The sequence below is a fragment of the Choloepus didactylus genome, chromosome 2 (genome assembly GCF_015220235.1).
Source record: "Choloepus didactylus isolate mChoDid1 chromosome 2, mChoDid1.pri, whole genome shotgun sequence".
Taxonomy (NCBI): domain Eukaryota; kingdom Metazoa; phylum Chordata; class Mammalia; order Pilosa; family Megalonychidae; genus Choloepus; species Choloepus didactylus.
Window position 1 is genome coordinate 41,897,338 of NC_051308.1, and position 72,089 is coordinate 41,969,426.

Below are 72,089 nucleotides of genomic sequence, written 5' to 3' on the forward strand. Positions count from 1 at the left end.
GCTTTGATGTTTATGCACATTGCATTAAAAATTCAGGATAATCATTCTGGGGTTAGAAAAACTGTTATTTATACAAATGTGGTTAACACCTCATCATTTTAAACTGGCTGTGCTAATGCTCATCGTGCTCTTTATTTTCTGTTTTCTTTTTGCCCCTATCTGCATACTACATTTGTTCTGGCAAGATGTCGAGTGTGTGCCGGAACAGACTGGAGCTGTTGGAAACCCAGATCTGCAACTAACTAACTATCTCAGGAAACCTAAATAAATATGTTCCCAAATAGAAGCCCAAAGTTTGGGAATTCACTGGCTTAGATGTTATCTGGTATCTGCTGCACTGGATTTTCAATATGTCCTTTTCAGTGCATCATAAACCTATTCTAGTAGAGTACAGCAATGAAATTTAAAGTTTGGTGAAGTAATTCTGAAAGCTGCAGATGACAAATGCTAAACCATGTTATTTGTTATTAAAAATGGCCTAAAATTTAAGGACGATAGTTACCTCAATAAATAATTTAATTATATTTTAAAGAAATTTATTGTATCTTTTGTAAAACCTAAATAGTGAAAAAAGAAATCAACAATAATTCAATCAATTAAATTCTACCAGTATTTGTATGTCCTTAAATTGTATCCTTAAAGTTTATGGAAAAAGCTTAAGACAGACATAATTCCAAAATTCACTACTGTTTTATTAGACTATATGCTCTGCAACTTTATTCTCTCATACGATAAGACTATCACTAGCCACATGTAGCTTTTAAAATTTAAAGTAATTAATAAAATTAAACATTCATTTTCTCCATAGCATTAGCCACATTTTATATGCTCGAATGCCACTTGTGTTAGTGGCTACCAAATTGGACAGTGCAAATATAAAATATTTCCGTCATCAAAGAAAGTTCTAGTGGAAAGTGCTAGAACTCCTCTAATACATATCCTTGCTTACTTACTCTAACGAAATATAAAGAGCATTTAACAGAAAGCTAAATATGTATACCTGCCACTGAGGGGAAGAGTAAAAAGGAAGGAGTGAGGTGAGCAATATTAGACCAGATGTCTTTAACAAAGCAAAATAAAATAAAACATCTTTTACAAATCTGTTTGAGGACACCTCTTCTGAGCAAAAAGATGCATCACACATCTAGTCCTAAATCATAACTCATCATATTTAATAAATTAGATGATTTGGTATTGTATGATTGAATTCAAAATTAAGGATTGTTAGAAAATATCTTCAGTGTCTACAATTCCGTGACTAGATTCATTACAACTCTAAGTATTTCATTAAACATAAATCAGTATTCTAAATGTCTTATCACCTGCCTCACATATCATTCTACTTCTAAATGTTTCATAGGTCTCCTTGATTAATATATTTAATCAAGTTTCAGAAAAGCTCACCCAGAGAAAAAATTCACCAGGCCTCCCCCTGCTGCATAGTCAATAAGATTCATGCACCCAGCTGGCGAAAATTCAGACTCCTGTTTTCTTGGGGAAGGAATAAGAGAGCTTTTTGTAGGCATGGAGTAGTTCTCTCTCCCATTTACAAAATTTGCTCTTTCTGCCAATTCACCTCAAATAGTCTTCGTACTCATAATATCTGCAGGGCTTACCAGACTCTCTACCTATCACTGACATACAGAGCAGAGACAAATACCAGTCACACTGATCCTAACAGATGAATTCGAGAAAAAACACAGAATGAATTCTGCTTTCCTCAACTGAAAAATGTTCCCAAATAAAAATGAAGCTAATCCATCTACAGAGTACCAACAAATTATTCTAAACACAGTTCTAAACAAGCTTCATTCAAGGACTCCTGTTAATGTAGATCCTAGATTCCTTTACAATTGTTTTTAAAAGGTTGTGAACAAAGATTTTTCGAGTCCTGGTAGATGACTGATTTATTTCAAGTTATCACTGTTACATTAACTTGCCACATTACTTAAATCATACAGTGAGGATTAATGGCAGGAATTTAATTTTTAAAAGGACGAGATTTTAGTCTTTATATGAATAAAATGATCCCTTATTTTGCTATGAACAGTATTATCACTCAAATGATTCTAGCACAGATCCTGAAATACAATGGGTGCTTGATCAATGCAAGTTAAATATCAGTTATGTGATCTACTATTAAGTTTTCTATATAAATATGTATTCTCCTTGAAGTTTCCTTTACAGCCATTTTCTTGGGCCTTACAATTCCTTTAACTTCTTGACAACACAGTTGTTTTTCAGTCTGTCCATATTTCTGCTTACACTTCATACCTCAGGATTTCTCTGCTATTATGTGTTTAACTAGGACATCTTTAGGCATCCATAAACTGTAATCAAATAGTTTAACAATTAAATACTGTACTCATGGCATGTGGATGAGCACAGGTTGTGGGATTAGTCCAGTTGGTAGCCCCTGAATGTTCCATGTATTCATACATGCAAAACATGTTGATTAAAAAGTCTAAAGAGGTTTTACAGAATAAAAACATTCCTTTCTTCACCCATTTGTTTTTCGTTTGTTTACTACCATCTTGCTAGCTATTTTTTCATCTACTTATTTAAAGAACTCAAAATATTTTAAAGAAACTGGACATACCCTCAAATAAACCTTCCAGAACCTCCTAGTGAGTCATTTTAGACTCTATGTACTGAAAGTGAGTCTTTTGGTATATTTTGCAATCAACTGAATAAAATTTCAGAATTCTACGTAACTTGAAAATAAATTCAGTACTTCAACTCCATTCTAGAGTACTAAACTAGGATGATCGGAATCTAGTTTCAGTCTTAAAGAGGTATTATCTTTGGCTTTGAGATTTCAATGGTCAAAAACAATTAATAACCAATGCTAAACTATGCTAAATACCGAGGAGACAAGGGAATAAGATAATACCTTTAAATTGTGGGTTACTATTCTCTATTGTTCTTTCCAAAGAAAAATAATCTCTTTACTACTACTTTACTACTACTATATTACTCTAAATAGTGACCAAAAATCAAGTTGTAATATAGTTACATTTAAACAAAAGGGGGTGGGGTAGGTACAAGAATACAATTATTTTTCTTTCCTCTCCTTAAAGGATTCAAAGACAATGTAAGAAGATGGAGTAGATTCAGAATTACTAATCTGGTTCATGTCAGAAGAATTTAAAGGTTTTAAGTAAAATATTTAAGGTGCCAGAATAGATTTAGATTGAGTTAGAATAGACTATTCAAAACATTCATCTAAAAATACATATTTAGTTTCTAAAATACTATATCCATCCTTAGATTCATATTTGTACATGGTATTTTGCTTAAAAATCTTATAGCCCAAATGCAGAAATATTAATACATATAAAACATCCCATCTATTTGATAAAAATTAGTTCATGTTATTAACGTGTGCTTCATAGACTTCTAAACATAAAAGAGACTTTTTTTTCTTACAGTGGCAACTCAATTTTATTCTGGAATAAAATAATTTCTCAAAGAAGAATATCTGAGAATATTCTCTTACTTTCACTTTGAAAATCTTGATTCAGCTTTTCTAAATTAAACCAAGGACTAAAACAAGAGTATACATTTCCCAGACAGCTTTTTGGTAAATTAAAAGTTATTCATCCATTTCTATCATCTGATAGATGCAAAAGAATTTCTGCAAAGCTTTAGGATGATCCAGAAATAGATTAATAGCAAGAATTAAAAAACAATTTTTAAGTTTTGGGAAGAAAAAATTTTCTAGGTGCCACAATTTTATTTTTTCAAAATTATCTATGTGCTAGGTTATATTTTATGTTTAAAATGTTTATCTGTTAAGTTACATTGAGATATTTAGCCTTCTTGTATTACTATTAAGGAATATTTTTTCACCCTTATTTATATTACACTGACAAAATGGCAGTTCTACAATTAAATAAGACACTAAAAAGTTAAAAAGTTGGGATAAGCGCAAAAATGCACCTTGAACTTTGCTTGTTTAACCACTTAATATCATGGGTGCACACCTTCCTTTATGATAACAAATACCAGACCATAGACTAATTTAACTTGAGTTATAAAATATTTTTAACACTCAAATGGGTTTGAAAATATAAACATCTCTGCTCTAGCACATAGTTTTTGGGGGAGAATTATTCATCAGAATACAGCAGATCCAAGTACGCACAAATGGGTAGTAAGAGAAAACTATTTTTATAAAATATTATGGAAGGGTAGAGAAAGGAATGGATCTTTTTTTTTAAAAAAAAAGGAACAGATAACTTATTAAATAATTCCTTTATAAACTTTTTATCCTAGACCCAGTTTCACAGAAATCTTGAAATGATATTAAACATTTCTCTTCCCTTTTGTTTAACAGGTAGATACCAAAAGTCCTATCTTAATAAACTTTAAGGCAACAATATGGAATCAAGTCTCAAATTAGATGCAGTATTCTAATACAGACTACCTGCTGTGTAACTCCACCATGTCACTGGTCAGTCCATAAAAATAATTTAAGCCAACTCATATTCAGGAAAAAAAAAAAAGAGAGACTAAAATGTCAAATATACTTCCTACAAAATTGTGTCTTTGCATAACTCAAACACCAGAGTTTTATGTCATCAAATTGCTCATGCAAAAATAACCTAACATTTAAAATTAATCTAAGTTGTTATTTATAGTACACTTAATATATAAAAGGAAATATTATAAAAGTAGAAGTCTAAAGCATTTCTTAAATCAAAATACTTGCCAGATTATCAAAACCAAGAACACTGTAACTTTAAATTTTACTACAGAGGCTTTCTCAATAGCTCATCAAAACAAACACACACTAGCTCTCCTCCCAAAAAACTATAAATACACAGATCTATCAATTGGAAGGCAGAGAAGTAGTAACTTCAAATAGTTCATTTTAATTATGAACTGGTATTGCCATTTCTAGAAACATTAATGATACTGTATCAATTCACCAATATCCATGACTAATACGTAAACTTGTAAGGATCCTGGAAATTGCATATCTTGCTGGCCAAGCAGAAATATTTACTTTTATGAAACGTTTTGAGAAATAATGCTAAAAATTTACAAGGCTTGAAAACAGTTTAACAAAGTTTAATGTGAAAAAGAAAAACACCAAAATTTGTAAACTAAAAGTCTTTTGGCTTTCTTACAAATGGTATCCTTATCCCCCATCTTTCAGAGCATGAAGACTTTTCCAGGAAAAATAAAATGATTAAAAATTTTGCTTCCTATATAACTTCATGTGTCAGAGTCACTTCCAGATCCTGTTCTGCTGTCATCTGGCCCATCACTTTCTTTGTCCCAGTCTTTCATAGATGCTCCCATCATGAAATCATCACGTAGGATAGACCATCCTGGGCCCTCTTCTGATTTCATTTCAGCCTGAGGAAAATTACAGAATCAAAACATTCAAAAGGCAGCTTAATCGTGAGGGAAATGAAAAGTTCACACTATAAAACAAACTTATAAAAAAAACTATAGATTTACTTTATTTATAATCCAAGATCATATATGTGCAAATATGTAATAAAGAGCTATATGCTAATAAAATATTTTAAGAACCCCTTAAAAGATACAGGGAAGCAATATATATATTTTTACATAAAATACAGTTTTACATAAAATATATTTTTACATAAAATATATTTTTATATTTAATATATATTTTTATTTTATATATATTTTTTGTTGGGGGAAACACAGTAAAACCAAGATTTGGTATCATTTTTTTAACTCTTCTGACAACAACAGACTTCAAATATTATTTTAACCTTCAGTAATAATTTATTAGAAAACCTTTGGTAAATTATTTCAACACAAATAGAAATTTAACAAAGGCTTTTAACCCAAAGTAAATTAAAGGAGAGAAAAGGAAACTAACTTGGCACTGTACCAGATTTTTAAAGAATTATCTCATTTACAAAAGTTTGAACCAAATGTTATTTATTTAGGTTATGAACTCACTGTACTGCCTGACCTGATCATGTAATCAAAAGACTAAACACATGCTAAAATTACAAATAATTGAAGCAGGCAATAAACATACTAGATAGTCAATTCATTTCATTCATTCATAGGATTTGTACAATACTGTGTAAGAGCCTAAGAACTACACACTCTCATTTCATGGTACAACAGTACCACCTTGTGGCATTAAGTCATACAGTATATGTAGAATTGCTCTAAGCTACGAGATTTCTTCTATTCATTCTAGAAATTCATACTACTAACTGTAAGCATTTTTCTTAGTGCTGGAAACATAGTGAGGAACAAAACAATATCTCTGTCTTCGTGAAACTAACACTGTATGTATTTATTCCATTCACAAAATACACAACAGGGAAAATCTCTCTAGGCAAGAACCCATGATATTTGTTTAGAAAATAGTGTTATCTTTTTATATGGGCTATTAACCATATAAAAAGCAATTTTTAAAAGAAAAGATGTTGAAGATGTTTGCTAAGTTAAAAGAGATTACTTATCTAACTGATGAATCTTCCCATCACTTAAAAAAAATGGAGGGAGGGAGGGAGGGAGGGAGGAAGGTAGGAAGGAAGGAATTGCAAATAGGAAAAATGTCCTATTGACCCCTCCTGTTTTCCTGCCATCAAAGAATCGTTCAGGGCTTGTGTCTAAATACAACCTGAGGACTGGATAGCATATAAATGTGAGCAAAAATACCAGAATTGACTTAGTCAAATATCAAGACATTTTGCACTAAAATTTAACCAACATAAAGAAAAAATAAAAAGCATCTGTGCTATTTAAAAACCAACTGCAGGCAAGATGGAGGAATGGTGAGGTCTAGGTTGTAGTTACTCCTCTGGGGCAGTTGGTAGAAACCCAGGAACTGCGTGGACTGTACACCTCAAAGGAATTTGAGACTGGACAAACTTCATACAACACTCACAAACGTGTGGAACAGCTGAGATCAGTGAAATCTTGCTGACTGCGGTAATAAATGTACAACTGTGATGATGCCATGAACAACTGATTGTACACTGTGAATGGTTGTATGTTATATGAATATAGGATTGTAGGAAAAAATGTAAATAGAGGTAAAAGTGCTGGAGAAAACATGGAGAGAGGAATGTACCTATTTACTGTTGATGAGGAGGCAGAATGGTGTAGCCTTTCTGAAGGTCACTGTGGTGGCTCCACAAGAAGCTAAGTATGTGGGGCCATAAGGTCCTACCACCTCATTATGGGGTATGTATTTGGAAGATCCGAAAGCAAAGACATGAATGGACATTTGCACAGTGGTGTTTATGGAGGCAGTAGATTTGCAATGGGTGGAGGTGGCATAAGGGTACACTGACTGAGGAACAGAATGGTGAAATGTGGTGCATGCATACAATGGAATATTGAGAAACCGCGAGCAGTGAAGCTGTGAGACACGCAACGAGGTGAATGGATCCTATAGACAGCATGTTGAGTGAAATACGCCAGAAACCAAGGCAAACACTAAAATGCCTCACCAACATGGACTAACCACAATGTGTAAAACTCACAATTAAATCTTAAGAGGATAGCCTAACAGGGAAATGATTATTGTAATGGTGCCCAGATTGTACGCTCTTAGAGCAGTCAAATCTATTCCTGAATTGTAATGGCTATCTCTAAACTCTGAGATGTTGATCCTTTAATGTATAACCTGATTGGTCTCTGGAACATTGGGTATCTGTGTCACACGTGAAACTCAGAGCTAGAGCTCGGCAGATATGAATATCAGTATCTACGCATATAGTAACTTTAAAAAAAAAAAAAAAAACTGAAATAGAGCACAGACTTCAATTAGAGATATGAATAAAAGCAGATATGGTTAAGCCTAGAGCAAACCGGGCCAAACAGTAAAGGTTGAAACTGACTGTGTTCAAACTTCAACTTCCATATGAGACCAAGGGAAGAGACGTTTATTTGGTGTAGGATCTATATTTTCTAAACAATATAACTTCTACAGTCAGTTTGTTCAAACACTACAATTACATGGAACTTTGAATAGGAAGTGAGCTATGGTAGGTCTCTATAGATTAGAATGAAATAGCAACACATCCTACAGCAATTTGGTTGGAGAATAAAAATATATATTTTTTATATATATGAAGAGCTATATGAAGAGCTGCGGGAGAATGCAGAGGTGTTGGACTTCCTCACCTGGATTATTGCTGATGTTCTTACAAACACTGGGGACTGATGGCTTGATGTGCTGAGCCCTCTGTCTTGGGGCTGGCCCCTAGGAAGCTTGTCGCTGCAAGGAGAGGCTAAACCTGCCTATAATTGTGCCTAAGAGTCTCCCTCTGAGTGCCTCTTTGTTGCTCAGATGTGGCCCTCTCTCTAACTAGCCACCTTGGTGGGTGATCTCACTGCCCTATCCCCTATGTGGGACCTGACTCCCAGGGGTGTAAATCTCCCTGGCAATGCAGGATATGACTCCTGGGGATGAATCTGGACCTGGCATCATGGGATCAAGAACATCTTCTTGACCAAAAGGGGGATGTGAAATGAAAAGAAATAAAGCTTCAGTGGCTGAGAGATTTCAAATGGAGTCAAGAGGTCACTCTGGTGGACATTCTTACGCACTATATAGATAACAATTTTCAGGTTTTAATATATTGAAATAGCTAGAAGTAAATACATGAAACTACCAGACTCCAATCCAGTAGCCTTGACTTTTGAAGATGATTGTAAAACAATATAGCTTACAAGGGGTGACAGTGTGATTGTGAAAACCCTGTGGATCGCACTCTCTTTATCCAGTGTATGGATGAATGAGTAGAAAAATGGGGACAAAACCTAAAGAAAAATAGGGTGGGATGTGGGGGTGATCTGAGTGTTCTTTTTTTATTTTTATTTTTTATTCTTATTCTGATTCTTTCTGGTGTAAGGAAAATGTTCAAAAATAGATTGGGGTGATGAATGCACAACTATAAGATGGTACTGTAAACAGGTGATTGTACACCATTGATGACCGTATGGTATGTGAATATACCTCAATAAAACAGAATTAAAAAACCAAACCAAACCCCCCCCAAAAAAAACAACTGTAAAGCAGTTCCAATGCTTCTCAATGCCACAGTCATAGGGGAACAATAAAGTAGGAAGTAGGAGTATGTTGCCACCTCTCCATCTCTTATTTTTACCTACACTCCCAGAACTATTTCTGCTTTACTATTAGATTAAGTTAACAACTGGATAAGAGGCCATTTTCAGTGATTCATCCCCAGTTTTCTCTGTCACTCTACTTACCTTAAATAGGAGAAAGAGCTATTTCCAAGGAACAGAGGTCCACTTAGAACCAACAACTAAAACACCTCTAGTGTCAAATTAGCAATTCAAAGCTTTCAACTAAAATCTAAAAAGTGTAAGCTTCCTGGTATACTGATGTCCAAATCACTGACCAGCACAGACTCCTCCTGACTTTGATGTTTGTATTTACATATGAACATATGGAATCTCAATATTAATCCTCCATGTTTAGACAACTACACCCAATAAACTTTCAACATGTTATCAACTGACATTTCCTGGAGACTCTCTACGTGACAGCTCACACTGACAGCCAACCTCTGTCTGGTCCCGGCATTATTCCTCTATTAGGTAGCACCAGAAAAGGGGAGGGAGGGAAGAGAAAAGGAAGAAGGGAGAACAGGGACAAAACCTTAAACAGGTGGTTCAGAAAGAAAGGAACAATAGTGGACCAAAGGAGAGAATTCATTAATTAAAATACTAAGGCTGTGGGGACCCAGAGCCTGGGCCCCCTCCCCTCCACAGTGAAAGTGAGTTATTTCACATGGCTGCCTATATGACTGGGACTGACATTAAAGGTCATCAGACCTCCCCAGGGTGGGTAAAGAATGTACAAATGGTATTGTAAACAAAGCATTAAAACTCCCCTTCCCTGATCACTGTTGATAACAAATCTCCACACACCTGTGTCACAAGACCCTGCCAAAACTCTGTTCTCACACCCTATGGAATGTCTTTGTCCTAATCCTTAAAAACCACTCCCTGGAATCCCTACTCTTGGTGGAGCCCTAACTTCCATCTTCCGGCTGGCCACTGCCCTGGAACCATCTGTGCAGTCTGTAAGTCCCACTAACTCCATACCTAGCGTGTTCTTCGCTCTTGAGGCTGAGCTGGGTTGGAAAAGAGGCCAGATGTCTCACATGGTTGTCTTAAAAGGCAATTATTATACACTTTTTTTTTTTTTTTTTGGTCAATAAGAGCAATAACAGAGTAAGTCCAAAGTTTCTCTAAATGGTTGAATTTGAAGAACAAGTAGGCTTCACTGGTGGATTTTTTTTGTTGTTGTTTTTAAAGTCATCAATATAGTCTATGTCAGTGGTCCTCAAGGTGCAATGCCCATAACCAGTAGCATTAACATCAGTATCACTTAAAAAATTAACTTAAAAACTCAACGTTTCAGGCCCCATCCCAGACCTACTGAATCAGAGGGAGATGTGGGGTAAGAGGTCCAGCAATCTGATTTAATAAGCCTTGCAGCGATTCTGATGAACACTGAGGCCTAAGAATCACCAGTCTATAACAGGACAGATATTGTCTAGGGACATTTTCATTCACTGTTATAATTTTAGATTTGGAAAATCCATTAGATTCAACATTGTATCCCAAAAGCATGGCCATTATTCAAGCTAACAATCATAGTGACATATTTACATCATGAAGAAACAATCTGGAGCAAAAACAGTAGACAAAAAGTGTAGTACAAATAAGTATGGCTTAATATATTTTAAAAACAGATATTTATATTTTAAAAGATATTTAAGATCTGTCAAGATGGTGACTTAGAAAGAAGAAAACTGTTTTAAAGGCAACAAAATGGCCTTTTAATTTCTAATGCCTACACTCTCTAGAGGCAGACGTTCCAGGATAAGATGGCAATTTGAACATAAACAGTTAGTCTTACTTAATCACAAAATTTAATAAAACTACAGAAAAGTGGTTTGATGTTGTCTTAAAGATATAACCCACCAGGACAAGATCAGAAGAGACAATAACACTATTTTGGAAGCTGGAAGTAGATGGACTAGAGGAAATTGTCTTGGCAAACCCAAGTTGAGTCCCAAGACTGCAATTGTCAAGCTGAGAACCAACCCCATTTATACCAAAGAATCTTCCAAAGAAACAGGCAATACTTCCAGAAGTGTGGAAATGGAGAGACCAAAAGAAAGAGAACTGGACAAAAGTTATGTTGAAAAGCAATCAGAACTCTAGACACCCTCTTCCATTCTGCACTATCAAGTAATTCACTCCCCTCCCTGACTTTGGCAGAAGACTGAGGTTTAACCTCTGGGGAAGTAATGGGCTGGCAGACAAGGGTATAGGTACAGTACCAAAACAGGGAATTATGTGCGCATACATGAAGCTCAAACTAGATAACACCTACAAGCCCAAAGCTTCCAATCATCTTTTGAGGACTATTTGTTCTAATCATAAACAGACAACTAAGGATTATCTATCAGAAAGAAGATAAAGAACAATACAAATAAACAAAAACAAAAAAAACAAGTTACAGGAAAAAGAAACTATTCAAGGAAGAGAAAATTAAAGGGGAAAATATTAATATCCTTAAAGAATTGGGAGAATATATTGCATCCACAAAACAAAGTCCCCAAAAGTTTACTCTCAATGCAGCCTTTCTCAGGAAACCAAGGAGGATGTCCTCCACAAAAAGGTGGATGAAACCAAAAAGAGGCAGTCAATACAGAAATAGGAGATGCAATACAGTAGAAAGACAGTAATCTTCAGGATGACAGTGAATGGAGACTCCAGAGTGACAACTATGAACGAGGCCTAAGGGACAACCTGAGCAGTATGACTTCAAGAAGGCATGCTGAAAGCCATGCTGTCATTATACCATCATTTTAACTGGATAAAATCACAGGTTGATACTATTCACACAGTCATAGTACTAAATATTGAATACTGACAACAAAAAATTGTAAACCATTTTCAGAGGACAAGGGAGAGGAAACATACTGTACAACAGAACTTCATCTTTGCCTACCATAATAGGAAGCCAATATATAATATCACAAATCAATAAATCAAAAGATATGACTATTTACACATTACTTAGAAATACAGAAATGCATGAATGCCAATAGAACTAGCTAAAAGAGTAAAAGGAGGTTGCACCTCGGGTGGGAACTGTAGAACTGATGGAATGGAGCAGTAAACTGCTTTATTTTGAAATTAGCTTTCTGGAAAATTTTGGCTTTTAATACTATATGCATAAGTAAAAAACAATTTAAAGAAGAAAAAAAAGGGGTGGCAAAAAAAGGAAGGGGAAGGGGATGGGAAGGAAAGGAAGAAACCACTACTTTCTCAAACATTTCCACAAAGTCCTAAGTGTCCCAGGCTTTCTTCAGGATCTTCCCTAAAAATCTCACCCAAGACACTCTTCTGGTTTTATTAAGTATGATGATTCTGGTTCACTTTCTAACTTGTTCAATGAAAAAAAGGTTAAAAATATGAATTACACTATGAAGCTTTCACATGCCAGATACTTTACATAATATTGCCTTATTTCTAATTCTCTCAAGGATCCTGGCCAGATAGCAATTATCATTCTCATCTAAAAAAGAAACTAAGACTCATGTTCAAAGTTGATAAATCGCTAAATCAATACTCAAACCCCAAATCTATTTGATCCCAGAGCCCATGTTCTTTCCACAATACCATGTTGCTCTAAAATTTCCTCTATGTTAAGAAATTAAAATATGCAATATGCTACTATACCACCTGTTATAACCTAAGAACTATACAGTAGATTGGGTATTAAAATACACTATGTTCAAGAGAATTTCTATAAAAGTCAGAACTTGGGCCCATTACACTGCATGTCTGATTTACACAATTTCAACTTCCTCCATCTTTTCCATAAACATGATCTACCATTAAGTATTAAAATTTCCTAAACAGCTGGAACACCCAACAAAGGAATGAAAAAATGGATCAGACACTAATATGAGTGAAGGAGAAAGCCTGAGGCAAATTCTAAATGTGTGACTCACTGAAAAAGTCTGCCTGGAGTGATCTCTAAATAGATTTCATTAAATGTTAAGACATTGTGAGAATTAAGGGTTTTTTGTTTTGTTGGTAAAATAGAAGTAGTGGTATTCTGATGTATTGTTTTTACAACAGGAATGAAAACCGAGAAAGTTCTAGGTTGGAATGATAAGTCAAATTATTGACTCAAAACACTCTAAATCAGACAGTTGTAGAGGTCCAGGACTGAAAGAAATTAAAAGGTACTCCCCAATTTCTTAATCTTGGTGTAAATATAATATAATATTAAAAAAAAACAATTAATCACACTGTATGTTAGGTACAGATATTTACTACCATTAGATGGAATCTGTTGGAAAGTGTATTAACATCTAATTGTACACTGCAATGATCAAAATTTAGCAGCTTATGGAGTTTTTCAGTGCTGCTGCAAGGCAGTGCTGATTCAATGACAGAAAGCAACCTACAACATAACTTTCTGTGTCTACATTAACTGAAAACTAAAACTGGTTAAATGCAAGAACTTAATGAAAACCACATGATGCAAGGAAACAAAATAGTCCCCATCCTCACTGGCCTGGTTTTATACAAATATTTAATCAAGTCATAAAGAAGCAGTCTGTGAGGATTCTGATGATGAAGACAACCCTTAAAAATGTTAATCAACTTTCATTTCAAGGTTCAAAAATACACTGGCAGCTTTTGAAAAAGAAAACTGAAAACAGAGGTTTATTATAATTCATTAGTCTAACATCAAATAACTAAGAGCTTAACCTCATTTGAATTTTGAAGGGAGGAAATTAAAGTAAAATCCTAGAAAAATAAACAATAGTCTCATCTATATTCAGCAATCAATATTAGCAGATTTCACTGCTTTCCCTAAGAAGAATGTTTATAATTATTATTTTAATCTAGCTTCACTTCAATTTAAAAAAGGTTCTTATTAACACAGGCTAACTTAATACCTTTAGTGTTGCAAATTTTTTGCAAGCTATTACACAATTGTAGTTAGTAATCTACCTACAATTGATTAAAGTCAATCTAAGAATTCTACCTGTGAAATGAAGGATTTATGGGAAATCCCTTTAAATAAAAAATGCATTCTGGAAGAAATAACAAGTGAAATATAGCCCCAAATCTTTAGAATTTGAAAAAGAGTATCAATGGTTTTCTAAGCATGGAAAATATAACATCCCACTTATAAAGGACTGAAAACTTTCAATCTGAAAAGTGTGAAAGTTAAAGAACCTACAGATTCAGTAATATTAGATGGACAATCCCATGTCAATACAAACTCTTCTCTGAATCTCAAAGAATTCTTCATAAGGAATTCCTAACTGTCTTGATCAATTGTTGCCTTCTCCACCCCTCCATAAACTTGTTTTAGTATAATTTTCTGTTTTACTACTATACCACATAAAAAACCCACTTGGTCTCTGTTTTTGTTTACTATTTGTACAGTTTTCAGATTCTTGTATCCTTTCCAGATTCGGATGGGTAACTTATAAGATCCAAGCAAACCAGAAATGCATTTAGTGGGACATCCTAGGAAAAAAGATTGAGATGATGGAGTTGTCACCTTTAATTATAGCCCAAGCACAATATTAAAAGTATAGAGTTCCCTTAAAAAAAATCTAAACTCAGTCTAGCTTTCTCGGAAATCAAGACTAACACTACTGATAAACATAGTTCTCTGATGCATTTTTTTTTCATCCACTGTAATGTTTTTTTGTTTTAATTTTATTTGCTGCCCTTGGTTTTACTGTATACTCAACACTTAGGTCCTTATGCCTATGTTTTATTTGGTGGCTTCTTTTTCAACTTGCTATCTATAAACCTAGCTCCACAGAATTGAGTTTTAGCAAACAGTAATTCAACCTTGATTTTCCTCATTGCCTGTATTCTTAAGAATGGTGTAAATTGCCTAAAACGCCAAATGTAATATCACCAAGAGCCTTTTAACACAAGGGCTTGATATATTTTCATACTACATTAGGAATTTGAAATAATATTGACAACACACTTTGCCAGTTAATCCCTTAACTTTTATCTGCTATATTATATAGTATATAAATCAAAGTTCAGCTTTATAAACAAATAAATTAGAGCTGTTAACTCATCTGAAAAACAGATACAAGTATCTTTAATATCACAGATTTGTTAAAAAGCTTAAATGAGAAAACACATGTAAACTGTAAAACTGTGAAATGCTGTATAACAAAATTAAACTATATACACTAAAGAATATGTGTACTATCAATCTATCTACTGAAATCGACAAAGGATTCACAAATAAATGGATGGTCCTCACTTAAAGAAACCTAAGCTCCTTGCACAGTACCTGAAATAAAGCAAACACTAATATGACCCCTCGCAGCAGACCCTCCGCCACCATCCTGACTTCACATATCCATAGAATTCCCATGTTGGGACAGCTGTCACCTTCTAATGATATTCTGTACATTACTCACAAAGAAGAGACCATTCAAATAGTATGACAGCATTTTTAAGTAATAGTTTAATGTAATCACAGCTTGGACTGGGGAAAAAGAGAAAGTGGTCAGAGTTCTACTCAAATCCTAATATTATTTTCTAAAAATTATGCATTACTAGACCAGACACACCTAAAATGAGAATTTCCTAAATCTAAACATAATTTTTTAAATTAAATTTTTGGATAACTTTTGGATAATCCAATAATTGAGATAAGTAAGAGATGATAATTTCCTTTCAAATTGGTTTCCAACTTTACAATTCATCTTTGACTACTACTTAGATTTAGAAAAAAAGTAAGTACTAAATATAAAGAACTCAATCTAATAATGACATGCAATGCAAAATTTTAAAAATTGCAAACATTTGGCACTTACCATGTGCCAAATATTATTCTAAGCACTTCATATATATTAACACACTTGACTCCCACAATATCCCTAGAGGTGAGGGCTGTTATTACTACTAGAATGATTATTTTTTAAACAGACAAGAAACTTGAGGCATAGCAAACTTGCCCAAAGTCCCATATGCAGTAAATGGCAGACTTGGTATTCTGAATCCAAGGCAGTTTGACTCTACAAAATAGTCTGTGGCCTTAGCCACTATTCATCTCCATAAAGTCTCAACTGCCTATAACTCAAAAATGAGTTTTTAGCAAGAAATAATAACATTTGTTTGGGTTTTTTAAAAATGTGCCAGAGGTAAAAACATTTAGCTTATGACTCACTTGTATAGGACAATTCTATTTTTCAAAAGCCCCAACTCACCAATAGAAGTCCTATTGTGGGAGACTGAATGACATCTCCCACAAAGATGTATTCAGGTCCTAACCCATGATCCTTGGGTGTGGCACATTTGTAAATTGGCTCTTGGAAGAGTCTATTTAGATGAGGACAAACTGAACCAGGGTGGGCTTTAATCCATTTTGACTAAAGTTCCTTAAGGAGAGGAAATCCAGACAGGGACACAGATGACTGAGCAGGATTAGAAGCCACAGAAGACTGAAGGAGAAAATGGCCATGTGATGGAGGCAGAGATTGTCAGCAAGCCATCACCAGAACACTACAGACCTCTGTGGACACTTTGACTTTGAACTTCTGGCCTACAAACATGTGAGATAATAAATTCCTGTGGTTTAAGGCAACCAGGCTATGGTTCTTTCATAGCAGTGCTGGCAAACCGGGACACCTATACAGGCAGTCACTTCAGCACTTTTAAATAGTGAAAGCATTTCTTCAAATAGGGCCAGAAGATGGACAATACCATTGTTTTTATTTTAACAGTAACTAAGGATTTCTACATTTGCTCTGTAATAACTAAGTTCTAATTATTCACTTATATCCATATTTCCCCCATGTCATGCTGCATGTACCACATCACCAAACACAATTTCACTTTGATTCCAACTGCTGTTCAAATCAGAAACTACTCTACATTAAAACTAAACAGCATATTTTAAAAGTGAATACAATGAGAAACTGGCTTAAAACTGTTCCCATCAGCAGTCATGTGTGCAATCCTGCTCATTCTCATTTAGAACTTGGAGTCTCTCTTTTGTCTAAACTCTAATTTAGGCAATTTCAGTAAACAAAACATTAAGCTGAATTACTTACAAAGTTGGGATTCCAAACATTCCTGTCAGCAAAGCTTTTATGTGAACAGCATTTCACTGCTGGTGTGAAATGCAGGGGCAATTTAAGGACAGTCTCTTTCTCCACCCCCTTACCTGCCTTCACATACCACCACCACCCCACCAACCCCCATTTAAAAAAACTGAACATTACTGGCAGACCACTTAGGGACCTGAATGAGGAAGTCTCCATTCCTAGGCTTCTTCTTTTGGAGCCAAGAACTTAGTAGATCTATGAATCAGAAAGAATTCACAGTTTTAAAAGTACATAGCAATTCAGAGCCTGGATCTAAGTAATCATGATACTAAAGGCAGGTATTCCAAAGCATCCCCACCACTAACTACTTAGCTAGGGAGAATTTATGTGGTTGTCATCTATGAGAATCGTAAGAGAAACAAAGCACCTTGACTTATCTATAAGTTTGACATTGAGCATAAAGTATGCAGATCATAAAACCGAGAAAAAAAATAAATACCATACCTCTTACAGTTACTTTTCTCCTACAGATTTTTATTGAAATTTTGTTGTCCCACAATCACTAAGGAAATTATTTTCTAATAGAAACTAGCTAGGATTTTCCCCTGCTACAAAGTTATTGATATAGTTTCATTATAACAAAAGCTGAAATTGATATACTGGCAATTTCAAATAAATGAAAACCTTGCAAAAAGTCTGTAATTCGAGAGTGAAAGTAACATGCAGCTGATGCTTTCCTAACAGAAGCCAATGCCTTCTTCTTTGAGACTGACATTTAAAATGCATCACATTTCTTTCAGTCCTACCTTTACAGAAAGAGACTCCTAAATTTCAATAAATTTGACTGGAATTTAATCAGCTTTTCAAGAAGAGAGCAAACGAAAAAATTACAACTTTTAAAAAATCAATGGACTACACATTATTAAAATCTTGATTATTAAACATACTAGCAAAACAACTTACTCTAGATAAGTACATGTTCTGAACAGGAAAAAAGGAGGTAATATTCCTTTAAGGGTTAAAATTTACTTCTTTAATGAAAATCTTCCTTAGACAAAATAAAACTTTCTGCTGCTTCCTTAAACAGAGTGTCCTAAATCTTTTTTTCAAGTCACTCAGGGTCAATATCAAGACATCAGTCAACGTGCCTTGCCACAAATTGGTATGCAGTTGGTACTGTACTTCATTTATTTGATTCAAAGGAGGGATTACAGATTCTGGATTAGGGAATTCCCTTCAAATAACTAAAAACTAATCTTTTAAACTCATAAACTTTTAAATTTAATCATGTGAAACTTTGTCTCTCAAACGCATTATCTACCTTCTTTGACTCTGTAAACAGGTTGACTGTTCTGTAGAGGGTTGAATATCAGCGCTTCTACCCTCCAAAATCCATGTCCACTCAGAACCTCAGAATATGATGACCTTATTTGGGATAAGGGCCTTTGCAAATATAATTAAGCTAAGGACCTCAAGATGAGACCATCCAACGACTTTGTCTCCTTATGAAACAGAAAAGGAGAAGACACAGAGACCCAGAGGAGAAGGCATGCAAAGATGGAAGAAGAAGTTGCAATTCTAACAGTCCCAAGCCAAGGAATGCCGAGGGCTGTCAGGAGCCACCAGAAGCAAGGAGAGAGGCATGGGACAGGTTCTCCCTCAGAACCTCCAGAGGGAACCAAACCTGCCGACACCTTGATTTTGACCCTCTAGCCCCCAGAACTGTGAGAGAATAAGTTTCTGTTGTTTGAAGCGGTGAAGTTTGTGGTGATTTGTTATGGTAGCCCTAGGAAACTAATATAGTAGCCACCCACTAGTTAGTCTTCTGACACAATACTTCTAACCTCTAGCCCTCTTTTCCTTAAAGATAATCAAATCTGATCAGGTCACTTACCTGCTGAAACAGGGCAAATTGCCCCTAATGCCTAAGGAGTCAAGTCCAAATTTCTTAACAGAAGATACAATACTTATAAGCTGATCCCAATCTATGTCCTCAGAATGCCTTTTTCCAATTCCCCACCTGTCAACAAACACCCTTTATTCCAACCTCCATAAACGAAATAATACAAAACAAAGAGGAGACAAGTATAAAGAATGTGAAAACCAGAGAACTGGTAGTTTTCTCCCCATTAGGGTAGCACAGTGATTGACGGTTCTTTTTCTCCTTTTCAATTCCTCAAGTATATTCTCAGAAAACATGCATTGGGTCCTTTTCCTTACATAATTGTTATTGGTGAAAGTGTTTATTCACAACTCTTCTTTCTCTGATGCTCATTTCATTTTCTTTGAATGTCTTCAGAGACTTCATTTCAATATAGGCTGATTTCAACAGCATTGAACACTTGTTCTAATTTATGACTTTATGAAATTCTTTAGTTTGAAGAGAAACACTTCAGAAATACCATTCACTAGTACTTCCTCTCCTGTTATCTGCCTTCCCATTAAGCGATGTAAAATGCTTCGGATACCAGTGCCTTTACCATGCTTTTAAAAATCAAGGCTAAGTTCTTACATTCTTTTTCAACACATTCCTCTTGAGAGTCAAGTTTCCTCTGAATATCCTCACACCACAATTTTTCCAATTTTAAGACTTTATCATTACATAAGCAATATTTGTACTACCTGGAACATTTACTAAAACAATTTTGCAGTGTTTCTATTCTTGCTTTCATATAAAATATTTGGTAGACTGGTTCATTCCACAGAACAAAATCCCCACGGCATTTGACATGCAATACTTTACTTAAGTATTCTATTTTTGGTTAATTATCATTCTTTTCTTAGGTCTTGTTCCGGTTTGCTAATGCTGCCAGAATACAAAACACCAGAAATGGAGTGGCTTTTATAAAAGGGTTTTCTTTGGTTACACAGTTACAGTCTTAAGGCCATAAAGTGTCTAAGATAAGGCATCAACAATCAGGTACCTTCACTGGAGGATGGCCAATGGCATCTAGAAAACCTCTGTTAGCTGGGAAGGCACTTGACTGGTGTCTACTCCGGAGTTCTGGTTTCAAAATGGCTTTCTCCCAGGACTTTCCTCTCTAGGTTGCAGCTCTCTCCAAAATGTCACTCTTAATTGCTCTGAGGTCCCTCTGTTTGTGAGCTCTTTTTATAGGACTCCAGTGAACTAATCAAGGCCCACCCTGTGAATGTGCGGGGCCACATTTCCACGGAAACTTTCAATCAAGAGGTCACACCCTAATCAAAGGTGTCAGTCACAGTTGGGTGGGTCACATCTCTATGTAAATACTCAATCAGAAGGTTTCAACCTAATCAACACTAATATGACTGGCCACACAAGCTTTCATTAAAGAACATGGCTTTTTCTGGGGGACATAATATATACAAACCAGTTCAGGTGTTCTCACTTCCATTAACAGTCTCCCCTTCTCTGGCCCTAATATAAATAAAATTTTAAAACTGAAATAAACTAAGCCCCCAGTAATGATTTAACAAGATATACTGTGACATGATATGACAGTAAATAAAGAAAATAATGAGCGTTACTGAGAAGTGATTATTGGACAGTGTGAAGTCATCAACTAGGAACCTGCTTCTGCATATAAGTTTTGCAATATGAGGAATCAAAAAATGAAAAGAAAACACTGCTGAATCTGTGAATGCCAAAGGTATAATGTGTTTACATTCATTAAAGTGATATACATCCTCTGTACACATGACCTGGCCTAACACAATGAAAGTAACAGATATGTGGTATTCATTTTAAAGAAATTACACTTTAAATATATAACTGAAGAAACGACGCATTTTTAATAGATAAAAAATCACCTAGAAAAAGTGCACTAAGCTCTAGTTGAAAGTTTTTGACTTACAAATATTAGCTGTTATCTCTTCTGAAACGAAGCTGTCAAGTACCTTCTTGTTTTGCTTTGCAGGACCCAGGCTCAGCTCAAAGGAATAAAGTATAGTAATTAGCGAGTCAAATTCATTTATCAGTTTGACGTCTTTTGAAATACTTACAAGCCTTTTAAAAATTGGTCTCCCTAAAAATGATCTTTAAAAAGCCATTACATGCTTTTCTGCATCTAAGGAAGGTTTACTAAGGATACAAGCTCTCAAATATTTTATTCCAAAAATAACCACTGCATAAAATAAAATTAGGAAAGAAAAAGATACAAAATTCTAAGGGCAACAGTATTATTTCACTCTGGAACACTAGTTAAAGCACAGAGCTTTTACTGAGTCGAAGTTTAACATGCTGAATGCTGGAACTTAAACCCAGAGAAGCAGATTGTAGATTCTCCACTAAAAAAGACAGGTGCAGAAGATCTATGGAAACTAACATTTGGGCATTGCCCAATGAAAAGAGTCAACTCTATTTGATCATGCCATAGCTGAGCTCACCAGTCACCAACCTCTGGGCTCCCACTCCAACTTTCAATCAACCCTTTAGTACTTTACCCTCAAATATGAATGGACATTGAAGATTATCATTAATTCAAAGAAGATACCCAAATGGAAAGACTGAGACCAAAAGAAACAGCAACATGGAGCTCAGAAGAAACTAAGACAATGCAAAGAGCAGAAAAAATTGTAGAACTATAATTAATTTCTCAGAGAGAGAAAATACTGCATCCATAAAATGAAAATAGGATTCCAAAAAAGGAACAATTACAACACAAGAAAATATCTTCAAATTTAAAAATATAAAATCATATATTTTCCCCCAATTCAAGTTAAGAACTAGAAATGAAAGAACTCTCTGAGGAAGGAGTCAGACAGAAAATCAGAGGGAAAAAAGTTATGAAAATCAAAGGATCAATTTAGAAGCTCTGGCAACCAATTAACAGGAATTCTAGAAAGAAAAAGCAGAAAAGAGGGGCAACAGTAATCAAAGACATTAAAACAACCAAACACACCTGTCTAGAAATGAACATGAATGTATTGCTGGATTTGATAGATAGAGCCTACCAAGTGCCCAACACAAGGAATGAAAAACAGCTACTACAGGGAATTTCACTGCAAATTTTTAGAACAGCAGGGATAAAGAGAAAATCCTATAAACTTCCAAAGAGTAAAGAATCAGAAATTGGAATAGCACTGAACTTCTCAGTGGCAACAAAGAGAAGTTATATGAAAAATGGAGCAATACCTTTAAAATGAAAAATTCTAAGGGGAAAAGTACTTTCAACCTGGAAATCTATATATATCCAGCCTAACATATCAATAAAAAATGAGGATACCTATTCCCTTTCCCAGAAAGCTACTGATGAATGGGCCCTCACCAAATGAGAGAGAAAACAAAGATAAAAGACATATATATATATATGGCGTGCCAGTTTTTTATGTATTATGTCCCCCAAAATGCCATTATCTTTGATGCAATCTTATGGGAGCAGATGTATTGGTATTGATTAGATTGGAATTCTTTGAGTATTTTCATGGAGGTGTGACTCAATCAACTGTGGGTGAGAACTTTCATTAGATTATTTCTATGGAGGTGTTGCCCCACCCATTCAGGGTGGGTCTTAATTGGATCACTGGAGTACTTTAAAAAGAGCCACACAGACCCAGATGCTTGCTGCAGATGAGAGACAGTCTGAAGACAGCTGTTGAAAGGAGATTTTTGCTCCAGAGAAGCTAAGAAAGGACAAACGCCCCAAGGGCAAATGAGAGTGACATTTCAGAGGAGCTGCAGCTTACAAAGACATTTTGGAGAACGCAACCCAGGAGCCAGCAGATGCCTAGAGAGGAATGTCGTGGGAGAAAGCCATTTTGAAACCAGAACTCCAAAGCAGATGCCGACCATGTGCCTTCCCAGATAAGAGAGGTTTTCCAGATGCCATTGGTGATCCTCCAGTGAAGGTACCTGACTGATTACTGATGCCCTACCTTGGACACTTTTATGGCCATAAGACTGTAACTGTGTAACCAAATAAAACCCCTTTATAAAAACTAATCCATTTCTGGTATTTTGCAAAAAGGCAGCATTAACAAACCAGAACATACAGTCTTCAGAAAATACATATATATTATAAGACATACATATATAAGAAACAGAGGCTACTGTGCCAGTTTGGATATACTACGTCATTCCGAGAAAGCCATGTTCTTTAATGCAATCTTGTGGGGGCAGATGTATTTAGTCTTGATCAGTAACCTATGGATTAGGTTGTTTCCATGGAGATGTGACCCACCCAACTGCAGGTGGTAACTCTGAATGAATTATTTCCATGGAAGTGTGGCCCCACCCCTTCAATGTGGGTCTTAATTAAGTAATTGGAGCCCTATAAGAGCTCAGACAAGAGCTCATTGCTACAGTTGAGAGAGACATCTTGGAGACAGCCGTTGGAAGCAGACTTTTGCTGACGCTTTGGAGATACTAGCCCGGAGTTTGCTGGGAGAAGCTGATGCAGAGACATTCTGGAGAGCACCATTTTGAAACGCAACCTAGAAATGAGCAGACACCAGCCACATGCCTTCCAAGCTAAACAGAGGTTTTCCAGTTGCCAACAGCCCTTCTCCAGTGAAAGTGTACTCATGTTTATGCCTTCGTTTGGACACTTTTATGGCCGTAGAACTGTAAATTTGTAACCAAATAAACCCCCTTTATAAAAGCCAATCCATTTCTGGTATTTTAAATAATGGAAGCAATAGCAAACCAGAAGAGCTACCACACAGGGTTTTTAAAATACCCTGAAGAAGTATGAAATTTCTATGAAAATTCTTGAAAAAAGCTTCCTTAAAATAAGTTCCCAAGTCATAAGTGTTGATTCAGAGAATTAAAAGAAAACCCTAAAGTACTCTGATAATAATGGACTTAGCTTTGATATATTATTACAACTCTATCCAGCTTTACTTTAATATAAAACTACTGGTTCTTTTTGGTTTTGAACATAAGACTTTAATATCATAACTATGAATAAAAGGTAAGAAGGGGAAAGAAAGTGGAAGACATTATAATGAAGGTGTTTCCACACTAGCATCCTGATAGACAGCAGCCAATGAATCCAACTTATTCATGGGTTAACTCTCTTTTAGCAATTTCATAATATAAAGAATACTGGATAAAAAGCCTGTGTTCTGAACACCATAACAGCCCAGAGAAGGGACAATGAGCAGAGAGTTCATTGGTCACACCGTGTGATGAGGGAAGGAGCATCCATTATGAAAGGGTACAATATGGTGTGAGGACAAAGTGAAATACAAGCGAAAAAACACATTAATCTGTGATTCATTTCTAAACAGAGTTTTGGCACACCAAATCTATTCCCAGCTTTGACTTCCTCCTTTCCTTGAAATGCCTTAACAGTCCACCTATTTCAGTAAACATACATGGATTTACTGATCTGTTTCTTAAATGAATATTCCCACATTTACTTCAAAATTCTCCTCACAAACAAGGGTAGGCACTTAATTTACCATTTTACTGTATCTAGTGTAATCCATATTAACATATACTCTAGACATACCTATCTAAAATTTGTACATTGTGGCATTAATCTTTGCTACTTATTTATTTGAAACCATTTGTGTATCTTAATTGTAAGACTTTAAAAGATGTAAGAACAGCAACTGGTACAAATAGACATTTAAAAAATATTTCTGATATTAATTAAAACAAATGAGTTTTAGAGCAAATCCACTTTGGCTTGAATCTCAAGCAATTTTTGACTTTGTCCCAGGTTAATACTATGCCTATGATCACCAGAATAGAAAAAAAAGAAAGCAAAGGGCAAGTTGAAATGATATGAAAGAAAATGTAATGATGCCATTAGAAAGAACCCTGAATGCATTTTCATAACTCATTATAGAAATAATCAAAAAGCAGTAACAAATGCTTCTATAAAATGTTATTTTGAATCCAACAGGAAAAAGAAAAAAAAACAAGCCTTTCCTTTCTGACTTCCTATTCGCTCTTTCTTATTCAATGCTGCTGGATCTCTCTCCAATTCTAAGAATAAACTGTCACTAGAAAGAACACAGCCTGTGAGGCCTTTTTAACTAAAAAAATAGAAATTCCAAAGACAGTGTTTCTGTGTTTATAATTACTTTTGACAGATCCTTTAAAATAGCAGCACCAGAGAGCACCATTATTACGTAAATATACACTTTGGGTACTTTGAGAGAGAGACAAATCTAAAAAGTTGAGAAAACGTTTGTCAGAATTAAGCAAAATGGTAATTTAACCAAGGAGCGTGAAAAAATACTTCAACCCTATGTTGGCATGAAATTCCTAAATGCTTTCCTTGCCAGGGTCTCAACTGTTTTCCCAAAATACAAACAAAAAACTTGACAGGAACTCTCCTGTTCTGATTGAATAAAGTACTTCTTGTTGGCTACAGAAATCAAGCCATCAAATTTAACTATGCACTTTGCTTTAATTAGCACTTTTAAGAGTAAAGCACAGTTCAGAACCTTTCACCTTGTACATTAAAAAGGAAACCACTGAGGTCCATAGGTCAAAAGGGCTGGAGAAGCAATGCTATCACGTCAAAGACTGTGAACGGTATTTATGTCCTTCATCTCCCAACCGCCAAACAGCAACAAAGCTGTCTCAATGCAGGGATGACTCTGCACCTTACTTCCTTAAGATCCAAATCTTCCTATTTTGGGAGTTACATACCATCACAATTACTTCTGTGGGGAGAAGTATCAAATTGAGGCTCTATCTACTGGGTAGGCTTCTATTCCTCCAAAATGCACAAAATTCAATAGGGGTATCTTGATAGCAAGCCTATCTCTAGAAAATTTACTTGAGTCTATTTGGTTCCTGAATTCTAATTGCAGGAATACAAAATCTATAACTGGCAATTTCCATATTAAGTAAATCATCATGGAACTAAAGAATCTAAACTCTTAAAGTAATTAGACCATGGGCATGTAAGAATTTTAATAAAATTTGGAAAATATGTATTTCTATAGTGTGCTTTTCCATCCCCCAAATCTTTGAGTGTTGAAAGTCTGATGCACAGAATCCTATATAAAAGTTTTACCTGTTTGGCTTTTGGGTTCCTCCCAGTAGAACTCTTCTCATGTGTACTTCCATCCTGTCCTCTAAGAACACTGATGAAATCTTTCTTAGAAACTGTTGATATCAACTTAGCACGCTTTCTAATAGAGCTTCCAGATTCTTTAACCTTTTCATCAACATTCTTCTGATGCTTCTGAACAGCATTAAATAATTGCACCACACCCCTGTAGAATGACAACGATGTAGTTAAACAATAATTACCCCAGAATACAAACACTATTTGCACTGCCTAGAGAAGAAGCAAGCACTTAATAGGCACCCAAATGAAAGCATTGACTACATCTAAAACTAAACATTTAATCAATGAATACACTAACAAATATATGTGAATTGGTATGTGGTATTTTAAAACTAAACATTTAATCAATGAATACACTAACAAATACATGTGAATTGGTATGTGGTATTTTTCACCTTTCATCTTTCTAAACCAACTTTTGTGCAATTAGAACTGAGAATTGCTGTTAACACAAATACCTTTTTCTTAAACTAGAAATATATCTTTCTATTTATATTATAACTATATAATGGTTGAAAGCATTATAGTGTAATGGAAAGAGCACAGCCTTTTTAGTAGACTGTCTAAGCATCCGACTCTAGGTAAGATTTTCTGGATCTCAATTTCATAAATAAATGAGAAAAAAATAGTATTTTGGTAGTTTAAAAAGTATTCAGCTTTACCGTCTGCAACTCTTGTGATATGAAACTAATTTTAAAATTTTATTTTTAAAAATATTTAAAGTATTTTGTTCTAGAGTTATGTAAGTTTATTCCAAGATAATTCTGAAGACTTAGACCTGCAGTCCCATACAGTAGCCACTAGCATGTGGTTTTGGGGCACCTGACAAGGACCTAGAATGAACTGAGATGTGCTGCAAGTTTAAAATACACACTGAATTTCAAAGACTTAGTATGAACAAAGAATGAAAAAATATATCATTAAGAAGTGTTTTATACTGGTTATATGGTAAAATGATAGTATGTTGAATATAACGGGTTAAAATACATTACTGGAATTAATGTCACCTTTCATTTCACTGCTTTCAATGTGGCTGCTAGAAAATTTTAAATTACATATGTCGCTCACATTTTATTTCTACTGAACAGTACTAATTTAGACCATTTAGATCCCCACCATCTCTGATCTATGAATTCTCTTGCTATAATAATTACTGGGTTTTTAAAGAATGCAAGGCTCTGACCCAGGCCACTTCTCAGGGCTGTGTTTGCAGTAAGCAACCTTAACGTCTCCCCAAAGCAAAAAGCAGGTTGTTTTCATTGACTATAAAAGCAGTAGATTCCCAAGTACAGTGTTCCTCTCCTGTAACATAACCCATTGTATGTGCAGACATTCATCTAGGGCACCTGTGTTGCCCCTGTAGAACAAGGGAAACTAGCGGGAACATGGCGTTCTGCCTACTGCCTTTGCCATGAATCCTTTATCACTGACCTGGGAGTCTCTTGCCTTTTGCCCACATCCAATAAACTTTACTAGGCCACTTATTAGCTTTCAAGGAGGGTAAAATTCCAGACCCTTCACAGCAGGGCCAGGATGAGGGTGAGCAAGTGAGGTGCCTAAGGGACAAAATTTAAGGAGGCACTTAGTCTCAAATTTGTTTAAGTACCAACCATGTACTTTTTTTAGGGCTTTATATGCATTAATTCACTTAATTTTTAGAAAAACTTGATAGGCCAAGTATAATACTATCCTCTTTTTTTTTTACAGAAAGGTAAACTGAGACAGGGAGAAATTAAGGAGCTGTCCAAGGACACACAGCTAATAAGGGTTAGTCCTGGGATTTAAACATAGCAACCTGGCTCTATCACCCACATTCTTAGCCACCTCACCTCACTATCTCACTGTACCTCAATGGATTAGAAAATGACCAAAACAATGCAAACAGAATGTAAAAGTAATTCCACTAAATATAACTGCTACATTGTTTAAGTAGCAGCACAATGACTATCTCCTCTCCTCTGTGAAGCCTTCCCAATTCCCCCAGACAATCTCCTGTTCTGTGTTCCCAACACATATTCATACCTCTATTTTCAAAGTAAATTACTTTCATTCCCTACAGACACGTGGGCAGGGACCACACAGTAGCCACCACATCTTATTTATCTTTGTATACAGAGGGCATCAAACAAGTGTATGGTGCCAATGATATAAAATGCAATGAAAGGAGAGGATCAAGTCATTAGACCGTGTAACATATTATGTCATAAATAAATAAAATGCAAGATAAAAAATAATCATCTAGTGTCATAAATTTAGACAGTTATCACTACAGAAATTCAGTATGAGGTCTGATCAATACTGTTCTCATGACTATAAAAACAAGATGATCTAAAATAAGTTCACAGTGAACATGCACTTAGCACGTTATATCCCTGCCTCATGAGACCTGCAAAATCTTGGGTTGAATACAGTACTGAATAGGCTGGTTTAGCTATAAATCACTTGGCTTCTAGGCCAACCTAAAAATCAAATCTGGCAGAAACAGATCACTGTCAGAGCTTTAGTATACTTATTTATTTTTACATTTTTTTATTAGAGAAGTTGTAGGTTTACAGAAAAGGCATGCAGAAAATTCAGAATTCCTATATAAGCCCCACAGATTTCCCTATAATTATTAACACTCTGCCATTAATTGTAACTTTTGTTACAATTGATGAAACAATATTATAATCATACCATTAACTATGGCCCATAGTTTACATTAGGGTCAACTCTTTGTGTTGTACAGTCCTATGGTTTGTTTTTTTATTCTAGTAACATGTTAGCATATGTACTTGATAAAGAGCAAAAAACACTATCTTACCTTGTTGCAATTCTCTGAAGATTTCTTTCTGTTTCTTTGTCTTTGACAACATCTGGCTTTACTCTGCATATCATTTCCCACTCCCGCTTCTTATCAAGCTGTGTTATAAATATTGTTATGTGAAAGAATATTAGGCATTTTTGAAATGCAGCACACTTTGATATGTAACTCTGTCAAAGGACAAGGGTAATAAATCATTCTGGCTTAGTTTGTCACTGGGACTTTAAAAAAAACCCACAATTTTAGGGGTTCGGCTCAGGGAGCCTGTGGTTAGCACACAGCTGTCATGTGAGAAGCACAAATTGAATTTCTGTCAGGTTCTCTGCCAGCAGGGGCCTGGAGAACTGCCAGTATATTCAGGCAGCCAGTGCCGGGTAGGATGTGAAAGAAGCACACACATATCTGCCATCACCAGGTCACCAAAGGTAAGTCTAAGGAAGATGCCAAACTACCCTATTCAATAACCATAGGCTTACACACTGTTTCTCCTTATTTTTCAGAAACTTACTCCCTCAGCAGTCAGAACAGTTTGTACCAGTTTTTAAAAGAAAAGCATCATACCTAGATATATCCTGTTTATATAGTGACTATTTTTCTTTTCACTAAGACACTTTAATCTGTTTCTCCTCGTATGGCACATTTGATCAATATCCTTGCCATATGTGACATATCAATTGAATGAAAGTAAATGGATTCTCTGCTATCATACAGAAATAGAAGGAGAGTTGGGAAATAAAAAAAAAAAAAAAAATCGCATCAACAACATAATCTTGCTCAAAACTGTCTTTGAGCAGTATCATGGTCCCAGGCACCTAATTTAGTAAGCTACTTCTCCAGGTTCCCTTCTTAGGCCAACATTTCACCAAATATCAAACACAAAGAACATGATTAATCACCAAGAAGTTGGTGAACGCTAAACCAGTAAAAAAAAAACAATGAAAAAAACGTCTCCCTTTATCACTTCCTTTTCTCTACTCGTCTATCTATTTTGTATTAATGAAAACTCCTAATCACAGCAGACCAGATTCCTGCTCTCAGTATACAGATTAGCCTGATTCCTTTCTAAAGAAATAGACTCTTCCTCAAATCAGAGAATTCATTTAACTGCAATGAAATTCACTACCAGTTTATGCCTGGGGAAAAAAAATGTTGATTTTAAATCTCATTTAAATTTAATTATCTACAGTATACAAGGGATAACAGATATGTATAATCTCAAAACATCTCTTTAACTTTGAAATGTATTTTTTAGACATAAGTAACTAATACATGGTAAATTCATAATACTTAATTAACATTAAGAAATAATGATAATATATATAGAAAGAGAGACCCTACTCATATATACAGAGTGTTCACAGCTGCTGGTTTCTCATGTTTCTGGTGTCAACATGTGTGCTTTCACACATTACGTGGACAGTGGCATCTCTAATATTCAAAGCTTTGGCTTAGAGCAGTTAAGAGACACTCCTCTCGGCTTCAAAATACCATTCTTATCCTCACCGAAATAGTGGGACTAGAAGTAATTAAGGATTCTGAGGTTTTTAAAAGCCTATGCTAGCCTTTGGCAGATATTATAAACAAAGATTCAAATTTTTGTTTGAAAAGCTATCAGCAAGATTTATAGACAAAATCTATCTTAAAGTGCAATGAGAATACTGAATTAATAATAAGCACACTTTCTGTTTCCAAGAGCAATGCTTGAAAATTCCATCTTTATATGGCCTTTCACACAGAAAAACCAGTATTAAGAACAAAGAAAAGTTCATCTTGAAACAAGGTAAGGGGATGGTGAACAAATATATGGAAATACATGCCATTTCAAATCTATTTTTCCTTTAATTTTACCTGTAAAGTACCTCTTGGAAATTAGTACGTCTATATTGCCAGTATGCTGAAAATTAGTCTTCTTTCATTAGAAAATACTTCTTTCAGTAACTAAATATTTTAGACACAGAGATAATTCATCAAGTATAAGGGATATAAAAATCTTATCATGGCTTCTTTTTTTCTATAATATACAACAGCATAACACATGTCCAAATTTTGGGCTTCAATTAACAGACTGTACTAATCTAATTTCTATCATCAGTGGTTCAACAAATCCTAATGGATTCAAGTTTATCTAGCAGTGAAATAATCAGTTTACAGAACTGCAACCAACCTCTTGACTAAAGACGTCTTCACAGATTTATATTATAAAATAGGGTTTTAAAAAAAAAGTTAACTAACATGTTTATGAAACACATTCTAATCTAAAGATTAGCTCAGATGCTAATAAAGTCAGCACATAAACAGCTAAATTGACTAAAATATTTAAACATTTATAATTACTTGATTTTAAATGGATAAATTTCCTTGGCCTTTAGTTTCTATTGTTTTGCTCAGACGATTTAAATAGTGAACATGCCCAAAGGAGTAATTTAGACTAGGCTTCTGACATAACCTTGGTTATCCACCCACACATAAAAAGCAAATTAAAAGCTGGAATGTTAATTGGACAAACACTGCAAAGAACAATTTGCTACAGATAAGAATTAGACTAGACAAATAATCTAATCCAAAAGACAACTGGTAGAACACACCTGTTTTCTTTTCTCTAGTCTCTCTTGCTTTAACTTTTCTTTTTCCTTTTCCAGCTCTTTGTTTTTGACCAAAATGGTGGGTTTACTTTTAGGAGTTTTTTTGTTAAGGATCTTAGCCATGGCATCTGCCCAGCCCGTATTAGTTCCAACACCAGATTCTGCAGCGTTCTCATTTTCTTTGTCACAAGGTTCAACATCATCTTCTTTGTCAGCTTCTACCGCTTCATCATCAGAAAATTGGTCCTTTTCTGATCCACAGCTTCCTACAGAACCTAAAAGTATAAACAAATGAAACTTTAATACTGTAAGTAAAGGTTGCCAGGGTCATGGCCTGAACCCCACGGCCCCTCATGAAGCTAACAGTCCTTCAGCTGCCTCTGATCTTGTAGGAGGGGACTTCTCTGAGTCTCATAGCTGCATTAACAGTGGACAATGGGAGAACCCCCCATCCTACTGCCCCCAAAGACCTGGCCCAGCCACGCTGACAGGGAGGCTGCAGTGGCTTCAAGACCCAGGACCCAGGCAGCAGAAACAAATGCAACAGCTCCTGCCACATCCCTGCTGCCTGGGTGGTTGACCAATGCTGATGTGGAACCAGTGTAAAGTGTTTTCAAGTCCATGGACCTTAACTGTGTCATTGAACTACTTAAAGAGACTACAGAAGGCTATTTTAAAAACAAATAACAACATAACTTTAATCAATCAAGAAAATGGTGCAGTGTTGTCATATCTTTTCTGAAGGATTTGTCCTAGGTATTTAAAATTCTGAATTTGTGTCCAGAAAAACCTAAAAAACAGCCTCATACAACTTGCATATAATATTGTGAAAATAGGTATTTTGACATTTTTGAAAAAGAAATTATCTACTAAAGTAGCATATACCCAAGATACTGATGATTCAATTATACTGCTGGGTGACAGTATGAAAAGACTAAGCTATGAGCTGAAGATACAAATTTGTAAGTGTATTGTTGACTTTTATCATGCAGAACTACTAAAAGAAGCCTATACAGGTTACCAGGAAGCTAGTTCATCATTAAAGATTGAAATGGCTGGGTTCAGAGAACTTGCAGAATCAATGTGTTGAGAAGCTCTGAGTACTTTAAACTTTACAGCCTCTCTCACTTTCTGAAGTTAAAGATACTTAAACTAAAGCACAAGTGGAGTCTGCATGCATCTGTATCATCCAGAAGCTCTGGGGAGCTTCAGTTTTGTTCTTCAGAAGAAATCTATGGAATGAATTAGGAAACATTCCAAAGGAGAAAATCAACCAACAGCTTAGTAACTTGGAATGTTTTTTAATAAGCAGAAGGCAAGCCAACAAAAAAGCTAAGAAAAAGTTGCCAAAGAAGAGGAAAACTCAGAAACACACCAGCAACTGCCACTTAGCTGCAGTGTCTTTGTATTTAACAAATATACTTTCTTTGGTCAACTCCAGAACTAGGTGAATCTCAAAGAAAAAAAAAAAAAATGCCTATGCATAAACAGGTTTCCTGCTACTCCCTACGTAATTCCATTCTGATGTCCTGCTGGCTAAATCAGAACTTTCACTTAAACCTAGAGGTACTGCAAAGCAATGAACAGCCCCAAAGCACTGCATTTCAGCAAGTCTGCTCTGGATCCATTTAACCCTACCAAAGCTAAGCATCTTAACCATAACATTCTCTGCTTCTATTTCTTTTACGTATATTGATTGTTTATTATTGGTACTTGAAAATTATTCTTCAACTCCAAGCCCCAGTTTCACATATAATTTCAACAAAATATGCACATTTCACTTTTAATTCCCATTCAGCCTTTTTGTATCAGAGTATTGCCATGTCTAAAGTAAAAAGAAGAGAATGTATAGTCAACTATTAATTTCTGAGTGGTACCCTCCAGTCTCTTGACTCAAAGTCATGAATCAAAACAGAATTGCTGGAAAAACCTGACTTTAAGTTAGTGATTATAACACTTATAATTTTAGTACTACTTTTGCTTAACACCTTTATTTTTTAAGTGTTAAAAATTCGTGAAATGAAAAGGATATGGAACTATTTAACTCAAATAAAAAAATTGTAATAACATTAGCAAATAGCAAACAAAAACATACATATACAAAAATGAACCTTAAACATGAATAAAAATTAGGTATTTAAAATTAAGAGTTTAACACAGAAAATAAAGATTTTACATTTTTTAAAAGCATCATTTTAAAACAAAATGTCCCTATGGCATCAAAAAGTATTAAAATAACTGTTAAAAGCAAGAAGTCACAAATTCTACCACCCTAATAGAGTTGCATATTTCTTAATAAAGAGAAACCATTTTTTAAAATAGAAAACTCATTTGCCAGTTACTTGATTTATAGCTTTTGATGTATCCTATATGGTGAGTAACCGTAAGAAATTTGAAGACATGACTCTAGGCTTTGACATGTACATATAGGTGACAGAAGAACTAAATTATTAGGAAAAAAAAACTGCATTACTGCAAGTATCTAAAATTTTGCCAAGCAAAAACTAATAACACTATCATTCAATTCAATGAAAATCAGAATGTCTACTATATACCACATTACAGGGCCACACATTTTTTTCTCCTCAGAGGCATCTCCTAGGACCAGTGTTCCCTGGAGAGTACAGTGTTTGTTCTAGTAAGCATTTATCTAAATGTAAAGAGTGAAGACACCTTAAATATTGTGCCACTAAGTAATATTTAGATAATTAAAAGAAGAAAAGTCTTGAAACAGCTCCTGGTAAAATGTTAAAACTACAACACTGACATCTAGTGTTTTGTCCTGATCAATTCACACACAAATTACAGCAAATCTCATTTTTTTCAGCTGCACTGTAAAGCAGCCAAAAGACTTCACGATTGTATAAGCCACTTCAGTTACTCACTTTGAAACCCTGGCTATTTTTCTTTGATAAATTTCTTGCCCAACGTGACTACTACAACATGCATGCTATGGGACACACAATAAATCTATGAAAAGTTTTACAGCACCATTTAACATAACCTCCACTCACCTTACCAATAAAAAAAAAAAAATCCCAGAAGAATTCACTAAAGTCATGGTTTTTATTTTATTGTTTTTGTAAAGAAACTCTAACTCAGGTTTTTAGACAGGAATTCATTGCCAGTAGAAATGATGACATTTTTATATAAATAAATGTAAAATACCAATGTAATGAGATCTCCCAATTACTAAAAACAGGCTTTACCTCTAGGATACTGAAATTACCACTATGCAAATCAAAAAACAGAACTGGTTCTTATTTACTGCCTTCTGGAAGAGAATAAGAAAGATGGTGGCATGTGGGAGACAGGGCTCATTTCTCTTGCAGGAAACAGCCAGTAACCAGGAAGAAACTGTCTGAATTGATGGTTCTGAGGCTTCACAGGCCAGGGAATACCATACGGAATCCAGGAAAGAGCAAGATGAGACTGAGAAGCTGCAGCAGAAACTGTGAGTGAACTGCTTCTGTGGCAGTGACCAGCACCCATCCCCCACCACTGAGGCTTCCCACACCTACTGAGAGGGGAGTGACGATCTACCTTCCAAGTAACGGGGACAGGGGGTGGTCAAGTCCTGAGCGTGGCTTCTGATCAGCAAGTTTGGACTGCTGAAATCGTAGTTATAGCCTGCCTGGAAAAGGGACCCCAGCAATCATTGTTTCAACATCCCCAGGGAGGAAGATGAGAAAATACACCCCCTCCACTGCGGGGACAGGTTTGCAGAAGAGCACCATGAAAGTGCAGTTTTGGGTGGCAAAAAAAAAAAAGGCTTTTTTGTATCATTTCTGTTGTTCTCCCCAGGGCCCTTTGGAACTGGTCTGCACCCCATTCGTGAGTCCCTAGCCCTGTTTTGACTAGTCAAACATGGGCAATTCTCAATATCTAGAATAAGTTGAAACAAGAGCTGTTACACAAAGCCAATCAACAATAAAACCCCAGGCAAGGGAGAGAAACTGAACATCAAGATAATCAGATGCCTACACATCAGCAAAAAAATTACAAGCCATACTAACAAACAGGAAAATATGGTTCAGTTAAAGAAACAAATTAAAACTTCAGATGAGAATGATTCGAAACAACTAATCAAATGTTCAAATATATCTCCTAAATTAATTCAAGGAGATTAAAGAAAATATGGCCAAAGAGATATAGGATAGTAAGATGACACTGGGTGAGCATAAAGAAGAATTTGGAAGTATGCAAACAAAAATAACAGAAATTATTGGAATAAAAGACCCAATGGATGAGATGAAAAATATATTAGAGTAATATAAGTAGATTTGAACAGGCAGAAGAAAGAATGAGCAAGTTGGAAGACAGGGCATCTGAAATGGAACAGACAAAAGAACAGATAGAGGAAAAAGTGGTAAAAATTGCAAAGGGTCTCAGGCAATTGAATGACAGCATGAAGCATACAAACATGCATGTCATGGGTGTTCCAGAAGGAAAGGAGAAGGGAAAAGGCACAGAAAGAATATTTGAGAAAATATGGCCAAAAATTTCCCAACTCCTATGAAAAACATAGATATCCACATCCAAGAAGCTCAACATACTCTAAACAGAATAAATCCTAATAGAGCTACCCCAAAACATATATAATCAGAATATCAAATGCCAAAGATAAAGAGAATTCTGAAAGCAGCAAGAGAAAAGCAATTTAACACTCACAAGAGACACTCAGTAAGAGTAAGTGCTGATATCTCATCAGAAACCACAGAGACAAGAAGGCAGAGGTGCCCTACAAGAAATACTAAAGAGATTTCTGTGGGCTGAAAGGCAAAAACAGCAGAAAGAGGCTTGGAAGAGTGTCGAAATGAAGATTACCAGTAGGGGAAACTAACAGGGTAAAAAGAAGACAAAAATAAGATTTGACACATGAAAGCCAAAGGATAAAAAGTAAGTATTGCCTTTACAGTAACACCATTGAATGTTAAAGGATTAAACTCTCTAATCAAAAGACACAGAATAGTAGAATGGATTAAAAGAAGAAATAAAAGTGATCTATATGCTATCTACAAGAGACTCACCTTAGATAAAAGGATACAGATAAGCTAAAAGTGAAAGATAGGAAAAAGATATCCCATGCAAACAGTAACCAAAAAAGAGATGGGGTAGCTATACTAATATTGGACAAAATAGACTTGAAATGCAAAACCATTATAGGAGACAAAGAAGGGCATTATATATTAATAAAAGGGGTAATCCACCAAAAATAAATAACAACCATAAATATTTATGCACTAACCAGGATGCCTCAAAATACAAGAGGCAAACACTGGCAAAACTGAAGGGAGAAATGGATAGCCCCACAATAATAGTTGGAGACTTCAATACACCACTCTCATCAACAGATAAAACACCTAGACATAGATCAAAAAGGAAACAGAATTTGAATAATATGATAAATGAACTAGACCTAACAGACAAATACAGAACACTGTACCACAAAACAGCAGGATATACATTCGTCTCAAGTGTCCATGTATCATTTTCCTGTATGGACCACATGCTAAGTCACAAAACAAGTCTCAATAAATTAAAAAAAACAGACACTATGCCAAGCTCCTTCTCTGATCATAATGGAATGAAACTGGAAATCAATAACAGCCAGAGAAATGGAAAATTCGCAAATATATGGAGGTTGAGTAACACACTCTTAAACAATCAGTGAGCCAAAGAAGAAACTGCAAGAGAAATCACTGAATATCTTGAGATGAGTGAAAACAAGAACACAGCATATCAAAACATAGGGGATACAGCGAAGACGGTGCTGGGAGAGAAATTTATAGCCCTAAAAAGGAAAAAAGAGCTCAAATCAAAGACCTAACTGAACACCTGAAGGGATTAGAAAAACAGCAGCAATATAATACCAAAGCAAGCAGAAGAAAAGAAATTATGATTAGAGGAGAAATGAATGAAATTGAGAATAAAAAAACAATAGAGGATCAATAAAACCAAAGGTTGGTTCTTTGAGAAGATCAATAAAATTGACAAACTCTTAGATAGACTGACAAAGAAAAAAACAGAAAAGATGAAAATAAAATCAAAAATGAGAGGGGGGACATTACTATTGACCCCACAGAAATAAAAAAGATCATAAGAGGATACTATGAACAACAGTTCACCAACAATTAGACAACTTAGATGAAGTGAATAACTTCCTAGAAATGAATGAACAACCTACACTGTCTTAAGAAAAAAGACCTCAGCAAGCCAATCATAAGAGATTGAATTAGTCATCAAAAACCTCCCAATAAAGAAAACCCAGGACCAGATGGCAAATTCTACCAACCATTTCATGAAGAATTAATACCAATCCTGGTCAAACTCTTCCAAAAAATTGAAGAGAAGGGAACATTACCAAACATTCTATGAACCTAACATCAACCTAATACCAAAGCCAGATAAAGATATTACAAGAAAATAAAATTACAAACCAATCTCTCTAATGAATATGGATGAAAAATCCTCAACAAAATACTTACAAATCGAATCCAACAGTACTTTAAAAGAATTATACACCATGATCAAGTGGGTTTTATTCCAGGTATGCAAAGGCGATTCCACATAAAAAATCAATTACTGTAATACACATTAACAAATTGAAGGGGAAAAACCACATGATCATACCAATTGACACAGAAAAAGCATTTGACAAAATCCAACATCGATTTCTTAAAAACACTTTGAAAGACAAGTCTAGAAAAAAACTTCCTCGACATGATAAAGGACATAAATGAAAAACTCTCAGCTAACATCATACTCAACAGTGAAAGACCTAAAGCCTTCCCTCTAAGCTCGGGAACAAGGCAAGGACGACCAATGTCACCACTGTTACTCAACATTGTGCTGGAAGTTCTAGCCACAGCAGTTAGTCAAGAAAAAGAAATAAAAGATATCCAAATAGGAAAGGAAGAAGTAATACCTCACTATTTGCAAATGACATGATCCCATATTTAGAAAGTCTTGAAAAATCTACAACAAAATTGCTAGAGCTAATAAAAAAGTTCAGCAAATTGGTAGGATTCAAGATCAACACGCAAAAAGTAGTGTTTCTACAAATTGGTAACGAGCTATCCAAGGAGGAAATCAAGAAAAACAATCCAGGGAGGAGCTATGATGGCGGCATGGAGAGGAGTGGAAGCTAGTTAGTCCCCCTGGAACAATTAATAAACAACAGGAAAAACAAGTAAATAACCTGGAATAACTGCAGGGAGACAAACGTGACCATCCACTCATCATACACCAACCTAAATTGGGAGGAATGCCCCAGATCGCAGCATAAAATCTGTAAGTAAAAACTGCAGACCCAAGCCGAGAGCCAAGTGCCCCTCCCTCATGGAAGCCTGGCAGTGCTAGAGAGCAGCACTCTCTAAACAAGCAAATATACCTCAGCCCAACTCCAACTGGGGTTTTAATGTTAACCGCTCAATACAGACTGCAAATCCCCAACAAGCAGACAGAGGCTTTTGGAAATGACTGACCTTGGAGAGTCAGGGGACTATCTGTCTCGGGATGGGGAGCCCAAAGGATCGGGTGTTATCTCTGGCCAACAGGTGAATCTGGGCACCGAAGACTGACCCTGAAAAGAGGCTTTCTGTCTCTTTCTCTCCGTCAACCTGGGCGGCTCAGTGGAGAAAGCCTCAACCATTTTCAGCTCGCAGCACTCTGACCCAGACAAGGGTGGAGATAACAAAGCCAGAGAAACAAAGAAATCTATTTATAGGCAAATAACCTCTCTCTAGGGGGCATAGCTTCCCAAGAGAAAAGAGGTGGGGTCCAGCTCTACTACCCACCTTCCAGCTCTACTACCCGCCTTCTGTTTAGGACCAGACTCCAGAGCTGTGGGAGGAGAGCAGCGGGCCACACCTCCTTACACCAGTCTGGAGTGACAGGCTGACAGGCGCCACCTGCTGGCAGAAAAGCACAGGGTGTGTCAATCCTCTAAGACACACCATCAGGGAAACCGGATACTGAATATTTCCTCCTTCTGGAACCTGAGCCTGCTCTCATCCGAGAAAATCTGATTGGTGCAGCCAAGGAGGCCAGATGCCTGAACAACAGAAAACTACAACCTACATTAAGAAAACGAAGTTATAGCCCAGTCAAAGGAACAAACTTATGCTTCAACTGAGATACAGGAATTTAAACAACTAATGCTAAATCAATTCAAAAAGTTTAGAGAAGATATGGCAAAAGAGATAAAGGCTATAAAGAAAACACTGGGTGAACATAAGGCAGAAATCAAAAGTTCAAAAACACCACTGGCAGAATCTACAGAAATGAAAGGCACAACACGAGATGAAAGACACAATGGAAACATACAACAGCAGATCTCAAGAGGCAGAAGAAAACACTCAGGAACTGGAGAACAAGGCACCTGAAAGCCTATACACAAAGGAGCAGATGGAGAAAAGAATGGAAAAATATGAGCAACATCTCTGGGAACTTAAGGACAAAACGAAATACAAGCATGTACGTGTCATTGGTGTCCCAGAAGGAGAAGAGAAGGGAAAAGGGGCAGAAGCAATAATAGAGGAAATAATCAATGAAAATTTCCCATCTCTTATGAAAGACATAAAATTATAGATCCAAGAAGCACAGCGTACTCCAAACAGAATAGATCTGAATAGGCCTAAGCCAAGACACTTAATAATCAGATTATCAAACATCAAAGACAAAGAGAGAATCCTGAAAGCAGGAGGAGAAAAGCGAGCCATCACATACAAAGTAAGCTCAATAAAACTGTGCGGATTTCTCAGCAGAAACCATGGAGGCAAGAAGGAAGAGGTGTGATATATTTAAGATACTGAAAGAGAAAAACCGCCAAACAAGAATCCTATATCTGGATTCAAATATGAAGGAGAGCTCAAAATATCCTCTGACAAACAGACAAGGAGAGAGTTTGTGAATAAGATACCTGCCCTACAGGAAACACTCAAGGTAGCACTACAGACTGATAGAAAAAGACAGGAGTGAGAGGTCTGGAACACAATTTTGGGTGATGGTAACAGCAATGTAAGTACACTGAACAAAGATAACTATGAATATGGTTGAAAGAGGAAGGTGAGGAGCATGTGGGACACCAGAAGAAAAGAAAGATAAAGACTGGGACTGTATAACTCACTGAAACCTAGAGTGTTCAACAATTGTGATAAAATGTACAAATATGTTTTTTCACGAGGGAGAACAAATGAATGTCAACCTTGCAAGGTGTTACAAATAAGGAAGTATTGGGGGAAAAATACAATCAACATAAACTAGAGACTATAATTAACAGAATCACTGTATTATGCTTCCTTTAATGTAACAAAGGCAATATAACAAGGTAAATGCAGATAAGAGGGGGGCATAGTGGAGGGGTGTGAGACTCTTGGCATTAGTGGTGGTGTCTGACTCTCTCTTCTACTTTGATCTAAGGTTATCTTTTCTTTTGCTGCTTCCTAGCTGTTATGTTTTTTTGTTTGTTTTTTCTCTTTCTTTTGCCTCTCTACCTTCTTTGACTCTTCCTCCTGCTTTGTGGGAGAAATGTAGATGTCCTTACATAGATAGTGTTGAGGGTGGTGAACACATAAATATGTGACTATACAGGGAACCATCGATTGTTTACTTATGATGGAATTATGTCATGTGAACAAAACCAGCTTAAAAAAAAAGGGGCTGATGGTGAAACCTTGAGGGCAATATACTGAGTGAAATAAGCCAGAAACATAAGGACAAATATTGCAGAGTCTCACTGATAGGAACTAATTATAATATGTAAACTCATAGACATGAAATATAAGTTACCAAGATATAGAACGAGACTAAAGAATGGGGAGCAGCTGCTTAGTATGAGCAGAACATTCAACTAGGATGAACTTAAATATTTGGAAATGAACAGATGTGACAGTAGCACGTTGTGAGAATAACTAACAGTGCTGAATGGTGCATGAATGTGGTGGAAAGGGGAAGCTCAGAGTCATTTTTGTCACCAGAAAGAACGATGGAGGTTGAAAGATGGGAAAGTATAAAACACTAAACCTTGTGGTGGGCAATATCCAAGATTAACTGTACAAATATTAGAAATCTCTTTCATGAAACAGAACAAATGTATGACACTACAATTAGAAGTTATTAATAGAGGTATATAGGAAAAAAATATATACCTATTGCAAACTATACACTACAGTTAGTAGTATTTCAACGTTCTTTCATAAACAGTAACAAATACACTACACCAATACTACGAGTCAACAACGCAAGGGGGTTGGTTAGGGATATGGGAGGACGTGAGTTTCCTCTTCTTTTCTTTCTTTTTTTTTTTCTTCTTTGTCTATTTCTTTTCTGGAGTAATGAAAATGTTCTAAAAATCGAACAAAAATTAATTGTGGTGATGGATGCACATCTGTATGATGGTACTGGGGGCAACTGATTGTACACTTTGGATCTTTGGATAATTGTATGGTATGTGAACAATCACAATTTAAAAAATAAATAAATAAAAGAATTCCCCAGTGTCAAGGCCCTTTAGAAAATACTATCTTGCCTCTTGTAGTAAAACAATTCTGACATCATCATTCACAGATAATGTAAACATTTATGGTAGCAGATGTAGTTATACTCCTAATTGTTGTGTATCTTTGCTTGAGTCTGTTCGGTTTCCATTATTTGACCTACCTATGAAATTAATGGGATTTCAACACGGTCACAGAAGGATTTTTCCCTCCCATGGCTGAAAAGTGACTTTAAGAATGCGGAAGTTAGGGCTGGAGGAAACAATAATGTATTTTATGGTTTTCAGATTCATTTCTGAAATTTGGAGCTCAAGTTTAATAGGATATATAGATGATGCCTGTAGATATTTGAGAGCAGAATATAAAATACCTGAATTTGGTTGCTGCCACTTTCAAAAAAAAAAAAAAAAGAAAGAAAGAAAGAAAAACAATCCATATACAATAGCAACTGAAAGAATGAAATAACTGGGAATAAACTTAACCTAAGATGTAAAGAACCTATATTCAGAAAACTACAAAGCACTGCTAAAAGAAATCAAAGAAGACCTAAATAAATGGAAGGGCTTTCTGTGTTCATGGATTGGAAGATTAAATATAGTTAAGATGTGAATTCGACCCAAATTGATTTACAGATTCAATGCAATCCCCATCAAAATTACAACAGCCTACTTTGAAGAAATGGAAAAGCCAATCATCAAATTTATTTGGAAGGGTAAAGGGCCCCAGTAGCCAAAAACATCTTGAAAAAGAAGAACAAAGTTAGAGGACTCATACTTCCTAACTTTAAGGCATATTACAAAGCTACAGTGGTCAAAACAGCATGGTCCTGGCATTAAGATAGAATATTGATCAATGTAACCAAATTGAGAGTTCGGAAATACACCCACACATTTAGGGTCAGTTGATAATAGACAAGGCTGCCAAGTCCAATCAACTGGAACAGAACAGTCTCTTCAACAAATGGTGCTGGGAGAACTAGATATCCATATCCACAGAACGAAAGAGGACCCCCATTTCACAACTTATACAAAAATTAAATCAAAATGGATCAAATCAAAATGGATCAAAGACCTAAATATAAGAGCCAGGACCATAAAACTCCTAGATGAAAATGTAGAAAAGCATCTTCAAGATCTTGTGGTAGGCAGAGGTTTCTTAGACTTGACACCCAAAGCACAAAGAAGGAAAAAAACAGATAAATTGGAACTCCTCAAAACTGAATAATTTTGAGCATCAAAGGCCTTTGTCAAAAACGTAAAAAGGCATCCTACTCAATGGGAGAAAATACTTGGAAACTACATATCCAATAAAGGTTAATATGCAAAATATTTTAAAAAATTCTACAACTCAACAATAAAAAGACAAACAACTCAATTGAAAAATGGGCAAAAGACTTGAATAGACATTTTTCTAAAGAGGAAATACTTATAAATGCTAAAAAGCACATGAATAGATACTTAATATCACTCGCTATCAGGGAAATGCAAATCAAAACCACAATGAGATATCATTTCACCACCTACTAGAACAGCCACTATGAAACAAACAGAAAACTACAAGTGTTGGAAAGCATGTGAAGAAATAAGAACCTTTATTCACTTTTGGTGATAATGTAAAATCGTACAGTAGCTGTAGAAGACAGTCTGGTGGTTCCTTAAGAAGCTAAGTTTAGAACTGCCATATGACCCAGCAATACCACTACCAGGTATATACTCAGAAAAACAGAAAGTAGGGATGGGAACAGACATTTGCACATCACTGTTGATAGTGGCATTATTCACAATTGCCAAAAGACAGAAATACCCATGTGTCCATCAGCCCATGAATAGATAAACAAAATGTGGTACAGACATACAATGGAATATTATTCAGCAGTAAGAAGGGATGAAGTCCTGAAGCACACAGCAATATGGATGAACCTTGAGGACATAATGTTGAATGAAATAAGTCAGACACAAAAGGACAAATATTGTATGATCTCACTAATATGAACTAATTATAATAAGTAAACTCATAAATTTAAAATCTAGAATATAGGTTACCAGGAAATAGAATGAGGCTACAGAACAGGGAATGGATGCTTAATGAGTGCAGAATTTTTAGCCAGGTTGAATTTAAATATTTTGAAATGGTTAGAGGTAATGGTAGCACATTAGGATGGGTGTAATTAATAGCAATGATTTACGAATGACTGCGGTTGAAAAGGGAAGTTTAGGGCCATCTATGTCAGTATAAGGAAAACTAGAGGATAAAACATGGGACTGTAGAATGGAATGAACCCTGTGGTGGAATATGACTGATTAATAGTACAAATACAAAAATGTTCTTTCATGAACCAGAACAAATGTACGTCACTATTACAAGGAGTTAATAATAGAGTGGTATATGGGGGGAAAATGCACCTGATGCAAACTACGGACTATAGTTGATAACGTTTTAATATTCTTTCATCAACAGTAACAAATGTACCACACCAAAATGCTAAGGGTCAATAACAGAAGCATATGTGGGGTATGGGATGCTTTGTTTTCAAGCAATGAAAATGTACTAAAATTGATTGTGGTGATGAATGCATAAATACATGATTATACTATGAATCACTGATTGTATACTTTGGATGAATTGTATGGTGTGTGAATATATTTCAATAAAACTGCTTTAAAAATTGGGGGAAAAAAACACAAAAATAATCTAAGACACCTCTGGGACACAATCAAGCATACCAATATACTCATTATGAGTCACCCAACGGGAGAAGAAAGAAAGAAGCAGAAGAAATATTCAAAGCAATAATAACAGAGAACTTCCCAAACTTAGCAAAAGATGTGAATATGCACAGCCAAGAAATCCAGAGAACACCAAACAGGATACACATGAAGAAAAGTACAATCTGTCATATTGATCACACTACTGAATGCAAAAGACAAGAAAAGATTTCTGAAATCTGCAAAGAAAAGCAATGTGTTATGTACAAGGGAGTCCCAATCAGATTCAGTGCCATGGAGACAAGAAGGCAGTAGGTTGAAATACTCAAAGTGCTGAAGGAAAACAACTGCCAGTCATGAATTTTCTATCCAGCGAACATTCTTTCAAAAATGAGGGAGAGATTAAGACATTCTCAGATTAAAAAAAAAAAAAGCTGAGAGTTCATTATCACTAGACTTGCCCTACAAGCAATGCTACAGGAGTTCTCCATACTGAAAGAAAAGGACACTAGACAGTGGTTCAAAGTAGCATAAAGAAAAAAAGACCTCTGTTAAAAGCGTAATTTTAAATGCCAGTACTACTGAATTATACATATAATTTTTTTTGGTATGCAACTCCATTTCTTACTTCTTACAGGTGCTAAAATGCAAATGCATAAAAAGTCATGATAAATCTACAGTTTTTTGACACAGGATGAACAAAGATATAATTTGTAACAAGTACAAAGAAAAAGTAAGGAGGTCAAAAAAAAGGTAAGGTAGGTTTAGGAACAGTGTATATGTGTATTCTATTGAAGATAAGTTGGTATCAAATCAAACATGACTGCTATAGATTTAGGATACTAAATTTTAACCCCATGGTAATCAAAAAGAAAATATCTGAAAAATATATTCAGAGAGAAAAAAGAAGAGACACAAAATGGTACAACAGAAAAAAATCAAATAAATATGGAAGTAGGCATTAATGGAAATGGAAGAACTGTGGAAAATAAAAGGTATAAAACATACATGGATTTGACTGTCCAGTCGAAAGGCAGAGATGGATACAAAAGTATGACCCAACCATATGCTGTCTGCAAGAGACTAGCCTTAAATTCAAAAATACAAGTAGGCTGAAAGTGAAAGGATGGAAAAAAATATACCATAGCAAGTAATAACCAAAAGAGAGCTGAGGTAGCTATACTAATTTCAGATAAAATAGCCTTTAATTAAAAAACAGTTATGAGGGACAAAGATGATCATTATATACTGATAAAGGGAACAATTCAACAAGAAGACATAATTATAAATAAATATGTACCTAATAGCAGAGCCCCAAAGTATATGAAGCAAATGCTGACAGAACTGAAAGGAGAAATTGACAGTTATACATTAATAGTAGGAGACTTTAACACAACATTCTCAATAATGGATAGAACATCTAATTAGAAGATCAATAAGGAAATACAAGTCTTGAATGATACTCTAAACCAACTAGACCTAACAAACATTTATAGAACACTTTATCCAACAGAAACAGAATACACATTATTACCAAGTCCAGGATTATTCTCCAGGATAGACCATATGCTGGGTCATAAAACAAGTCTCAATAAACTCAAAAATATTGAAATCATATAATGTATCTTTTTTGACAACCAGAAAATGAAACTGGAAATCAATAATAGAAGGAGAAAAAGAAAAGTCATAAATATGTGGAAATTAAACAACCTAACTCTTAAACAACCAATGGGTTAAAGAGGAAATTAGTAGTGCAATTAGGAAATATCTTGATGCAAATGAACACAAAAATAGAATATACCAAAACTTACAGGATGCAGCAAAGGCAGTGCTTAGAGGGAAATTTATAGCTCTAAATGCGTACATTAAAAAAGAAGAAAGACCACAAAACAGATTCTTAACCTCAAATCTGACTAGAAAAAAAGAGCTAACTAAACCCAAAGCGAGAAGGAAGGAAATAAAAGATTAGAGTGGAGATGAAATAGAAAACAAAAAACAACAGAGAGAATGAACAAAACCAAGCTGGTTCTTTAAAAAGATCAATAAATTTGACAAACCTTTAGGTAGACTGACAAAGAAAAAAAGAGAGAGGATACAAATAACTAAAATCAGAAATGAAAAGGAGAAAATTACTACCAACCTCACTGAAATAAAAAGGACTATAAAAGGATACTGTGAACAACTATATGACAAAAAATTAGATAACCTTGATGAAACAGACAAATTCTGACAAACTACATTGACTCAAAAAGAAATAGATCTCAGCAAACCAATTACTAGTAAAGAGATTGAATCAGTAATCAAAAATCTCCAACAAAGAAAAGCCCAAGACTAGATGGCTTCTCCAATTCTGCTCAAACTCTTCCAAAAAATTGAAGAGAAGAAAACACTCCCTAACTCATTCTACGAGGCCAACATCACCCTCATACCAAAGCCACATAAAGATACACAAGAAAAGAAACCTACAGACCAATAGCGCTCATAAAATAGATTCACCAATCCTCAACAAAATACCAGCAAACCGAATCCTAGAGCTTATTAAAAGAATTATACACCACGATCAAGTGGGATTTATCCCTGGAATGCAAGATTGGTTCAACATAAGAAAATCAATTAACGTAATACACCAAATTAACAGAATGAAGGAGAAAAAAACATGATCCTCTCAATTGATGCAGAAAGGGCAACTGAAAAATCCAGCACCCCTATGATAAAAACACCTAGAACACTAGGAATTGAAGGAAACTTCCTCAACATGATAAAGAGCATAAATGAAAATCCCACAGCTAACATACTATACTTAATGGTAAAAAACTGAAAGCTTTCTCTCTAAGATCAGGAACAAGACAAGGATGCCCACTGTCACTACTGCTATTCAACACTGCACAAGAAATTCTTACCAGGGCCATTAGGCAAGGAAAAAAAAGTATCCAAATTGGAGTGCAAGAAGAAAAACTTTCCCAATTTGTAGATGATATGATCCTAAATACAGAAAATCCTGAAAAATCCACAAGAAAGATCCTAGAGGTAATAAATGAATTTAGCAACACGGCAGGGTACAAGATAAAAAACCCAAAAATCAGTAGTGTTTCTATACACAAACAATGAACACTGGGAAGAAGAAATCAAGAAAAAAATTTCATTCACAACAGCAGCTAAAAGAATCAAGTATCCAGGAATAAATCTAAACAAGGATGTAAAGGTCTTGTACATAGAAAACTACAAAACATTGCAAAAAAAAATCAAAGAAGACCTAAATAAATGGAAGAACATTCTGTGTGCATGGACTGGAAGACTAAATATCGTTAAGATGTCATTTCTACCCAATGCAATTTACAGATTCAATAAAATCCCAATCAAAATTCCTACAACCTTCTTTGCAGAAATGAAAAAGCCAAGCATCAAATTTATTTGGAAGGGTAAGGGGCCCCAAATAGCTAAAGCCATCTTAAAAAAGAAGAATGAAGTTGGAAGACTCAGGTTCCCATCTTAAAACTTACTACAAAGCCACAGCAAATAAAACAGCAAGGTACTGGCACACGGACAGACATAAAGACCAATGGAATCAAACTGAGATCTCAGAACTCAACCTTCACATTTATGGCCAATGCAGCAAAGACTGCTCAGTTGGGAAAAAATATTCTCTTCAACAAATGGGTGTTGCAAAAACTGGATCTCCATTTGCAGAAAAAAGGACTCCTACCACACAACATATACGTAAAATCAACTCAAAATGGAACAAAGACTTCAATATAAGAGCTAGAACTATAAAATTCCTAGAAGAAAACATAGGGAAGCATCTGCAGGACCTGTGTTAGGCAATGTAAATGTGCAGCCACTATGGAAACCAGTTTGGTGGATCCTCAGAAAGCTATGTATAGCACTACCATATGACCTGGAAATCCCACTAGATATATACCCAAAAGAATTGAAAGCAGAGACTCGAACAGATACTTGCACACTGATGTTCATAGTGGCATTATTCACAATTGCCAAAAGATGGAAGCAACCCAAGTGTCCATCAATCAATGAATGGAGAAATAAAATGTGGTATATATACATACAACAGAATATTATTCAGCTGTAAAAAGGAATGAAGTCCTGATACATGCGACAATATAAACAAACCTTGAAGACATCATTGTGAGTAAAATAAGCCAACACAAAAGGACAAATATTGTATGATCTCACTGATTTGAAACAATTAGAATAAGCAAACTCGTAGCACCAGAATCTAGAATATAGGTTACCAGGAACAGGGTGGGGATAGAGAATGGCAATTAAGACTTAAAATGTACTGGTTTCCTATTTGGAATGATGAAACTGTTTTGGTAATGGATGATCATGATGATAGTACAGCATTGTGAGCACAGTTAACAGCAATGAAATAAATATATGAATATGATTAAAAGGAGAAATGCTAGATTGTATATATAACAAAATTTAAAAATTTTAAAAATCAATGGAACTACACTACACAGTGAACTTGAAATTAAACTATACTTTAATTAATAGTACAATTATAAAAACGTGCTATCATCAATTGTACCAAATGTTCCACACCAATGCAAGGTGTTAGTGGTGGGAAAGTATATGGGAATCCTGTATTTAACGCACGATTATTCTGTAAACCCACAACTTCTCTAATAACGGAGGAAAAAAAGGAAAAATAGTACTTTATTACTCTATTCTTCTCTCTTATCACTGAGGTTGTTATATAAAAATATGCATACCACATGGCCAGTTCCATGAGGTTAAGCGATGTTATACTGCATTGTTTTATGAGTTGTACTATGTTGACTAGAAGTATCAGAAAGTGCTACTACAGTGATAAAACTAGAGCAGTTATTGTTCATACATAAGAAGTCTAGAGATAGGTATCACTACACTGACTCAGTGATGTCATCATACACTTAGACTCTGTCTGCTCTGCCTTTCTTGGCATTCTGGCTTTTGTCCTTCTTGCTTCCTCATGGTTAACAGATAACTGCTTCCCTCTGCAATATAAGCAGGAAGAAAGGAAAAGGGGAAATAGGGTGGGCCAAGCCAGTCATATCTGTTCATTTTAATAAGGAAAAAAAAAAAACCTGTCCTGGATGCCACTTACCTTCACTGACCAATCACAGACCAAGTGTTAGGAGAGTTACATAGCTGGATTAGAGAACCATGATTTATTTCTTGGGACTGAGATGCAGTCCTATCATCCTGAAATCATGGGATCACTATAGACACTTGAGTAAACCTGGATTTTGTCAGAAAAACGTAGGTAGAGAGGTTTGCATCTTATATAAGCAATAGATATTGCATGCCACACCTTTCTTTCAAAACCTGTGCCAAAAACTGTAAACTTTGCCTGAATTAACTTACGCAATCCTCTCAATAGCCCTAGGATAAAGGTACTCATATTATCTCCATTTTACAAATGAGGAAACTGAGCAGAAAGGGTTTCAGTCACTTGCCCAAGATCTCACAACTACAAAGGAGCAGAGGCTGGAATGCAACCCTAGCACTTTAGTCCTAGCACCCACTACTCTTTCATGCTGACCAATCTTATTATAAATGCTATTTGTGGCTTGATAAAGCAAGTACAATACCTAAGCTGATTTTCTGTTAACATGATTTTAGGAAGACCAATATTCAAAACAGAGAATCACAACCTGCCAAATTGATTTTGATTTCTGAAGCATCTCATGGGTTTTTTTTTTTTTTTTGATGTAGTATATATGAAGCTTTTCCTTCTTGTCAGTTTCAAGTGTAGACAAATTCCATGTTCAACATACATCCCTTGACTTAAACTGAACTCTACACACTATACGGACTACCCACTATGTGACAGAAACTACAAAGTCCAAACTGGATAACAAAAGTACTCTGGTCAAAGAGACAGACTCACAAAATAATTATAATTATAATGTTATAAATGTTATAAAAAAAAATAAGTATACAATTACATTAAAGCAGACAGATAAGCCTAAGGCTTAATTGTGGGAATCAGAGAACACTGAGGGAAGGTGATAACTGAAATGGGCACTGAAAGAACAAATGTATGAACCCCACTGAAATCAAAAATGATCAAGACTAGAAACAGAATCTTGAGAAATTAGAAGCTGCAATGGGCTTAGATACCTTTTAAAACATAAGTGTATGTATCAAATAATATCAGTATCAGAACTTGGGTGCTGAAACTTACTCCCCCAGAGGTATAAAATTTTAAGCTTTGAATGCAAAATGTGTTTCTTGGTGGTCAACTGTCAATTGGCTTGTGAAAGGAGTTTGAGAAGAAATCCATTAAAAGCTCATACAAATGTAACCAACTCTAGAATCATATTGGCTTTTTTAAGTACTAACACCTTTAGATGGGCATCAAAACCTAATGCAATGGATAAGAGGTAAGATGTGTAATAAAGCAATATAACAAAATGTCAATTATAGAGTCTATATGGTGGGTATATAGGTTTAGCATGTAACTCTTACAAATTTTCTGGATGCTTGAAATTTTTCATAATATGTTGGGAAATAAAAGTAGGGGAAAAAAAATGAAGGCAGGGAGGCAAGAAGAATAGTGGTGTTACATTAAATAGGGAGGTCAGGGAAAAGTCTCTCTGATAAGGAAATGGATCAGATTGAAGGAAATGAAGGAGAGCTGTGCAAGCATCTGAAGAGCATTCTAGGCGGGGGACAAGCAAGTGCAGAAACACCTGTATGGGAGTAGGTATGATGTGTTAAACAAACTGCAAGGACACTAGTGTGGCTGGATTAGAGTTAGCAGTTAGTGAGAGGCAGAGCAGCAGCTGATGTGACAACCTGAGCCAGATCATGCAGAATTTGGGATGTTATTCTGAGATGGAAAGTAACTGAATCTTCTTGAGCAGATGACTAAAACGATCTGATATACATAAAAGAAAAGTTCTAGCTGTTATATAGGTATTAGCTAGCACAAAGGAGCGAAAACTGGGCAGTAGAAGTGGGGAATTGTGTGCAGTTCTTAGTAAACTTACAACCAAGAATGATGGTAAGAGTAGCACGGACAAATGACGTAGTCTTCCCAATGGTTTTCTTCCTTCCTTTCATTATCAAGAAAGTTATCAATTGCTACTTTTATTTATTTTATTTAAACCATCAACTCTTCTTTGATTCATTGCTCTCTGCTCTCGGTTCCCCCAAATGCACGCATGCACTCACTGGAGAAGAAATGCCATCAAGTACAGCATCCGTATCCCTCTGACTTCTCATGGCCTTTTATTCCTAGCTTCCCTATAAAGGCTATCCCACTCTTGTAACTTCAAATACCACCCTTCCTTTCATCCTTTGCTACTGTAAGTTCCCCGAAAGCAGCATCAGTTTCGCACGTTTAAATTAATCAGTGACCTAAAAATGTCTGGTAAAAGAATGTGGACTCACTAAGTAACAGTTGATAGCTCCCTCTCTCTGAACACCATTCCTTAATTCCTCCCACTGAGCCAAAGTCTCTGCTCCGATGGTATGCGCAAATAAAACACCAGCAACTAACAGCGAACCCACTCACATCCCTTGCTCCCCCACGCACTCCACTTGCCTTTCCTCCCAGCTGCCAAAGCCCAGCCTTAGTACGTTACCTCCGCTGTCCGCAGCGTCTTTGTGTTCATCTTCCAGCTCTGATGCTGCGGCCCTGGCTACCATTTTCATCTTCTTTTTCTTTTTTAGGGAATTTTTCAGCTTTTTCCCCGCATTCACATGTGATCCCTGAACGGCAGCGGCCATTATCGCTCACCGGAAGTGTCTTTGAGAGCTGTGTCCGGTGGCAACGAAAGGAATTTCGCCTTCTGGTTCCGGTGACACAAGGTTCCGGGGCGGGTCATATTGTCCGGAGTTCTGGAACTCTAATCTCAGAAGGTGGTTTAGTGAGAGGTTTGAGTGACTGTTTCTAAGTGAAATCGGTTTCAAGACAAAAATCAGTGAATGTATAGTCCCAGCCGACTCTTTTGCCAGCTCGCTCTTCCCCAGGTCCGATGCCCCAATCTTTCCCCCGTCCAGCCCCTTCCACTTTCATCTCCCCAATCCCATTCCTTCATTTACCTTATTTAATGTTGGTTTGGCGTGTTCCACAAATGTCCCCTACGTTAGTACTAAATGCGCCAAAGGGTAGCAAGCTAGGAAAAGGCGTTTGGAGTCGATAATTAGAATATGATAATACCACTCATTCCTCGCAGATCACCACTTCTAAAAATTCACAATACAACACGCGATATCTCTTCTTAAAACTTTAATCAGATAATCTCCCTCTGATTAACCCTTTCGGAAGCTTCCAATTGCAAGCCAAACAGAATCTCACTTTATTCTCTTGGGTCCCAAGTTTAGAGGACACCCAGCCGTACCCACCTCCCTCCGCCCCAGCCCAATCCTGGGGAGTTTGCGGCGCGGGACCGCGCGGTGCAGATCACGAGTTTGCAGGGTGTGGGGGGTCTTGCCGGCTCCCGACCGCAGGGTGCAAAATGCAAGGCTCAGGGCGCTGGACTGCACGGTGCAGACCCAGTGGCTTGCAGTACTGATCTCATGTTCTCCGCGGCCGATGTTTCTCACTCCTTTCTGGGCCCTGCTTCTCCCTGAGGTCAGCTTCAACCTGCTCTCGCTGACTTGCGTTCTTTCGAAGCAGCTACCACAATCTGCATCTGTCCCGCCACCCCCACCCCCTCCCCGCAAAATATTGGCTCCTTGAGGTTAGAGACCATTGTACCCCAAGGTTTGCACAAGGCTTGGGCCCGTGGTAGGATCTCAAAAGATACTTGAATCAATGACAGAATACAACTATAGACAAGATTAATGAGTAATATTGCAAACCCTTACATCCTGCTCTACAGGCCGAGCATGTTCTAAGGGCTTTCACTAAATTTAGCGATTTCCTGGAAGAGAGCTGCTTGATTTTTAACACCCAAACTTGGTAAGAGAATACAAATTTTGAAACTCAATGTATTCTGGTTGATGCTTATATAGGATAAAATGATATTTACATCCCCTAAAACCAATATGCATTTTAAAAAGCAGAACAGTGTGCAGGAAGGGTTACATTCCAGTTAAAATTGGTAAACAATCAGAATCCAGTATAAACTTTTTGAAAGTGCAGTTGTCAACAAAAGATGTGCACTGTAGGACATCACTGGTGCCCAGAAGCATCTTCCCATCCTGCTCATTATGAGCCTTTCCCTGCCACTGTGTGCTGGTCACGAAATTGTCCCCTGCTGCCTTTGTCTTTAGCCTTCTTTAGACTAGTGTTATTACGTGTCAAACAAAGTTGGGAAAACATTGAGGAGAATTTTCAAAGTGAGAGAGAAAAAATGATTACAATGGAAAAGAAGATGTTCCTACATATGAAAGCAGCATTTGTTAATACTATTTGGTCATCAGGAAGTGATGCTTTGAGCATTTTACATCTTAATATATAACTTCTTTATATATAAGAATTTTACTGTGTTTAGTTGCAATTTAAGAAATTGCTGGAGGAAGAAGTTTGGTTGATTCGTGTGCTGGTTTGAATCTGTTATGTACCCGGTAAAAGACTGTTATTTTAATCTACCCTAGTGGGGACAGACCTGTCGTGGGTGAGATCTTTTTACGTTGTTTCCATGGAGATGTGACCTACCCAATTGTGAGTGGACCTTTGAATAGATTATTTCTATGAAGATGTGACCCCACCCATTCAAGGTGGGTCTTAATTAGTTTAGTGGAGTCCTTAAGAGAGCTCAGGGAGAGAGAGAGGGCTCAGAGCCAACATAGACCCAGACACTTGGAGATGCGGACAGAAAGACATTTGCTAAGAGAGGAAGCCCAGAGTTTGCCCGGAGAAGCTAAAAGAGTACCCCCAGATGCTTAGAGAGAAACACCCTGGGAGAAATAAGCAAGGACACACAGGAACTGAGAGAGAGAAGCTAAGAGACACAGAAGCCCAGAGACATTTTGGAGAAGACCACTGAAACTAGAAGCTAAACCTGGGAAAGAAGGTTCAGTAGAGCCAGCCATGTGGCTTCCCATGTGACAGAGGAACCCCAGATGCCATCAGCCTTTCTTCAGAGAAGGTATCATCCTGCTGATGCCTTAATTTAGACACTTTTATGGCCTTGGAACTATAAATTTGTAACATAATAAATCCCCTTTATAAAAGCCAATCCATTTATGGTATTTTGCATTCTGGCAGCTTTAGCAAACTGGAACAATTTGTTACACATTTATTTTTTTCTTTTTAAAAATAATATAAAATAAATAGGGTGGGATAGGATGATTTGGGTGTTCTTTTTTTACTTTTATTTTTTATTCTTATTCTGATTCTTTCTGATGTAAAGAAAATGTTCAAAAATAGATTCGGGTGATGAATGCACAACTGTATGATGGTACTGTGAGCAGTTGATTGTACACCATGGATGATTGTATGGTATGTGAATATATTTCAATAAAACTGAATTTAATTTAAAAAATACTATAAAATAGACTCCAGGTCTTCAAACAGAACTCTGATTTTCAGAAGTGGATTACCACTATTAAGCGGGAGATACCTGTATAATAATTTATTTAATCTTCATAATAAACCAATGAGTTAGATAAAATGATTGTTCCCGTTTTACAGATGAGGAAACTGAAGCACAGAGAGATTAAATAACTTTTCAAGGTCACACAGTCAGTAAGTGTCAGAATCACATTCAACCTATGCAGTCTGCTCCAGAATCTACTCAACCATGGGGCTGCACTGCCTACTCAGACTGTTGTACTTCAGCACTTAGCATGTGAGTGCTGAGAATAGGCACTGGGAATTTCTGACAAGCCCTGGAGTTTCTAAATTAGAAAACATTTCTGCCATTACAATGAAACAAAATAATTGGCAGGATTCACATGTCCATTGTATTATGGAAAGACCTTAAGTCACCTATATGCTTGCTGAGAATTTGTATAAACATACTTGTGCTACTTATCAATTTATTTCCTCTCACCTCCAAATTCACCCTTTTTGAGTGCTCTGTGAAAATTGAACTGGGTCCTTTAAATATTTTCCCTGTGCCAGATGGCATGATGTTAAACTTTGTCAGTAGAGGTCACTAGAGAGACATTTCAAGGAGAAAGTGCCTTCCTCCTTGATCTAGGGTGCTCCTCTCAGCAGGTTTCTGCCACAGCTTCTCTGGCATCAGGTTCCTGGAATGAGCATGGCTTCTTCAGTGACTGTAGAATGGGTGGCTTCTCTAGCTTCTGATTCCTGCAATGCTCAGTGATCAGCAGGACCTAGCAGCCAGCAGCTTCCCCCAGTAGCCACCCCGCCTTCTTATGCAGTTTCATAGTGAGGTCCCTCTAGCACAGTCAGTAAGTGTCAGAATCACAGCTTCTGTGAACAGCTGTCCCTGGCACCTTAAAGGGCTTAGTTTCCAGAAAGTTCTGAAGGTTGGATTTCTAGCCAGTTCTGCTGGCATGGCATCACAGTAATTCCTCTGCGATTCAGTGAGCCATAGCTTTTCCCTCTCCAACACGGTATGGATCTCAGGTGTATGTTGGGGCTTGGACCTCTACTTTGGGCACTGCATCTCAGCCCTGGGAGTAGTCATAGCCCCTTATGTTGCTTTTAATATATTCTTTAGAGTTTTCTTTACTTCTTGTTGACCTATCCCTTGTTATTCCAGTCTGCTATTATAGTTAATGATTCTTTATGTTAAATTTTCCTGTTCTAATTTCCAAGTAGTTTCTGCCTCCTGGTTGGCTCTTGACTGATACAAAGTTAGAATGGATATTGTGATGAAAATATTATAGGCATCCACATATGGACTTCCCTGCCTGCCTACAACAGTGTTAGAAAGTTCTTTAAGTAGATAATTGTTTTGGAAAAGATGGAGGGGGTTAAGAAAAGAGCTCCCTGTTAAAATGCCAGTATTTATACAGAGATAACAGATAAAATGTTTTTCTTCTGGATGATTTGTTGCAGGTTGGCTGATATGAGTGCATTGAAGAGGTCTATGCTCCTGGGCACATAGCAGATAAAAGGGAGGGTTGATTGTGTAGTGTATCCGGAGCATGGGATAGTGCTGTCTGAGGAGGTCTGGACACTAATTTGGCAGGGACTCTGGAAAGAGAATCTGGTTAAATGATAGTTTTTAGAGTTCCCTACATGGAGAGGAATCTCTGAGGGGAGAGAGTAAAGAAAAAGACGAGATCTCAGGATTGTAGGGAATTTCAGGTTTCTTATGTAGGAAGGAACAAGAAAAAGAGGGTTGGGATAGAGAGTAATAAGGAAAGCAGTGCTAGGTCCCTAAACATAGTGGAATAAATTCCCTAACAGAGGAGATTTTCATCAACGTTAAACTCAACTGTGATCTCAGAGGAAAGGGAATCATAAAAATTTAATTGATTTTGCACTTTAAAAAAAGATATGAAAGAAAACTTTAAAAAATGAAAAGATGTACCATATTCCTGGAAGGCAGACCAAATATTCTAAATATATTTATTCCAGCCAAAATCCCATTGGAAATAATTTTTGGAGTAGGGCAAAGAACAAGGTCTTGATGAAATAATCCTAAAGTTCAAAGTAAGTAAATGAGAATAATATTTTTAAAAGGGTCTTTTTAATTAAATTCAGTTTTATTGAGATATATTCACATACCATACAATTGTCCATGGTGTACAACCAACTGTTCACAGTACCATCATATAGTTATGCATCTACCACCCCAATCTATTTTTGAACATTTGCCTTACACCAGAAAGAATCAGAATAAGAATAAAAAATAAAAGTAAAAAAGAACACCAAAATCATCCCCCCCATCATCGCACCCTATTTTTCATTTAGTTTTTGTCCCCATACACTGGATAAAGGGAGTGTGATCCACGGGGTTTTCACAATCACACTGTCACCGCTTGTAAGCTATATTGTTATACAATCATCTTCAAAAGTCAAGGCTACTGGGTTGGAGTTTGATAGTTTCAGGTATTTACTTCTAGCTATTCCAATACATTAAGACCTAAAAAGTGTTATCTATATAGTGCTTAAGAATGTCTCAACTCCATTTGAAATCTCTCAGCCACGGAAGCTTTATATCTTTTCATTTTGCATCCCCTTTTTGGTCAAGAAGATGTTCTCAATCCCACGATGCCGGGTCCAGATTCATCCCTGGGAGTCATATATCCTGCGTTGCCAGGGAGATTTACACCCCTGGGAGTAAGGTCCCACATAGGGGGAAGGGCACTGAATTCACCTGCTAAGTTGGCTTAGCTAGAGAGAGGGGCCACATCTGAGCAACAAAGAGGTACTCAGGGGGAGACTCTTAGGCACAATTATAAGCAGGTTTAGCCTCTTCTTTGTAGTAACAAGCTTCATAAAAGCAAGCCCCAAGATAGATAGAGGCATACCAAGCTGTCAGACCTCAATGTTTGTGAGAACATTAGCAACAATCCTGGTGAGGAAGTCGAACACTTCTGCATAAAAAGGGTCTTGAGGCTTGTTCTCTCAGATCTTAGAACTTACTATAAAGTCACACTAATTAAAATGTACTGCTCAAAAGAAAAAAAATGGAGATGAAACAAATCCTAGAATATGTAAAAATTTAAAATATGATAAAAGAAGTATCACAAGTAAAAGAAAAAAAGGATATACTATGCAAATATTGTATTAGTAAAACTGACAATTGGGATGGGGGAGAAATAATTTGTAGAGACACACCCCCTACCCTAAAATTAATTCCAGAGTTAAATATAAAACAAACTGTAGGAAAACTGGAAAAATAAGTGAATGTCTGATTTATCTGGATTCTAGAAACAGCTTTCCAAATTTAAAATCAATGACAGTAAATCCCAAAAAAGAGATTATTGTAGATTGAAACGTGCCACCCCCCCAAAAGAAAAGACATGTTCAAGTTCTAACCCCCCATCCTGTATTTGGTATCTTTGAAGATGTTATGGCCAAATTGAATCAGGGTAGGCCTTAATCCAATATGACTGGAGACCTTTTAAGCAGAGAAAATTGGACACAGTAGTAGGAGAAGCCATAGAAGGTGACAAAAAGAGATCTCTAAGTGATGAAAGTAGAGATTGATTGCCAGCAAGCCACCACAGACATCAGAGAAAGCCTTGATTTTGCCAACACTTTGAGTTTGGATTTCTGGCTTCTAAACCATGAGACAATAAATTCCTATTGTTTAACCAACCTGTTCTGTGATATTTGTCATAGCAGCCCTGGCAAACTAAAACAGATGTCAATAGATTTGATTATATTAAAGACCAAAAGCTGTATATCTAAGTGAATGACCAATATTAAAAGGTAAATATAATGTAAATGAATGTAAAACAGAAAATGGAGTTTTAAATGACTACCTAAAGAGTTCATAGATGGAGTAATAGGGAGTGAATTTACCCTCCTACTTGAAACAACCAAAAACAGACAAAATATATAGAACAACAGTTTCAAGACATTGAGCATTATACAACAAAGGATAATGATTGCTGAGAGACATGAAACAAATGAGGTGAACTTTATGATTACCCCAGCATACTGCTTTGAGAGAGTTTCCAGAGCATGGTGCAAGGAGCAGGAAACATAAGCAGAACCTGGAAGAGTTTCCAAGTTGAGGACTTGTAGGGGAATGTCAGGGGAGAACAAGGAAACTAGAGTTAACTGGACAGAGTACCAGAGAGACGAGAGAGAATGCAGGAGATCTGTGGAGAGGCCCAGTGGAGAATTTGGATGAGTACTGTGCCAGTTTGAATGTATTATGTCCCCCCAAATGCCATTATCTTTGATGTAATCTTGTGTGGGCAGACCTATCTGTGTTAACTAGATTGTAATTCTTTGAGTGTTTCCATGGAGATGCGCCCCACCCAACTGTGGGTGATGACTCTGCTTGGATAATTTCCATGGAGTGTTGACCTGCCCATTGGGTGGGTCTGAATTAAATTACTGGAGCACTATCTAAGATCAGACAGAAGGAGTGAGCTTGTTACAGCCAAGAGGGGTACTTTCAAGAAAGCATAGGAGCTGCAGATGGGAGACATTTTGAAGACGCCGTTGAAAGCAGACTCTTGCTATAGAGAAGCTGAGAGAGGACAAATATCCCAAGTGCAACTGAGAGTGACATTTTTGAGGAACTGCAGCCTAGAGAGGAACGTCCTGGAAGAAAGCCATTTTGAAACCAGAACTTTGGAGCAGAAGCCAGCCACGTGCCTTCCCAGCTAACAGAGGTTTTCTGGACATCATTGGCCATCCTCCAGTGAAGGTACCTGATTGCTGTTGTGTTACCTTGGACACTTTATGGCCTTAAGACTGTAACTGTGTAACCAAATAAACCCCATTTTATAAAAACCAATCCATCTCTGGTGTTTTGCATTCTGGCAGCATTAGCAAACTAGAACAAGTACCCATCAGCATGTGCATGTGAGAAAACTCTCCAAGGACAGGGAAAGAACCACACAAAGAGATTAGAAGTGACCACTAACTATGCAAATATAGGGCCGGGAATAGTGCCCCACTGCCCCTCAGCCAGACTGGAAAAAATCTCATGATTTCCTGAGCATTGGTTAGAGTACCTGTAAAAACTGTGAAGATTTCACTCTACTTGCAAGCTAACAAGTAGTCTCCAAAATTTGCTGGCAACATATTCCTCATTTGTGTATGCTACTCTGGCAGTGAACTGAGTGGCCCAAAAAGCTACTAGTTTTGAGTGCAAACTGGGATAAGAGGAAGCTTTGCAACAGGTCCAGGCTGCCAGGTAAGCCACTGTGCCACATAGGCCACATGGTCCAGCAGAGCCAGTGGTGGTGGAAGTTTCAATGGCAAGTGGAAATGCTGTTCAGAGCCTTTGGCAAGACCTCTATAGGAGACACATAGCACTGACCCTTAGGACTTTGAAAAAAAGTTCTGCCATCCTCCACAGACAACTAGTCTCCTTTTGAGAAACAGACTTTGGCCTGTACTGGGCCTTAACGGAGACCAAACACTTAACCAAGGGTCACCAAGTTACCATGAAACCTGAGTTGCATGTCATGAATTGGATGTTGTCTGTCTCACCAAGGCATAAAGTTGGGTGTGCACAGACATCCTCCATCATTAAATGGAAGGGGTATATAGGAGATTGGGCCTGAGTAGGCCCTGAAGATACAAATGCCCATAGCCTCCACCCCTCCCACCTTACCTTCTCTTTCCTAGCCTGCTGCTATGGCCTCTTGGAGAGTTCTTAACAATCAGTTGACTGAGGAAGAAAAACTCAGGCCTGGTTTACAGCCAGTTCTGTGTGAAATGCATGTACCATCCACAAGTGGACAGCTGCAGCACTATAGCCTGTTCTGAGACATGCCTGAAGGACAGCAGGCAAAATTTCAAAATGAACAGGTTGTTCATGTTGCTTGGAAGGAGAAATGGCTGGAGGTGCATTTATATACTGATTCATGGGCTGTGGCCAATGTTTTGGCTGGCTGGTCATGGCCTTAGAAGGACTATAATTGGAAAACTGATGGCAAAGATGTTTGGGAGAGAAGTATGTGGATAGATATTTTAGAATGGGCAAAAACACGAATATATTTGTGTCCCAGAGAGTGATTCTCAGCAGAGGAGGATTTTAATAAGCAACTAGAGTGACCTGTCTGTAGGTACCAGCTAGCCTCTTTCCCCAGCCACTCCTGTCATTGCCCAATGAGCCCATGGACAAGGTGGCCATGGTAGTGGGATGGAGCTTACACATGGGCTCAGCAGCATAGACTTCCACTCACCAAGGCCAAACTGTCCATGACCACTGTTGAGTGCCTAATCTGCCAGCAACAGAGACGAACACTCAGTCCCTGATATGGCACCATACCCAGAGGTGATCATCCTGCTACCCAGCAGCAGGTAGATTACACTGGACTACTTCCATCATGGAAGGGGCAGCATTTTGTTCTTACTGGGATAGACACACTCTCCAGATACAGATTTGCCTTCTATGCATAGAATATTTCTGATGAAACTACCATCTGTGGATGTACAGAATGCCCTTTCATGGTATTCCCATAGCATTGCTTCTCATCAAGGAACCCACTTTGCAGCAAGTAAAGTGAGGCAATGGGCAGATGCTCATGAAATTCACTGGTTTTACTAAGTTTCCCATAATCCTGAAGCAACTGGATTGACAGAATGTATAATGGCCTTTTGACGACTCAATTACAGTGCCAACTAGGGGTGGCAATACCTTCAAGGTTGGGGCAATGTTCTCCAGGAAGCTGTATAAGCTCTAAATCAGCTTCCACTCTATGGTGCTGTTTCTCCCATAGCCTGGATTCATGGGTCCAGGAATCAAGGGGTGGATATGGGAGAGGCACCACTCACTATTACCACTAGTGATCCATTAGAAAAAATTTTGCTTCTTGTTCCCACAACATTAGGCTCTGTTGGTCTACAGGCTTTAATTCTTGAAGAAGGAGTGCTTCCAGCACAGACGTTTAACAATGATTCCATTGAACTGGAAGTTAAGACTGCCACCAAGCCTTTTCGGGCTCCTCAGGCCTCTGAATCAAAGAAAGGAATTGCTGATCTGGCTGGAATGATTGATTCTGATTATCACTGGGGAAAAGGACTGCAACTACAAAATGTAGGTAAAGAATTATTTGCCTGGAATACAGGAAATCTCTTAGGGCATCTCTTAGTACTACCATGCCCTGTGATTAAAGTCAATGGAAAACTGCAACAACCCAATCCAGGCTGGACTACTAATGGCCCAGAACCTCCGTAATGAAGGTTTGGGTTGCCCACCAGGCAAAGAACCAAGACCAACTGACTTGCTTGCTGAGAGAAAGGGAATATGGAATTAGTGGTGGAAGAATGTAGTTATAAATCTGAGCTACATCCATGTGACCACTTGCAGAAATGAGGACTATATATAATGGTTACATGTTGTGCTGGTTTGGATGTATTATGTCCCCCAAAACACCATGTTCTTTGATGCAATCTTGTTGGGACAGACGTACTAGTGTTGATTAGGTTGGGATCTTTGGATTGGGTTGTTTCCATAGAGATCTGACCCACCCGACTGTGGGTAATATTTTTGATTGGATTGTTTCCATGGACATGTGGCCCCGCCCATTCAGCATGGGTCTTGATTAGTTTATTGGAGCCCTGTAAAAGCTCACAAACAGAATGAGCTCAGACACTTGCTGCATCTGAGAGACATTTTGAAGATGGCCATTGAAAGCTGACATTTTGGAGAACACCATTTTGAAATGCAACCTGGGAGCAAGAAGACGCCAGCCATGTGCCTTCCCAGCTAACAGAGATTTTCCGGATGCCAATGGCCTTTCTTCAGTGAAGGTACCCTATTGTTGATGCCTTACCTTGGACACTTTATGGCCTTAAGACTGTAACTTTGTAACCAAATAAACCCCCTTTATAAAAGTCAATCCATTTCTGATATTTTGCATTCCAGCAGCATTAGCAAACTGGAACACATCTGCTTCTTCCTGTTTTGTTATGAATATATTTGTATATATACATAAGGCAAACATCTTTGTTTACTTCCCTGTTTTATCAACTTATCATATAGCATAAGTTGTATTAAATATATGTCATAAAATTTCAGTTACAGGATAGCAAGTTTAAGGTGAATATTACCCATGGTCTGGCATCCTCTTCTGGGGAAGGGTTAGGTTGTTTCCAGTTGAATTACATTAGGTGAAAGTATGACTGTTATTGTTTTTAATTAGAGATTAAGTATGGTTTAAGGAGATGTATATGAGTACCAAGTTGACAATGGGTGAACTGTGATGGTTATGATCATGTGTCAGTTTGGCTAAATTATGGTGTCCAGTTGTTTGGTCAAACAAGCACTGGCCTGATTGTTTTTGTGAGGATATTTCATGGACCTAAATAGTCAGTTGATTCCATTTGTGGAGGATTATATGGTCCACCAATAAAAGAAACTGTATTCTACAATGAAAGAAGTCTCATCCAATTAGTTGAAGTTCTTAAAGCTCTTAAAAGAGAGCTAAGCATTTCAGCAGTCAGAAAGAAGAATTTCTATCTCTACTTCAGCCAGCCAGCTTCTCCAGGGGAATTCATCAAAACCCTCACTGGAGTTCCCAACTTGTGACCTGCCCTTAAGAATCTGGACTTGCCAATCCCTGCAGTTACGTGAGCCAGTTCCTATAATAAATCTCAAAATATTCACACACACACACACACACACACACACCCTGTTGGTTCTGTTTCTCTGGAGAACCCTGATTAATACACAGGCCTAACCCTACCCCAGTTGAGATACTGAAACCTGATATTATACTTTTGGAAAATCACCTGATAATATTTATTGAGAATTTTTTAAATGGCCATGTTATTAGATATCAGTAATTTCACTTCTGGAAATCTATCCCAAGAAATTCACATAAAATACAAGAAAAAGCTTCAAGTACAAAGGTATCCAGCACAGGAGTATTTATAATTCCAAATAATTAAAACAATTCAGAGATTTAAAAAAAGAGATGCATAAAATAAACTATGGCATAACCATTATTCATACTATTATTGAACCTTTAAAAATGAATATTTTGAAGTATGTTTAAAGCATGGTTAATGCTTTAAATGTTAAACTAAGTTAAAAAAATTAAGCAATATTTCCACATCCCTTAAATTAAAAAGAAAAAAAAAAAAAAAAAAACTTCCTCTAGAAAAATCACCTCAAGAAATAGGTGATGGTCTTAGAAAGAATAGGATTATAATCATGTTTTCTATAATTTTTCCATATTTTACTCAAAGAACATGTGTTTCTTCATTCTAATATGCTAGTGATTGTGTGAAGCAAAACTGAGTGAATAACTTTTGAGAGAGCAAAGAATCTCATTAACTGTATACAGCACTTGAGTATATCAGAAACAGGTACCCAATTTTTAGAAATGTCTTAAAAGTGAAGATATGCAGTACTTTTAAAATCAAAAAATATTAAAACTATTTGAAATAAAATGCCCCCCTTTAAACAAATAAGGCTTTATTTATGGAACTAAAGAAATCTGGAGGAGTAGCAGAGAACGAGAAAAGTTACAGCAGGGTGATAAACAGTTAACAATGAAAAGAAAAAAAGAAACTGTCTTTTAAAATAAAGTCCAACAAACTCCACCTTATTACAGAGATTTCAAAGATCTGATTCATGGAAGCTTTACAATTATCAAAATAACATTTCAACCTTGTGTAGTAATTTTTTACCAGAAAGCCTCAGACCATTATCATATCTTAGTTGTCTAGTTAACAAAACTTAACAAGAGATTATTTTGACAGATGATATTGTTGAGATTCCCAAAAGAAGTGGACACCATTTTCATACTCTAAAGAAAGGTAGTTTGATGGGATACGAATATTGGCAAGACTTTCAGGAAATTTGCTTTCTGGTCTTATTTATAATCTAACTGTGGGTACTGTTAGTACTCCCCAGCGTCCATTAGTCCTTTCTCCTTGTTAGAAACCTATTTTCTTTTTCTGATATTAACTCCTCCCCTTCACAACTTTGTGCTTCCCGAGCAGCTGACCCCACATATCAAATTCCAAGGCTAAGTCTAAGATTGGTCCGAGGGTAAATTCATGAACTTTGCTAGTGACCGGTTCAGGAACTGAAATGTGACCCAATGACCAAGAGAGGAAGTCAAGGGGGCAGTTTTCTTACTCCATGGGGAGAACCATATGTAAGGATGGTCTCTCTTCTTTCCCCTGAACAAAGGTGTGTCTGAATATGAAACCTGGAGCTCCTCCCACCACCTTGTTGTGACCTGATTGGAAACCAACACAAAGAGCACACTTCAGAGAGTGTGAAGAACCAGGGGCTTTAATGGCATCACTGAGCTGCTAATTCAGCTGAGGCTAAAGCCCACCCTTTTGGAAAGCCCCCTCTCCCCCGTCCTTGCTGTTAATATGATAAATTGTCTCATCATTTGTGTTAACTTACAATAAGTCAGGGTTTCTGTTACTTACATCCAAAAAATCATTTCATTTCATACACTATATGACCTTGGTCAAGTTGCTTTACCTTTAAAAAGGTAAAGGTGTTTAAGTTTCCTCATACTTAAAAATAAGGGGTCTGGACTAAATAAACTAAAAGTTGTTTCAGCTTACATCTCTATGCTATTGAGAAATAAATTTCCAGGTAGATTTGTTTTCCCAAATCATTCCCCCTTTGTCCAAAATCTAGAATATGGTAAAATGCAAACTTCCCCAAAGATATTTCATAGCATCAATATAAAATTAATAATAAAAATAATACTAATAATGATAACGTGCTCATTTTGAACTCTACAATTTTTTACGTGGTGGAAGGGTGGAGAGAATATAAAGATCAACATAAATTCTCCTGTGCAGTATGGATCTGAACATAGCAAAAGATAACCTTCTTTTGTGGATACCTTTGGGTGTATGGTATTCTGTCTCCCCTGGATATTGACCCTTACGACCAAAGGAATTACTAATAATAATCTTTCATATGTGCCACCTTAAGGCTTTTGAGATCCATTAAGGAGCAAGTCACTAGAACTGCATATTTTCACAGACCAGGTAATTTTATTCTCTAAAGGACACTGTCTTTATTCCAAAGCTGTCTTCAGATTCCCAGTATTCCTGTCTCCTGTTCATATGACTGTTTCTGAGTCTTGTGATCTTTGTTTTTTAAAATACACATTTCTGAATCCTTTTAACACCCTTAAAAGGGAGGTAGCTTTCCTCTTTACCTTTACTCTCCTCTAACACTGAACACCTACTTGTGATAGAATTAAGACCCAGAAAGTAACCTCATTTTTCCTAGCTGGACTGAGTCCTCTGTACTGTGTTTGACTGCCTCTTTAGAAACATCCCTGTAAACAAGAAAGGGACAGATTACATCATCTGGTTGGTGTTAAACAATGGAGGAGGTGAATACTGGCAAGACTAATAGTTTTATTTCATTTGAACAAATAACTCTTGGACTCCGGGTCTCAGAGCCTGCATTAGTGAGGCAGGTACTATCATGCATCAAGGAGACATATTCCACCTTGCATAAAACCTTTCCATTAAAAACTCACCTTGCTATGGGAGTTACTCTCTTAGGCAGTATTCATCAGGAATGACAAGATTTGCCCAGCATTTCTGAATGATCAAGCAAACAAAAGAGAGAAAAGTGGGGCTACCTTGACCCTGCAGACTTTCAGACTCTCATTTCTGCTGGTAGAAAGTGCATCCTGTGAATTGTATATGAGGAACTGCAGCTTTCGTCCCATCGTGACAGTGGAACTCATCCTGTGTTTCCCTAATAAACCAGAGACCCAGCTCAAAGAGGCCCCAAGAGTTCAGCCTCTTTATTTCCTCTTTCTGAAGTTGAATGGTCACATCCTCCAAGACAGGTGATTATTTGTCCAGTGGTCAAGTTCCAGGGTCCAGTTTTCCTAGGCATGTCATTTATTCATTTGTTCATTCTTTTTTTTTCATCCAATGAATATTTAATGAGCCCTTACCATGTTCCAGATTCTGTTTTAGGCACTAGGTATTCCTAATAAGACAGTCAAGATCCTTTTTCTTCTGATGCTTACATTCTATGTGGGGAAGACAATAAATAAGTAAATAATAAAATTAAAATAATAGCTGCAGATAATAGTAAGTGTTAAGAATATAGTAAAACAGAGTAATGTAATAGAGAATGGTTTGGGATAGAAAGATGGCTGGAGTGGCTCTATCTGCTTTAGATAAAGGTTAGAGAAAGTCTTTCTAAGGAGGTGGCACTTGAACTGGGACATGAATGGTGAGAGTGAGACGGCCATGTGACAATCTGGGGAAAACTGTTTCAGGAAGAATCAACAGGAAGTGCAAAGGCCCCTATGAGGACCAAAAGCCAGAGCAAATAAGGCAAAGTGAGCAGGAGAGGTGTTGTACACACTAAGGTGAGAGAATTAGGCTGGGCCAGATCAAGCATGTTCTTGTAGGAAAGAAAGTCCCAGAAAAGAGGACTGAAAAAAAAAAAAAAAACTTCAGGTACCAACAACATGGTAGCCCAGGTGTGCAGAGAAAGTCCTCTTGGAATGGAATACCTAAAAATAGTGCATAGCTTTTTTTTTTTTTTTTAAGTGCTCAATAACTATTTATTGAACGAATGGATGCATGACTAGCTCCAGGCTTCCCCAGATGCCCTGAAGTAAATGCATTATTCAATGGCTCAGCTTCTTTCTTTTTGACATCTCCCATGGCTTCATTAAAAGCTCAGGACTAGAGTTAGATCTACTTTCCATTCCTTTGCATGGGTAGGGCTAACTTTTTTGAATCTCTCTGAACTTTTGTTTGCTGTCATGTAAAATGGGAATGATCACATCTAAGAAGTCTGTGAGTGGTACATGGCAGTTACTTAGCATAGAGCAGGGCTAAGTTGAGGTTCAGAAAGGCTCAGCCAAGTACAGACCATGGTGCTCACCCTGCCCTGTTATCTCTTCCCCTGGGATGATACTCAGTCCTTTGGTTAAATACTAGTTTACCTGTTGCTGCTGGAGGTATTTTGTGGGTGTGATTAGTAAGTCGAGGAGATTACGCTTAATAATATGGGTGGGTGTCAGCAGAGCCAGTCTCCCGCTGAAACCTGTAGGAAAACCCTTCCTTGACTTTTCCAGCTTCTGGTGTTTGCTGGCAATCCATGGCATGCCTTGGCTTGTGGCAGCATAACTCCATTCTCTGCCTCCATCTTCTTCATGTAACTGTCTTTTCTGTGTGTGTGTATCTGCCTCTTTTCTTCTAAGGACACCAGTCATCTTGGAGTGGGGCCAGCATGACCTCATCTTAACTAATTCTATGTGTAAAGACCCTATTGCTAAATAAGGTCATATTCTGAGATACCAGGGATTAAAACTTCAACATATCTTTCAGGGGACATAATTCAACCCATGACAGGGACAGAAATATCATATCTCTTAGATTCTAAGATGTTATCAATTATAACATGCACAATTATATTATTTATCTCCAAGAAAGGAAATAATGTTGCCAATTAAACTATAACATATCATTAACTATAAGATATTCTGATATTAGAGATTTTTAAATATGAAAAAAGGAGCATCTGATAATACACAAAATACAGTAAATTGCTGTTTAAAAATAGCAAATATTTAGGAGAGGTGTTTAGAGTTAATACAGTTAAAAGGTCTTGTTTCATAAAACAGGTCTTGTTTTATACAAATGGGAAATTAAGATATTATTTAATATTAGACTTTGTTCAGTCAATATGCATGGTAAAATTTGCAAGAAAGACTAATAAAAGAAGAAAACTAGAGTGTAAAAATTTCAAATAAATAGAAAAAAGCAAAAGAACAAAAACCACTGAAATTTAATCAATCAAGGAATAAAGGCAAGAAAGAACAATAAAGAAGCATAGAAAAAGAATGCCAAATTACTTAAAAGAAAGATGGTAAAAGATTCAAATTTACCAATGATCACAATAAATGTAGGTAGATTGAATTTTCCAGTGGAAAGAGGTTGTTTTAAAAGAGACTGAGAGGGGGTGGCAAGATGGCAGCATAGAAAGAAGTGGAATTTAGTTAGTCCCCTGGAACAACTAATGAACAACCAGGAACAACTAGTAAATAACTTGGAATAACTGCTGAGGGACAACTGTGACTGTCCACACATTGTACATCAATCCAGATCGGGAGGAATGCCTGAGAACACAGCATAAATCTGTAAGTAAAAACTGCGGAACTCTGCTGGGAGCCCCCTCCCCCCATGGCAGGCTTTGCTGCAAAACCTCACTGTGGTAGAGAGCAGCACTCTCCCAGCAAGCAAATATAGCTCAAACAAGTTCCAACTGGGGTTTTAATTAGCAAATATGGGCTGCTGACTACAAGCTACAAACACCCAACAAGCAGAGGCTTTCAGTGATGACTGACCTTAAAGAACCAGAAGACTCATTGGTCAGGGGAGGGGAAGCCCACAAGACCAGGTGTTACCTCTGGCCGACAAGTGAAACTTGGGGGCTGTGTACTGGCTCTAAAAGGAGGCTCTCTGATCCTTTTTCTCTCTCTCAACCTGAGGGGCTCAGAAGAGAGAGCTGCAGCCATTTTCAATTCTCAGCTCTCTGACCCAGACAGAGGTGGAGATAACAGAGTCAGAGAGACTATTCAAATGCAAATGATAACTCCCTAGGGGGTGTATCTACCCTAAGATTAAGGAGGTGGGGCCCAGCTTTCCCTTCAGAACCAGACCCCAGAGCCTGGGGGAAAACAGCCAAAACAGAAACTGAAGCCAAAACACATCTCCTTACACCAGTTGGGAGCAACAGGCTGACAGGTACAACCTGCTGGGAAGGTTAGGAAAAGCACAGAGACTGGAGACCACACAAGAACAAGAAACTCTGCCATTCTTTCTAAGATACACCCTGAATATAAACCCATTCTGAGACCTGAACCCATTCTGGTCTGGGAAAATCTGACTGGGGTAGCCAAGGAAACCAGTTGCCTAGACAAGAGAAAAACTACAATCTATACTAGGAAAAACAAAGATATGGCCCACTCAAAGGAACAAACTTACACCTAAGTCAAGATACAGTTGAGATATTGTTTCACTTTAATGAAACAATCTATTAAAGATTTTCAAAGAAACATGCTAAATCAAATAAAAAACCAAATCAATGTGATCAGGGAAGGTAAAACAAAAGAGATGAAGGCTATAAAGAAAACACTGGGCAACATAAGGTAGAAATCAAAAGTTTGAAAAAACAACTGACAGAATCTATGGAAATGAAAGACACAACACAAGAGATGAAAAACACAATGGCAGCACACAACAGCATATCTCAAGAGGCAGAAGAAAACACTCAGGAACTGGAGAACAAGAAAGATGAAATCCTATACACAAAAGAACAGATAGGGAAAAGAATGAAAACATATGAGCAATGCCTCAGGGAATTGAACAACATGAAATGCATAAATGTATGTGTTATGGATACCCCAAAAGGAGAAGAGAAAGGAAAAGGGGCAGAAGCAATAAAAGAGGAAATAATCAATGAAAGCTTCTCATCTCTTATGAAAGGCATAAAATTACAGATCCAAGAAGCGCAGCATACCCCAAACAGAATGGATCTGAATAGGCCTACGCCAAGACACTTAATTATCAGATTATCAATTGTCAAAGACAAAGAGAAAATCCTGAAAGCAGCATGAGAAAAGTGATCCATCACATACAAAGGAAGCTTGATTAGACTATGTGTGGATTTCTCAGTAGAACTCATAGAGGCAAGAAGGAAGTAGGGTGATATATTTAAGATACTGAAAGAGAAAAACTGCCAACCAAGAATCCTATATCTGGCAAAACTGTCCTTCAAATATGAGGGAGAGTTTAGAATATCCTCTGACAAACAGACAATGAGTTTGTGAACAAGATACCTGCACTACAGGAAATACTAAAGGGAACACTACAGACAAATAGGAAAAGAAAGGAGTGAGAAGTTTGGAACACAGTTTTGGGTTGATGGTAGCACACCAATGTAAGTACACTGAACAAAGGTGACTGTGAGTGTGGTTGAAAGAGGAAGGTTAGGACCATGTGAGACACCAGAAGGAAACAGGAAAGATAGAGACTGGGACTATATAACTCAGTGTAATCCAGAGTGCTCAACAATTGTGATAAAATGTACAAATATGTTTTTACATGAGGGAGAACAAAATAAAAATAGGGTGGTATTGGAGAAAACAATACAATCAATGCAAACTAGAGACTAGTTAACAAACATTGTATTATGCTTCCTTTAATGCAACAAAGGCAATATACCAAAGCTAAATGCCTTTAAGAGGGGGACATAAGGGGGGGGGGGGTATGGGACTCTTGGCATTGGTGATGTTGTCTGACTCTTTTATTCTACTTTAGGTTAACTCTATCTTTCTTTTTGTTGCTTTTTAGCTGTCATGTTTTTTTTCTCTTTTTTTTTTCTTTTTCTTTTGTCTCTCCACCTTTTTGACTCTTCCTCCTTCTTTGTGGAAGAAATGGAGATGTCCTTATATAGATGGTGGTGATGGTGGTGAATACATAACTATATGACTATACAGGGAAACAATGATTGTTTACTTAGGATGGAATGTATGGTGGATGAACAAAACTGTCTTTAAAAAAAATGAATTGATGAAGAAACCTTGAGGGCACTACCTTGAAATAAGTCAGATATGTAAGAAAAATATTTTATGATCTCACTGACATGAACTAATTATAACATATAAACACATAGACATGAAATATAAGTTACCAGGATATAGAACGAGGTTAAAGAATGGGGAGCAGTTGCTTATTATGAGCAGAATGTTCAACTAGGTTGAACTTAAGTGTTTGGAAATGGACAGAGGTGATAGTAGCATGTTATTGTGAGAATAACTAGCAGTGCTGAAGGGTATGTGAATGTGGTAGAAAGGGGAAGCTGAGAGTCACATATG

General features: G+C 36.8%; 1 protein-coding gene across 1 annotated transcript; it reads right to left on the minus strand.

Annotated features, from left to right (window-relative positions):
* Nucleotides 1-597: 597 nt before the first annotated feature.
* Nucleotides 598-52,463, minus strand: RRP15 (ribosomal RNA processing 15 homolog). The gene is made up of 5 exons (XM_037823694.1): nucleotides 52,319-52,463; nucleotides 31,523-31,794; nucleotides 28,938-29,035; nucleotides 26,078-26,279; nucleotides 598-5,367 (listed from the first exon to the last, which is right to left on the minus strand). The coding sequence occupies exons 1-5, from the start codon at nucleotides 52,461-52,463 to the stop codon at nucleotides 5,224-5,226; spliced, it is 861 nt and encodes a 286-aa protein (XP_037679622.1). The 3' UTR covers nucleotides 598-5,223.
* Between the last annotated feature and the right edge of the window lie 19,626 nt (nucleotides 52,464-72,089).

Coding starts and splice junctions, on each gene's coding strand:
- RRP15 (XM_037823694.1), bottom strand. CDS start 52,463: ATGGCCGCTGCCGTTCAGGGATCACATGTGAATGCGGGGAAAAAGCTG. Junction 29,036..31,522: donor GACTAGAGAAAAGAAAACAG/GTGTGTTCTACC, acceptor TTTATAACACAG/CTTGATAAGAAGCGGGAGTG. Junction 26,280..28,937: donor CTTCAGAGAATTGCAACAAG/GTAAGATAGTGT, acceptor GTCATTCTACAG/GGGTGTGGTGCAATTATTTA.